The 67,568-nt window shown below is 42.8% G+C and overlaps 1 protein-coding gene across 1 annotated transcript; it reads right to left on the bottom strand.

The window, feature by feature from the left end:
- Positions 1–7,516: 7,516 nt before the first annotated feature.
- On the bottom strand, positions 7,517–59,286 carry rcan3 (regulator of calcineurin 3). Its single transcript, XM_024429719.2, has 4 exons — positions 58,995–59,286; positions 23,330–23,503; positions 14,398–14,569; positions 7,517–10,796 (listed from the first exon to the last, which is right to left on the bottom strand). Exons 1-4 carry the CDS (start codon positions 59,079–59,081, stop codon positions 10,630–10,632), a joined length of 600 nt encoding a protein of 199 aa, XP_024285487.1. The 5' UTR covers positions 59,082–59,286; the 3' UTR covers positions 7,517–10,629.
- Between the last annotated feature and the right edge of the window lie 8,282 nt (positions 59,287–67,568).

Raw genomic sequence — 67,568 nt, 5'->3', positions numbered from 1 at the left:
TTAAAAATATTAGAAAAAAACATTTTAAAAAACAGGGGTAGACCATTTGGAAGTCCTCCACACAATATTTTCCTGGCTGTGCAATGTCCCATAGCAGTCTCTTTCTGATGTAAAGCAGAGGCAAACTGAACAAGTGGTGCAGGTGATGGGGGACTTCATGTGACACAGAACACAACGACGCCTCCATGCTGTGCCCTTTTGGCCCGGAGGCACAGTCATGCCTGCAGTAATGAACTGTGGCATATGAACACCACTGGAGGCAGGAGTAGAGGGGGCAGAGGTAGAGTGGGCAGCTTGGCACTGGGGATTCCCAGTCGGAGTCGCTATCACTGTGAAAGAAAACCTTTAAAAAAATATTTGTATTGTATGAGCCTTTTATCATCACATAAAATAAACAGACATGTATTGTATAGAGCAGAGGGAACAGTCGCTAAGGTGAAGTGCTGTTCCATTCAACTCCGGCCATTGTTGTGGGCCTGCCCTCCCCCCAACAGCACCCAATGGCTTTTTCATATGGAAATGGAGAGGAGTAGCAGGCGCAGTGGCCATGTGTGTGTTTGCTGTTCTACTCCATTCCATTTGAATAAAAAATGGAAAATATATATCTGACATGGAATATATATACACTGCTCAAAAAAATAAAGGGAACACTAAAATAACACATCCTAGATCTGAATGAATTAAATATTCTAAATACTTTTTTCTTTACATAGTTGAATGTGCTGACAACAAAATCACACAACAATTATCAATGGAAATCAAATTTATCAACCCATGGAGGTCTGGATTTGGAGTCACACTCAAAATTAAAGTGGAAAACCACACTACAGGCTGATCCAACTTTGATGTAATGTCCTTAAAACAAGTCAAAATGAGGCTCAGTAGTGTGTGTGGCCTCCACGTGCCTGTATGACCTCCCTACAACGCCTGGGCATGCTCCTGATGAGGTGGCGGATGGTCTCCTGAGGGATCTCCTCCCAGACCTGGACTAAAGCATCCGCCAACTCCTGGACAGTCTGTGGTGCAACGTGGCGTTGGTGGATGGAGCGAGACATGGACATTGGATTCAGGTCTGGGGAACGGGCGGGCCAGTCCATAGCATCAATGCCTTCCTCTTGCAGGAACTGCTGACACACTCCAGCCACATGAGGTCTAGCATTGTCTTGCATTAGGAGAAACCCAGGGCCAACCACACCAGCATATGGTCTCACAAGGGGTCTGAGGATCTCATCTCGGTACCTAATGGCAGTCAGGCTACCTCTGGCGGGCACATGGAGGGTTGTGCGGCCCCCCAAAGAAATGCCACCCCACACCATGACTGACCCACTGCCAAACCGGTCATGCTGGAGGATGTTGCAGGCAGCAGAACGTTCTCCACAGCGTCTCCAGACTGTCATGTCTGTCACATGTGCTCAGTGTGAACCTGCTTTCATCTGTGAAGACCACAGGGCGCCAGTGGCGAATTTGCCAATCTTGGTGTTCTCTGGCAAATGCCAAACGTCCTGCACGGTGTTGGGCTGTAAGCACAACCCCCACCTGTGGACGTCGGGCCCTCATACCACCCTCATGGAGTCTGTTTCTGACCGTTTGAGCAGACACATGCACATTTGTGGCCTGCTGGAGGTCATTTTGCAGGGCTCTGGCAGTGCCCCTCCTGCTCCTCCTTGCACAAAGGCGGAGGTAGCGGTCCTGCTGCTGGGTTGTTGCCCTCATATGGCCTCCTCCACATCTCCTGATGTACTGGCCTGTCTCCTGGTAGCGCCTCCATGCCCTGGACACTACGCTGACGACACAGCAAACCTTCTTGCCACATCTCGCATTGATGTGCCATCCTGGATGAGCTGCACTACCTGAGCCACTTGTGTGGGTTGTAGACTCTGTCTCATGCTACCACTAGAGTGAAAGCACCGCCAGCATTCAAAAGTGACCAAAGCATCAGCCAGGAAGCATAGGAACTGAGAAGTGGTCTGTGGTCCCCACCTGCAGAACCACTCCTTTATTGGGGGTGTCTTGCTAAATGCCTATAATTTCCACCTGTTGTCTATTCCATTTGCACAACAGCATGTGAAATTTATTGTCAATCAGTGTTGCTTCCTAAGTGGACAGTTTGATTTCACAGAAGTGTGATTGACTTGGAGTTACATTGTGTTGTTTAAGTGTTCCCTTTATTTTTTTGAGCAGTGTATATATATACACACACACACACACACACACACACACACACACACACACACACACACACACACACACACACACACACACACACACACACACACACACACACACCCAAACAAACCAACAAACAAACAAACCACTCACAACAAACAATACACATACATACACACACACATACACTATAGCCAATGTGTACTTTACACATTTCATCACACATTTCATTGCAAATTGCAAATTGCAAAAAGAAATGGCAAAAAATATATATATTGTATATATATTTATACTTCATAAAACGGCATTAGCACTTACCCGTCCAGAAGTACGTCCTGTCCTTGCAGAAACAGCTCCTCAATGTTTGAATCATAACACTCAAAGATTCCTCAAACAAAAAATCTGTCTCACTTTCCCGATCAATCTCTTCTATAATCAGGTGCAAATCTGTATACTTAGACTTGGACTTCGCTTTTCCTGATTTATTCGCCATGATGTCTTCAATGAAATCGTTGAAAAAACACTTTCCAAAATACTACTTTCCAAAACACTGCTGTGCGTAACAAGCGTGACTGCAACTACTCTGATGGTCAAGGCGAGAATGAAGTTCGTTACGGGTGTGTTTACAAACAAGGGATGGTGGTCCAACCCATAACCATCACATACTGGCGTTTACCTCAGCTCATTGGCTATCTACCCAGCTAGATTTCAGGAAGATCAGTGGTCATTGGGCAGAAATACAGTCAATCAACAAAGCTTCGCTAATATTATTGGTGCGCAATGAAGTCATTGCTCGCTGTCTTCAAATCAGTTCACTTCGGTCAATACTCCCTGCAGAAAAAACGATCAAGTGTGGCTGTGTTGCAAACATCCAGAGGATTGCACTGAAGCCAACTATGACTAGATAAACGATTGTTTAGTGTGTGTAATTATGTCGAATGCTCAGTAAAAAGTTGATAGAGATGGAATTCACGACACAAACGGTTTACAAAATGTTTAGTTTTAGGCTATAAAAATTGATTTTATCAAAGAAAATGGCACTTCATTTGATCACTGGGACCCTCAGGAAGAGAAATAAGAGCAAGATATCAGAATGTAAGTCATAATTTTACCTTCAGATGTGATTGTGTCAAAACTGTCATGGCGGAAAATGTTTTTTTGTTGTTGATCACTCTTGTCAAACAAAAGCATGGTATTTGTTCTCTGTAATAGGTATTTTAAATCGGAAAAAGTAGTTTGATTATCAAGATTCTAATCTTTTGAAGGATGTAAGACACTTGCATTTTCAAGAATGTTTAATGTTACGACGTTGTATCTTTAGTTAGTCACTCTGAAATGTCCCCCGATGTTGATCCCTGTACGGGGATCGCAGCCATAAGAGGATTTATGGGCTTGTAAGTTAGCATTTCACTGTAATACCTGTTGTATTTGGTGCATGAGACAAATTCAATTTGATTTGACCTATTGAGTTGCACCCCCTGTGCTTCCCACAGTTTGGTCAAGTTCGCTGTTGGACCATTCTTGAACACACAGGAAACTGTTGAGCGTGAATAACCCAGCAGCAGTTCTTGACACAAACCAGTGCGCCTAGCACCTACTATCCGTTCAAAGACACTTACTTATATTTTGTCTTGCCTGGTCACCCTCTGAATGGCACACATACACAATCCATGTCTCAATTGTTTCAATACTTAAAACTCCTTCTTTAAGGGGCGGCAGGGTAGCCTAGTGGTTAGAGCATTGGACTAGGAACCGAAAGGTTGCAAGTTCAAATCCCCGAGCTGACAAGGTACAAAATCTGTCGTTCTGCCCCTGAACAGGCAGTTAACCCACTGTTCCTAGGCTGTCATTGAAAATAAGTATTTGTTCTTAACTGACTTGCCTAGTAAAATAAAGGATTAAAAAAACCTGTTATCTACACTAATTGAAGTGGATTTAACAACTGACATCAATAAGAGATCATAGCATTCATCTGGTCAGTTTGTCAGGGAAAGATCAGGTGTTCTTAATGTTTAGTATACTCAGTGTGTCTTGATCACCCCCCTGAGTGAATACATGATAGAAACACCTTTGGCAGCGATTTCAGCTGTGAATCCTTTTGGGTAAGTCTGTAAGAACTTATATATATATATATATATATATATAACTCCCTAGAAAGGCAGGAACCATATATATACACTATATACAAACCTATATGGACACACCTTCAAATTAGTGGATTTGGCTATTTCATCCATAACCGTTGCTGACAGGTGTATCAAATTGAGCACAAAGCCATGCAATCTACTTAGACAAATATTGGCAGTAGAATGGCCTTACTGAAGAGCTCAGTGACTTTCAATGTGGCACCATCATAGGATACAACCTTTCCAACAAGTCAGTTCGTAAAATGTCTGCCCTGCTAGAGATGCCCCAGTCAAATGTTATTCTTAAGTGGAAATGTCTAGGAGCAGCCGCGAAGTGGTAGGCCGCACAAGCTCACAGAACGAGATCGCTGAGTGCTGAAGGGTGTACATATCGTCTGTCCTCGGTTGCAACACTCACTACCGAGTTCCAAACTGCCTCCGGAAGCAACATCACCACAACAACAACTGTTCATCTGGGACTGCTCGGCCATGGGTTTCCATGGCTGAGCAGCCGCACACAAGCTTAAGATCGCCATGCGCAATGCCAAGCGTCGGCTGGAGAAGTGTAAAGTTCGCCACCATTGGACTCTGGAGCAGTGAAAACGCGTTCTCTGGAATGATGAATCACGTTTGACCATCTGGCAGTCCGTCCGACGAATCTGGTTTTGGCGGATGCCAGGATAATGCATAGTGCCAACTGTAGCCTTTGGGACTGTTTTTCATGGTTCGGGCCCCTTACTTCCAGTGAATGGAAATGTTAACGCTACAGCATACAATGAAATTCTAGACGATTCTGTGCTTCCAACTTTGTGGCAACAGTTTGGGGAAGGCCCTTTCTTGTTTGAGCATCACAACACCCCCGTGCACAAACCGAGGTCCATACAGATACAGTGGGGCAAAAAAGTATTTAGTCAGCCACCAAGTGTGCAAGTTCTCCCACTTTAGGTACACTTCAACTATGACTGACAAAATGAGAAATAAAAAAAATAAAAAAAACACATTTTAGGATTTTAAATTAATTTAATTGCAAATGATGGTAGAAAATAAGTATTTGTTCAATAGCAAAAGTTTATCTCAATACTTTGTTATATACCCTTTGTTGGCAATGACAGAGGTCAAACGTTTTCTGTAAGTCTTCACAAGGTTTGCACACACTGTTTCTGGTATTTTGGCCCATTCCTCCACGCAGATCTCCTCTGGAGCAGTGATGTTTTGGGGCTGTTGCTGGGCAACACGGACTTTCAACTCCCTCCAAAGATTTTCTATGGGGTTGAGATCTGGAAACTGGCTAGGCCACTCCAGGACCTTGAAATGCTTCTTATGAAGCCACTCCTTCGTTACCCGGGTGGTGTGTTTGGGATCATTGTCATGCTGAAAGACCCAGCCACTATCGATTCCCCGGCTCATTTAATGGTTTCATGTGTGTATCCAACCCTGTTCAAGCATACCGGCTATATTCTGCCTGCTTGAATGGCAATAGGTACCATGTGCATAAAGACATGAAATGACACAAGGAATCAATAGAACATAGCTCAGAGATGCACAAAAACAATATAACATTAAAAATGGGCTCATCTTTCCTTTAAGCAAATGTTTGTAAAACGTATTTAGGCTTGCCATAACAAAGGGGTTGAATACTTATTGACTCAAGACATTTGACCTTTTCATTTTTAAATCATTTGCTTAAAAAAAATTCAACAACAAAACAAATCCACTTTTACATTATGTTGATCAGTGACACAAAATCTAAATGTAGTAAATGTTTCATTCAGGCTGTAACAGTAACATTTGGGAAAAGTAAAGGGGTGTGAGCAGTTCCTGAAGGCACTGTACGGGGTATTACTCTAAAACAAGAATATAATTACACTGAAATTAAGGTGTATCTGGGCAATATAATGTATGGTGCGTAAACTATAACGTGTTACCATACTATTACCATGTTAACACCACTTTATTTTGAGCTGTGATGTAAAATGCAACGCTATAGCTTTTAGCAGCCTTTTTACGCTTTTGATCAAACATAGGTTAAAGCAGTGTTCACTATTAAGAACAGTAGCCAGACCAATCATACCCATTACATGTAACAAGTAGGACAGATTTGTTTACATACATATTTCTTCCTGTGAATTGAGCATCTGTGAAAAATCCTTCTGTGAAAAATGTGTTGGGAAATGTATCTGAATATGAATTGAATCTAAAAAAAGTTCTTGTTTAATTCATGACAGTGTTGATACCAGACACTGCACTGCAGTGCTAAAGACTTTTTGATGTTCAGCTTAAGAGTAATCAATCCATTGAGAATTCAGTCACTTTAGAAAAGACATTCAGGTAACGGGCTAACTAACTATTAAGTATGAAAGCGATTGAAAAAGTTAACCATGACAATATTGACCTTCAAACAAGAGAACAGTTGGCAATGTTGACTGTCTGTGCAGCAGCTACTGGTTCAAAACATGAAATGTGATCCATCTTTCACGTTATACTTGTAGCAGTATATTTGCAGTAGTACTATAGTTTAGTAGTATACTGTACAGCAGTGTAAAGTACTTAAGTAAAAATACTTTAAAGTACTACTTAACTTAAATAGTTTCCTGGGGTATCTGTACTTTACTATTTATATTTTTGATAACTTTTACTTCACTACAGTCCTAATGTACTTTTTACTCCATACATTTTCCCTGACACCCTAAAATAATTGTTACACTTTGAATGCTTAGTAGGACAGGAAAATGGTCCAATTCAGTTATCAAGAGAACATCCCTGGTAATCTCTACTGCCTCTGATCTGGCGGACTCACTAAACACAAATGCTTTGTTTGTAAATGATGTTGGAGTGGCTATCAGTAAATAAAAAATATAAAAAATAAAATGATGCTGTCTGGTTTGCTTAATATAAGGAATTTGGAATGATTTATGCTTTTACTTTTGATACTTAAGTATATTCTAGCAATTACATTTACTTTTAAAACTTAAGTATATTTAAAAACAAATACTTTTTTACTTTTTCTGAACTAGCATTTTACTGGGCGACTTTCATTTTTACTTGAATCATTTTCTTTTAAGGTATCTTTACTTTTACTCAAGTATGATAATTGGGTACTTTTCCCACCACTGGTAGTATATAGTACAAGTACTATACTATATGTCAAATATTTGAAGATACATTCAGAGCAAAAGGAAAAAAATACATCATACCGGAACTTAAAAAACACACAAACTCCAAACTTCTTTAAGAATAGTTCTTTATATATTTCTCTATGTGAAACAAATGACAATCATACTACACAAATAAGCAAGTACTGTTGTAACAGTCAGAGAAAACCACTCTGGAAATTAGTACATAACATGAAATACAGATACCAGTATATAACTGTAAATTATTGCTTGATTGCTACTTTGTTTTTTGGATAACTACAGTACAATACACAATATTCAGATTTCAACAGAACAGTACACAACAATAACGGACGGTATTGACCTTTTTGTATTGTAGACTTTCCAAAAAAACATTCAAACAGAGTCAATTTTCAACACGACGCAATGAGAATTGATTTGATCGAGCATTTCAGGACTTTGTTTTTTAAAATCTTTACATCAACATAAAAGTAGAAGCCACAATTTTTGTGATGCACGCTGGAACTGGTCTCGGCAACAAAAACACTTGGCATATATACATAAATATACGTTTTCTCTTTTCAACAGTGACCAAAAATGCACCCAGTTTCAAAGACTGTAAAAAACATCAGATAAGCATCATCAACATAATCATCGCCATTGTCATCAATCATCAATATTTTCACCAGTCAGCACAACTAAAAACTGCTTATGCCATTATGGTGCGTTTCAACACTTGCTGCCGGCTTCGTTTTTAGAAGTCACCTCTGAAAGGACAACGCTTTGCACATGGAAGTATGTTCCAGAGGACAAGCCCTGAAACAAAAACACACATTCGTTCTGTGGTTGCAACCATCTATCTTGTCAAAAGACAAGTTTCCCTGTTCTTCCTTCCACACCTATTCAGTGATACACTTATATCCAAAGGACTCCCGAGCCTTCAAAACCCCATTAGCGAGAGGTGGAATTCAGATCATTTGAGAGTCGGGACTCACACTGCTCTGTTGGTGAGAAGGCTTCCCAGGTGTTCATCTTGAAAAACAGAAGATAAAAAATAACAGACAAAAAGAATGTCGATGAGGAGCGTTCTCTCTAGCAAGACTGCATCTTACAAGGATAAAAAGAAAATGCAGAAAAAGTGCTCGCATGCAGAGACCATAATGCATTTTTAATGTTTTCTAACACGGATAAGGTTTACGTTCACCACTGAGGCCAAATGTACTGTATTGAACACTTGGAACACTCCACCTCAATGGTTGGGCTTTAATTTAGAAGAAAAAAAACCTGACTAGATTCAAAACACCTTTTCAGGATGGGAATAAAATCAAGGACTCGACATGGAATAGTCTGTATTCGACTATTCTCACTATATGGAATATGTTTCTGTGACAAAACAAAAACATAAGGACTTTTTATGGCATGAAATCATTGTAATGACAGACACTTGGCATCACATATTCTTTTATTCAAGGTGCATAGTGGGGAGAAAAATCAAACATTCTGGAAATAGTTACTCTGAAAATAATTGGCTAAATGGCTAAAAGCACACTTTATTTATTTAGGAGTTGGTAATAGCTTTTTTTTGGAGGAGGAAAGTAACAACTGTGAATGCAGCAGTATTCCAAATTGGAGTGAATCAAATCAATGCTTTCTCTTAAGTTTCTTGAGTTTCCAATGATTTGCGTTGTGACTGCAAGGTGAGACGAAGGCGTTGGTTGATATCTCCAGAGGCAAGGAGGCCAATTAACAATTTTCACTTTCTCAGCAACGCTTAATGTCAATCATTAAAACCTAATGGACTATTTCAACCTACTGACTATTCAGCTATTTACAGCGAGAACGAAGAAGCGGCCTTAAACGCTCAAGAGCTGACAGAGGAAATTCAGGACCTTCCTTCAGTGAAGCTCCAGAGATCTCGAGATTTTCAGTGCAAAACGAGCAATATAGGTCTCAGAAGAAGAAAAACAGACATATATATATATATATATATATATATATATATATAAACTGGGTTGATATCATAACAAGAACCAAAAACCATTACCGGAAAGATGGGAATCATAAAAATGCCCCCTGAAAAAACATTGACACTCTTGAAGATTAACGCTAGCTTTTACTCCTATCCTAAAGCCCAACTATTAGGCTTTAAGAGAGAGACCTACTCTTAGGCCTTTACTCACACTGTAAAGGTTTCGTTTCACTCTCAGTCTTATATCTTGCTCAGCCAGCCTTTCCCCTCTCACTTGACAATATAAAATTATAGATATGCGTGTCGTCAAAAGCGTCATTCCTGTCGTCTGGACCAGTATAAAACGCCTCAGCTGCCGACTATAGTAAGTAAGCATGCAAAAAAAAACGATCGTTTGTGGTATCAAATACATGTTAAGAGGAAGAACACACATCTAGTTCAGCAAAAACCAACATACACATCTCTGAAAAAAAAAAAAGAAGGACAGAAGCAGAACCAAAAAAATAAAGTGCAAACACCACCGCAAGTTTGTTGTTACCACATGGCGACCTTTTTTTATGTCGTGTGTGACCTCGATAGGTTCCTTTGCTTCGTACAGTAGTTTAGTGTTTGAGTCTCTGTAGTAAGTATTTTTCTCATAAGAACTCATATATACATGCAGACGAGAGGAATACCAGGCAATCACTCCTGATTCCTATGATAGCAGAAACAACCAATCGGCTGATATGATAAAAGAGCAGAAGAAGAACCGATGTAAACAACCAAAATCTCTCTTCGGAGGTATTGCATGTCCCCGAAGTCCATTGCACACAACTAACCGATGACGGAAATGAAGGAAAGAAGAAGGAGAGGTCAGACTAGCGGAACTACTACGGTACTAGCACATATGAGAGCTGAGTGTATGATTCTATGACAGTGTGCCTGCTTTAGGGGGGACACGGTGTTACATTACCGCCCCTGGCTGAGTAAGGGTCAAGGGTTCCGTTATCCCTCCCTCTCTTTCCTTTGAGTGTGATGAGTGTGCGTGTGAATCTCATCCATCCTCCATCATCCATACAGGCCAGGCCGCCTCATTCCATCCAATAGCCACGCTCCGTCCACAAACACCACCAAATGTTTGTCGTTTGTTTGTTTTTGGTTGAATTGAAATGAGGGGCGTTGTCTCGTTGTGTCTCTGCGAGTGCAGAGACAGAGAAGACAGGTCTAGGTGTGTGTTTTGGGGGGGTCGTAGGAGTGGGGTCCGAAGTGGAGGGTCCTAGTTGAGGACTTGCGGTGGTCCGTCGGGGCGCCGGGTTTGGACAATCTGCTGTTTCTGCTTGGGGCGCGCTTCGGCGTTGTTGTCGTCTTCGGCATCGCTGTCGCACACCTGCACGACCACACTGGGGGTCGACTCCGTGCCCGCGTGCAGCTCATAATTCTCCCCTAGAGAGGGAGTGGGGAGGGAAGGATGGAGGGGGGGAGGAGAGAGACAGGGAGGGAGAGAAAGGGAGAGAAAGAGAGTGAGGGAGAAAAAAAAAAGAGAGACTAATATACCAGACTTTATTTGCCTTTACAGTGCTACACATGCATCAACAGGCCTACATCAGCATTCCAGTTTAAATATTTTGATTAGATGAGCCCCCTGAATGTCGGATCTCCCACTGAAGCAGATTGAAGCGAGTCAACCCACTCCAGGAACAGATGCAAAAGCCAGGAAAAAATGGTTCTCTCTAGAACCTAAAAGGGTTCTTCAGCTGTCCCCATAAGAGAACTCTTTGAAGAACCCCTTTTGGTTCCAGGTAGAACTCTTCAGGGGTTCATGTAGAACCCTTCCTGACAGACGGAACTCCCCTGCAATGACCGGTGGTCATTCCCAATGGCCAATGTTATCAGCTGTTGCAACACTGGCTGGCTGCAGCCTAATGAAATGTACTGCAAGATAGGATAGGATCAAACTGTCTGTTGCTATCATGTGCCAAACAACTAGTGAATTGGCTACTAGAGAATATATAACACGTTATAAATGTTAGATGGCATGGAACAAATGTTACTAACGTTATATGATTCTTAAAATATACAGCCAGTATAATATATCAAATAGAGGTGGAATAATACAGATATCAAGATTTTATATACTTCGGTATTCGTGTCATAAGAAGGAATTCTCCTCAACCACACCCACAAATTTGGAAAAACAAACATTCTTTCCCATTGACCCCCATTGTAAAAGAGCCAACTTCGTCGTCGATCTTTTGCTATACAGAATTGTCAAACCTTCCAGAAAAGCTGCTGGGTTGTTCAATGTGAGTGTAAACAGGTAAAAAATCCTGACCATTGGTTCGCAATGCGTCCATGTAAGGAAATAGAGCCTACGAGAATAGCCTTCTGGCTTCAAGCTACTCGGTGTGGAAGAGTGGGAAAGTGGGGACACAGTGTCCAAGTAAGCTACACATAGCTATGTGTGTGGAAAACATTTAATCATAGCTTGTTTAGTATCGTCTGTTTGTAACTCCACTTACTACTTGTAGCTTTATGGTCTTTATGTTTGTGTTGTTGGTCTTGGCTAGATTAGAATATATTCGTTTTTAGATTAGTTTATTACTCACATGCACATGGTTGCAGATGTAATTGTAGGGTACTTTCACACCCTGATCTGTTTCACCTGTCTTTGTGCTTGTCTCCACCCCGCTCCAAGTGTTGCCCATCTTCCTCATTATCTCCAGTGCATTTATACCTGTGTTCTCTGTTTGTCTGTTGCCAGTTCGTCGGTTCTGACCATTCTGCCTGTCCTGACCCTGCCTGCTGTTCTGTACCTTATTGACACTGACCTGGATTACGGACCTCTGCCTGCCTTTGACCTGTCTTTTGCCTGCCCCCTATTTGGGTCAGTAAACATCTGTGACTCTAGCTGTCTGCATCTGGGTCTTATACTCAGTTCTGGTAGTACGAACTGGCCATGACTGACCCAGCAGACCCAGACCAGCTCCACAATGCTGTCTCCCTGTAAGGAGCCACCTTTGAAAGATACAAGGAGTTACTGCAATGTCTTATGTAGGGACTCCATACCCTGGCAGAATGCCATGACCAGGGGGCCTGCCCATCCTCTTCAACAGCTTAAAGCTCTGCTTGGTAGATAGCTAGCACTCACGTGGCTTAATGTTAGCACCGTCATGAAAAGGGGCATGAAGGAAGCCCTCACGTGGCTTAATGTTGGCACCGTCATGAAAAAAGCATGAAGAAAGCCCCACAATATTACATTTTTCTAAGTAGTGAAAATGCTTGGGAGCAGGCAATGTTGAAAAGTAATCTAGACATTTTGTACATTTCTTAAATGTAGTTTTGTTATTGACTAAAACAAGCATAAAACAAGAAAATTGTGTCTGAAAAAGGTTGTTTGTTTTTGCTGTGAGCCAATTGGGTAACCAAGGTAACCACATGTTGTTTTCCCATAGGTGGGCAGGGCCTCAATGTTCTATTTAATACCGACTAGGCAACACCAATGCTCACATCACAACTGCCCTCAAATACACATGCAGATTGTATCACGGTTGCCATGAAGACCAGACAGGGCAGAGGGAAACGTGATAAGAGGTTTCCCACACCACTGTCTGACAGGAAAAACAAGGCCCTATTTTGTCCCGGGAGGGTCACTACCATAGGCGGCCAGCAGAGAGTGCTAGGGCGCCACACTGCAGCAAAGCACTAATCTGAATCCGAGGCAGGCTAAAGAAGCCCAAACAAGCGTCAGCTCTATTTCCTGATGCCTCCTCCTGTTACCATAGTAACAGTGAGTGCAGCGGTGGTCTGGGCTTCAACATGGTAAATCATGTAATGTAGGAATCATGATTGTTCTTGTAATGCATTTAGAGGGGGTTGTGGTGGTGCATTAGAAATTAAGCCATGTCAGAGGCTAAATGGCATAGGCTATATCTCGTTTAACAGCCCTTAATGTTCCCTGGTAGACTATAAGAGAAGCACTCAAAATGGTACTGCATGTCCTGATGTCTGGATGAAAAGACGAAGTGTTCTGGAAGGTTTGACAATTCTGTACACACAAACTTATTGACACACATGTAGAGTGAAGAACACACACCTATAATATAACTAGGGACCAGACCTTTTCCTGACAACAGGCCAGGAGTTTTTCTTGGATCAGGTCACGTGGGCCTATTAAAAACATATTATGGTGTAACTGACGACCATATCTTAGAAGGGTCTCCTTTTTACAGATGACAAGGGTCTTTAGCATCATAAACAATGAATCTGTCCTTCCTCCTGAAGTGTGCAAATAGTTGGTTCCCTTCCCTTCATGGACTTAGAAGGAAATAACTGGCGTAAGAATAACAGTGGAAACTCCCTCGAGCCCAATGCTTTAACATTTGTGGGGAGTTGTGTATGGGCGCACACATCAGGAGAAAGGACATGTTACTGGGACGCACACAGTGAAGAATCCTGGCAGCTTGGTGACCTAGTAAACCATGTGACCCTCCTGACCCCAGTATGAAAGAACACAGGTGTCATTACTCCAACACAGGTGTCATTACGCCGAACACAGGTGTCATTACTCCCTGTTTGATATGGCTGGCATCTCTCAAAGGTCACCGTCTGCCTGCAAACGCTAGCCCTCTACTCAGCCAGACAGACAGAGAAGTGTGGATGCCATAAGAGAGAGGCATGAGGGAACATAATATATCGTCTGAGGATTCATCTCTTTTTCTGATGGACATTCATACTTCGTCAACCACCCAGCATGCCTCACAAAGCAATTGTATGCTTGAATGCTAATTGGTGCCCTTTTTGTGACCTTACTGGTGTCCTATGATTCTCACGATACCACAGCAGATAAAGCTGGTGAACTCAGTTCAGTTAACTATTTGAGTAAATGTTTATAAAAGGGTAGAGTGTGTGTGTGCTTGTTAAATGGTGTGTATTTATGTGTACGTATGTGTGCGTGCATTTGTGTATGTGTCTATATATGTATTTATATGTGTGTGTTCGTGTGTGTGTGTGCACAAGAGTGTGTGTAAAGTGTGTGTGTACTGACCTGGGCCTAGCTTGGCCACAGCACACAGCAGGTCGTAGTTGATGACAGGCGTTGCGTCTTCGCTCTGGCTCCAGCCCACGGCCGGCGAGGCGGGGGGCGAGATGAGGAACTGTTTGACGGGCGCGGGAGGGGCCAGGTACGACTTGTCTATGTCCTCCCCAGAGTTCTGAACCTATAGAGGGGGAGAGAGGAGGAGAGGAGACAGGGGGGCATGTCAGAACGGATCATGTTCATTTGGACACACCATGGAAAAATTTTAAAACATTGCAATGCTGGAAACATTAAAGTAGAAAACATTAAAGATACGTTGTGCATTAATGAATACACCCCGGCTGCTGTTGTATAGGAAGCACACTGTGTTCTCTTCCTGTTGGCTCTTCCTGTTGGAACACTATGTACTGGATTATATCTATATAATACACACACTTGGTGTAGGGATGGACAAGAGTAATCGAGTACTCGAACGGACGTCAAAGTTCGATTTTTTTAAACAGAGATCACATTTTTTTTCAAATACTGTATAATGATTTAGTGGAATGTGCTTAGTGCCTGTCTGAAAAAAATACATTTTGTCTTGAAGACGATGTTAATTTGCTTTGACTCTAGTGTTCCATTTGTACATGTGCATTTGCAGGGCACAACAAAAAAAAAGAAACCAAGCCAAGCATTAGACAGTTCTTCTCCCTACATTCCCTTTCCCCTCCATGTCTCATTCCCTCAATTGCGTTCCGACCGCTCCCTCTACACACGTGTGCTGCGTGCGCACACAAGCTCCTGTTACGCATACAGAGATAAATGCATCTAACTGATGGGATACTACACAAGCTACATTCCTTGCCAAATGACGACGGTTTCATCACAAATTGAAAATGGACTGGTTGATTGAAGTAGGAAAATATGTGTTCCAACAATGAGCTGCAGTTTTGGAATAAATGCTTCCCGTCTATTTTCCTCTTAGGCTACTTTGCCAACTGCTAGTGCCATTTCCCGATTGGTTAGCCTCGGCTATAACCCATAGACAGATTCCACACTGAAAATAAGCAAAAACTCTAGTTTGATAAAGACAGAGTGTATTTTTTAAAATCAGAATCATTAAGCATAGGCCTACATAGGTAATTCATCATCATGCAGTGTTCAATGTGGAATTGTTCATCCTTTTTGAGACAGAATAAACGAAATCGAACTGTAGACACATTTTGGTTTGTAACCCTGAAAAAAAATGTGTCTTTCAACTCACCAAACTGAGCCCTGCTTCAAATGATCACCCTGTGAGAAAGAATGTTCCAGACGCGCGAGATGCATATCACATCGCACTGGCAACTTGTTTAATTTGGAGAAGAAAAAAAGTATGTTCTATTTTATTCTGTTATATTACATCATGTTTTTTTTGTAACTATAAAATAGGTTTGTCTTGACTGTGATAAGGCCTTGGAAAATAAGAGCTTCTTGTCTGCTCAATTAACAAAACAAGGTTATGCCATTGCACAGCCATAGGCTTCTACAATCCACTGAGGTTACTGCCTTTTTGAAGATTGTGTTTCACTATACAATATAACCAGTTGATATTACGGTTTCAATAAATTAATCTTAAATGGCACTTGCTTTTTTGATTGGCTGAATATATATGGGGCAATTTAGCAATTAGGATTTGTTCCCTGTAATGTTTATGATATATGAGGCATTGTTGCACAAAAAAAAGTGAGTAAAAATGTCAAATGCCCATCCCTAACACCTTGGTTTGTAAGAGGTGTGAAAACTGGCTGCAGGGAAGTCAGGCGCAGGAGAGCAGAACTGGGTAATAACTGGAGCAGTTTAATGATGCAAAACTAACGGCACCCAGGACAACAAAATATGGGTTGAAATAACCCGTCGCAAACCAGTCTGAAGTGCACAAAACACTTTACAACAAACAATTCCACACACAGACATGGGGGGGAACCGAGGGTTATATACATGACACGAAATGAGGGAATGTAAACCAGGTGTGTGGGAAAACAAGACAAAACAAATGGAAAATGAAAGGTGGATCGGCGATGGCTAGAAAACCGGTGACGTCGACCGCCGAACGCCGCCCGAACAAGGAGAGGAACCGACTTCGGCGGAAGTTGTGACATAGTTAGTACCCTTAACGGACCACCCACGTAGAAAACACACTCCGAACAAACACATGCTGAGCACAACCAAGGAGCATAGTCATTAGCAGAACCCACTCACTCACACACACACACCCACAATACACACCCACAATACACACAAGGACGCATGCCCGACTACACACACTCACGCACAAACACAGAACACACTCACGCACACATACACAATGCCTGTAGAGAGACATACAAAGACACACACACTTGCAATGACACAAAAGGGAAAAAATGTGGAATTAATGACAACGCTTCAGAAAAACCTCAGACTGACGGACCTGAACCCATTGTGAGTGGAAGACGAGGTCAGGTCTAGCTCAGAGGCCACTACATTCTCAATGGGGAGAGTACAGTATAGAAATAGAGAAAGAAAGGCTGCACACAAATATGCTGCTCCGAGTGCTTTGATTCAACCTGCACCACAAGGCTATGTGTCTTGTATCTTGCATTTGAAACATCTCTCTCGTGGAACCAGTGCAAATAAAGTACTTGGGAAAGTACTTAATGGGAGCAGCTGCCAATGGCATGTGCCGGCTCTATCTTCGTAGTACATTGCACTCCACATATAGTGATCACATTTGTTCTGGACGATTTGATCACTCTAAGCAGTTGATTACAACAATTACAGAAAGCGCATTCACGATAGCAGAGTGTATGTTTTTTGTTGTCGGGGCCATGGACGGTGTGAACATTTGGGATGAGCAAATCAGTTCCTCACACAGCGTTGGAGAGTACAGTAAAGTAAGGTATGTACCGGAGGATACAGTGTACTGACGTGTGGCAGGTAGCCTAGCAGTTAAGAGCGTTGGGCCAGTAACCAAAAGGTCGCTGGTAAGAATCCCAGACCCGACTAGGTGAAAAATCTCAACCCTAATTAGTCCTATAAGTCTTCTGGATGAGAGAGTCTGCTTAATTACTAAAGTGTAAAATGTAAGTGCAGGCCCCCGGTGTCTGGAGTGTGAAGTCACAAAATACTCCTCAGTTTTATCAGCTGTCCTGGTGGTTGGTCTCAGACTATCCCGCAGGTGAATAAGCCAGATGTGGAGGTCCTGGGCTGGCGTGGTTACACGTGGTCTGCGGTTGTGAGGCCGGTTGGATGTACTGCCAAATTCTCTAAAACTACATTCGAGGCGGCTTATGGTAGAGAAATGAACAACGAATTGTCTGGCAACAGCTCTGGTGGACATTCTTGCAGTCAGCATGCCAATTGCATGCTCCCTCAAATCTTGAGACATCTGTGGCAAAATGTTGTGTGACAAAACTGCACATTTTAGAGTGATCTTTTATTGTCACCAGCACAAGGAGCACCTGTGTAATGATCATGCTGTTTAATCAGCTTCTTGATATGCCACACCTGGTGGATGGATTATCTTGGCAAAGCAAAATGCTCACTAACAGGAATGTAAACAAATGTGTCCACAAAATATGAGAGAAATAAGCTTTGTGTGCATATGGAAACATTTCTGGGATCTTTTATTTCAGCTCATGAAACATGGGACCAACACTTTACATTTTGCGTTTATATTTTTGTTCAGTATAATTAGTATAATACATAAATCCCCATAAAAATCTGTCAGTTTAAGCTAGAGATATCTGTTTCTTTGCATTGGATGAGTCACACTTCCGCATCTGCGGTGAAATTTGACAGAGCTAGAGCGGTCTTTGTCAGACCATGAGTTATCCTGAATATAGGTCTTATCACAAAATCATTGATAGCATCCGGAACTGTTTGGCCTACAAACTATTATGACTACTCTATGGAAAGGGAAGACTCTCACGAACATGATTGTGTGCTCCGTTTTGCTCTATGACTACAATCGAACAGTCAAACAGTTTGGGCTACACACCAACATGATCCCTCTGTGGAAAGGTGACACTCTCTCGAATACGTACCTGTCAGTTGTTGTCCTAAAAAAAGTTGTCTGAAGGTCCACGGTACAAGTCGAAAAGATTAATGGAAGTACACTACATAACCAAAAGTATATGGACACCTGCTCGTCAAACATCTTATTCCAAAATCATGGGAATTAATATGGAGTTGGTCCCCCCAGTGCTGCTATAACAGCCTCTACTCTTCTGGGAAGGCTTTCCACTAGATGTTGGAACATTGCTGTGGGGACTTGCTTCCATTCAGCAACAAGAGCATTCGTGAGGTCAAGCACTGATGTTGCTGTTTCAATTCAGCGGTTCAATTAATCCCAAAGGTATTCGATAGGGTTGAGGTTAGGGCTCTGTGCAGGCCAGTCAAGTTCTTCCACACCGATCTCGACAAACCATTTCTGTATGGACCTTGCTTTGTGCACAGGGACATCATCATACTGAAACAGGAAAGTGCCTTCCCCAAACTGCTGCCACAAAGTTGGAAGCACAGAATCGTCTAGAATGTCATTGTATGCTGAAGCATTAAGATTTCCCATCACTGGAACCAAGGGGCCTAGCCCGAATCATGAAAAACAGCCGCAGACCATTATTCCTCCTCCACCAAAATTTACAGTTGGCACTATGCATTCAGGCAGGTAGCATATTCCTGGCATCCGCCAAACCCAGATTTGTCCGTCGGACTGCCAGATGGTGAAGCATGATTCATCACTCCAGACGCGTTTCCACTGCTCCAGAGTTCAATGGTGGCGAGCATTACATCACTCCAGCCGACGCTTGGCATTGCGCATGGTGATCTTAGGCTTGTGTGCGGACGCTCGGCCATGGAAACCCATCACATTAAGTTACCAACGAACAGTTCTTGTGCTTACGTTGCTTCCAGAGTCACTGAGCTCTTCAGTGAGGCCATTCTACTGATAATGCTTGTCTATGGAGATTGCATGGCTGTGTGCTCAATTTTATACACTTGTCAGCAACTGCTGTGGCTGAAATAGCCGAATCCACTCATTTGAAGGGGTGTCCACATACTTTTGTATATATATTGTACTTCTGGCACTGCAGGATTTGAGTCCCTGGCGGCGTAGTGTTTTACTGATGGTAGGCTTTGTTACTTTGGTCCCAGCTCTCTGCAGGTCATTCACTAGGTCCCCCCGTGTGGTTCTGGGATTTTTGCTCACCGTTCTTGTGATCATTTTGACACCACAGGGTGAGATCTTGCGTGGAGCCCCAGATCGAGGGAGATTATCAGTGGTCTTGTTTGTCTTCCATTTCCTAATAATTGCTCCCACAGTTGATTTCTTCAAACCAAGCTGCTTACCTATTGCAGATTCAGTCTTCCCAGCCTGGTGCAGGTCTACAATCTTCTTTCTGGTGTCCTTTGACAGCTCTTTGGTCTTGGCCATAGTGGAGTTTGGAGTGTGACTGTTTGAGGTTGTGGACAGGTGTCTTTTATACTGATAACAAGTTCAAGCAGGTGCCATTAATACAGGTAACGAGTGGAGGACAGAGGAGCCTCTTAAAGAAGAAGTCTGTGAGGTCTGTGAGAGCCAGAAATCTTGCTTGTTTGAAGGTGACCAAATTCTTATTTTCCACCATAATTTGCAAATAAACTCATCAAAAATCCTACAATGTGATTTTCTGGATTTTTTTCCTTCTCATTTTGTCAGTCATAGTTGAAGTGTACCTATGATGAAAATTACAGGCCTTACAGGCCTCTCATCTTTTTAAGTGGGAGAACTTGCACAATTGGTGGCTGACTAAATACTTTTTTGCCCCACTGTATGGAGACTCTTTAGTGCCAGAAATATGGGGATAAATACAGTTGAAGTCAGAAGTTTACATACACCTTAGCCAAATAGATTTAAACTCAGTTTTTCACAATTCCTGACATTTAATCAGAGTAAAAAATTCCCTGTCTTAGGTCAGTTAGGATCACCACTTTATTTTAAGAATATGAAATGTCAGAATAAGAGTAGAGAGAATGATTTACTTCAGCTTTCATTTCTTCCATTACATTCCCAGTGGGTCAGAAGTTTACATACACTCAATTAGTATTTGGTAGCATTGCCTTTAAATTGTTTAACTTCGGTCAAACGTTTCGGGTAGCCTTCCATAAGCCTCCCACAATAAGTTGGGTGAATTTTGGCCCATTCCTCCTGACAGAGCACGCTTTTTCAGTTCTGCACACACATTTTCTATAGGATTTAGGTCAGGGCACTGTGATGGCCACTCCAATACCTTGACTTTGTTGTCCTTAAGCCATTTTGCCACAACTTTGGAAGTATGCTTAGGGTCATTATCCATTTGGAAGACCCATTTGCAACCAAGCTTTAACTTCCTAACTGATGTTGCTTCAAGATATCCACATAATTGTCCTGCCTCATGATGCCATCTATTGTGTGAAGTGCACCAGTCCTCCTGCAGCAAAGAACCCTCACAACATGATGCTGCCACCCCCGTGCTTCACGGTTGGGATGGTCTTCTTCGGCATGCAAGCCTCCCCCTTTTTCCTCCAAACATAACGATGGTCATTATGACCAAACAGTTCTATTTTGGTTTCATCAGACCAGAGGACATTTCTCCAAAAAGTACGATATTTGTCCACATGTGCAGTTGCAAACCGTGGCTTCTTCCTTGCTAAGTGGCCTTTCAGGTTATGTCGATATAGGACTCGTTTTACTGTGGTTATAGATACTTTTGAACCTGTTTCTTCCAGCATCTTCACAAGGTCCTTTGCTGTTGTTCTGGGATTGATTTGCACTTCTCGCACCAAAGTTCATTCATCTCTAGGAACGCGTCTCCAGAACGCGTCTCCTTCCTGAGTGGTATGACGGCTGCGTGGCCCCATGGTGTTTATAGTTGCGTACTATTGTTTGTACAGATAAATGTGGTACCTTCAGGCGTTTGGAAATTGCTCCCAAGGATGAACCAGACTTGTGGAGGTCTACAATTTATTTTCTGAGGTCTTGGCTGATTTCTTTTGATTTTCCCATAATGTGAAGCAAAGCAGCACTGCGTTTGAAGGTAGGCCTTGAAATACATCCACAGGTACACCTCCAATTGACTCAAATTATGTCAAATAGCAAATCAAATAGCAAAATTATCCTTGGTATGACCTTCTTAAAACAATTCCTTATAGCATAGTAGAACCCCCCCCTCCCCTACCTCGGCTTAGACAGGGCTTCTTCACTTTCACCATGATGCTTAGTGATTTTGGGGTGCCATTCCATTCCACAATATGGCGCGCTTCAAATTCACATATTTCCAGCTTCACATGCCATCTGGAGTTTTCCATAGGAATATGTGGATGACATCACTATCTACTGGTCTTAATGTCTATGCTTTAGCATAATTTATACCTGGTGCTAACAAGTGTCCTTCTGTCCTGATCTTGTCCTCATTCTGATTTGTGCCCACATTTTCTGAACCATGTCTACACATTAAAATGTGTTTCATATCCGTCTTTTTAAAAATTATTTTTCATGTATTTCACCTTTATTTAACCAGGTAAGCTAGTTGAGAAATAGTTCTCATTTACAAATGCGACCTGGCCAAGATAAAGCAAAGCAGTGCGACAGAAACAACAACACAGAGTTACACATGGAATAAACAAGCTTACAGTCAATAACACAATAGAAAAAAAAGAAAGTCTATATACAGTGTGTGCAAATGGCATGAGGTGGTAAGGCAATAAATAGGCCATAGTAGCAAAGTAATTCAAATTTAGCAGATTAACACTGGGGTGATAGATGAGCAGATGATGATGAGCAGATGATGATGTGTAAGTAGTGATACTGGTGTGCAAAAGAGCAGCAAAGTAAATAAAAACAAGATGGGGCTGAGGTAGGTAGATTGGGTGGGCTATTTACAAATGGACTATGTACAGCTGCAGCGATCGGTTAGCTGCTCAGATAGCTGATGTTTAAAGTTAGTGAGGGAAATGTAAGTCTCCAGCTTCCGCGATTTTTGCAATTCGTTCCAGTCACTAGCAGCAGAGAACTGGAAGGAAAGACGGCCAATGGAGGTGTTGGCTTTGGGGACGACCAGTGAGATATACCTGCTGGAGCGCGTGCTACGGGTGGGTGTTGTTACCATGACCAGTGAGCTGAGATAAGGAGGAGCTTTACCTAGCATAGACTTATAGATGACCTGGAGCCAGTGGGTCTGGCGACGAATATGTAGCGAGGGCCAGCCGACTAGAGCATACAGGTCGCAGTGGTGGGTGGTATAAGGCGCTTTGGTAACAAAACGGATGGCACTGTGATAGACTACATCCAATTTGCGAAGTCAAGGATCGGTAGGATAGTCCGTATTACTAGGGTAAGTTTGGCGGCGTGAGTGAAGGAGGCTTTGTTGCGGAATAGTGTCTGGATTGTGACCAGATTTCCTGGTCCCTCCCTGTATGCAAATTATTTTACAGCTATTATTTCAAGAATAATATTTATTTATTTATTTTAAGATGCATATTGATGCATAAGTCAATGGTGCCACCTGTCAATGATTTTTATAAGGTGGGATAATGATGATTTAAATGGTTTAACTGTCCTGATCAATCTACACATGTAAGATATCCAGACACAATGCGTGCCTGACTACCTCCGGAAGTGGTCAGAAAGATCTGATCACAAACAGTTCCCAATGCGTCTTTTAATCGTCTTCACCGGTCTGAAAATGTGGGCACAATCAGAATGTGGAAAAGATCAGGACAAAGGATGCATGTTAGAACCATGTATAAACTAGAACCATGTATAAACGGGGCTTCTGTAACACCTGGGGTCGTGTTTACTAGGTACCAAATTGAAAAAGAAACACTGAAAAATGGAGGGACTATCCAATCTAGACTTTAAAAACATTCATTTTAGTTTTCCATTGCAAAACAAACCTTAAACCAGGAAGAGTTCACTCACCTGGGCAAAGTAAAGCTCGAGCTGCTTCCCGTTGAACTCGGTCTCGTGGAGCTCGACACGAGCGCGGGCGGCCGCCTCCGGAGTGCTGAAGCTGATGCGGACTCGCCTGAAGCTCTTGAACATCTGGAAGGACGTCTGCTCGTCATAGATCCTGAATAAGGCCTCAAACCGCTCCTGGGAGAGAAAGAAAGAACAATTGGCCATTTTAGACTGGAGTTGATCCTGCACCTGTCCTGAAATGTCACCATTAAGCATTTCAGGCATTTTTTGTAAGGTAGCATATCCCTACACTGCAGCATAGCTCTAGAGGTGTGTTCCCCCCTTACAAGGATTTGAGCATCTGGAAAGGTGTTATATAAATGCAATCAATTAATGTAATTATTATAAACCTACATTTATAAATCTACATCCATAGATGCTGCTCCATGGCTGACCCTGTGCCTTGTGTGTGTGTGATACACGTGAATGTGTGCATTTTGGGGAGGGTTAAGATTAGGCTGAAATCAAAAAAGGGACAATAAAGTATATACATGCCTTGCGAAAGTATTTGGCCCCCTTGAACTTTGCGACCTTTTCCCACATTTCAGGCTTCAGACATAAAGATATAAAACTGTATTTGTTTGTGAAGAATCAACAACAAGTGGGACACAATCATGAAGTGGAACGACATTTATTGGATATTTCAAACTTTTTTAACAAATCAAAAACTGAAAAATTGGGCGTGCAAAATTATTCAGCCACCTTAAGTTAATACTTTGTAGCGCCACCTTTTGCTGCGATTACAGCTCTAAGTCGCTTGGGGTATGTCTCTATCAGTTTTGCACATCGAGAGACTGACATTTTTAACCATTCCTCCTTGCACAACAGCTCGAGCTCAGTGAGGTTGGATGGAGAGCATTTGTGAACAGCAGTTTTCAGTTCTTTCCACAGATTCTCAATTGGATTCAGGTCTGGACTTTGACTTGGCCATTCTAACACCTGGATATGTTTATTTTTGAACCATTCCATTGTAGATTTTGCTTTATGTTTTGGATCATTGTCTTGTTGGAAGACAAATCTCCGTCCCAGTCTCAGGTCTTTTGCAGACTCCATCAGGTTTTCTTCCAGAATGGTCCTGTATTTGGCTCCATCCATCTTCCCATCAATTTTAACCATCTTCCCTGTCCCTGCTGAAGAAAAGCAGGCCCAAACCATGATGCTGCCACCACCATGTTTGACAGTGGGGATGGTGTGTTCAGGGTGATGAGCTTTGTTGCTTTTACACCAAACATAACGTTTTGCATTGTTGCCAAAAAGTTCAATTTTGGTTTCATCTGACCAGAGCACCTTCTTCCACATGTTTGGTGTGTCTCCCAGGTGGCTTGTGGCAAACTTTAAACAACACTTTTTACGGATATCTTTAAGAAATGGCTTTCTTCTTGCCACTCTTCCATAAAGGCCAGATTTGTGCAATATACGACTGATTGTTGTCCTATGGACACAGTCTCCCACCTCAACTGTAGATCTCTGCAGTTCATCCAGAGTGATCATGGGCCTCTTGGCTGCATCTCTGATCAGTCTTCTCCTTGTATGAGCTGAAAGTTTAGAAGGACGGCCAGGTCTTGGTAGATTTGCAGTGGTCTGATACTCCTTCCATTTCAATATTATCGCTTGCACAGTGCTCCTTTGGATGTTTAATGCTTGGGAAATCTTTTTGTATCCAAATCCGGCTTTAAACTTCTTCATAACAGTATCTCGGACCTGCCTGGTGTGTTCCTTGTTCTTCATGATGCTCTCTGCGCTTTTAACGGACCTCTGAGACTATCACAGTGCAGGTGCATTTATACGGAGACTTGATTACACACAGGTGGTTTGTATTTATCATCATTAGTCATTTAGGTCAACATTGGATCATTCAGAGATCCTCACTGAACTTCTGGAGAGAGTTTGCTGCACTGAAAGTAAAGGGGCTGAATAATTTTGCACGCCCAATTTTTCAGTTTTTGATTTGTAATTTTTTTGGGGAAATATCCAATAAATGTCGTTCCACTTCATGATTGTGTCCCACTTGTTGTTGATTCTTCACAAAAAAATACAGTTTATATCTTTATGTTTGAAACCTGAAATGTGGCAAAAGGTCGCAAAGTTCAAGGGGGCCAATACTTTCGCAAGGCACTGTATTCTATTAATTAATGAAAGGAAGCAGACAAACAGTGGGAGAGAGGGGAGTAGTGAAAAGGGTGGGTGAATCAATCATTCAGCCATTTGAAACAGAATATGATCTTGCCATTTGAGCAATAGGGGACATAGGGGTGTCCTGTGTCATAGTTCCTCTCTTGTGGCCCATCCTCTGTTGTGTTAGCACTCTAGCGGCATCTGCTACGCGTATTGGATTTTCTGGACTGGCGGACATGTTGGATTGTGAAATTTGAGGTTTTCAACTTTCCAGGTCACCCTCCCCTGTTGTTCACTAAGCAGACTGGAAAGGCAGACTTTTTGAAAAATAATAGTGTAGATCAGATATATTATACAGTGCATTTGGAAAGTATTCAGACCCCTTGACTTTTTCCACATTTTGTTACGTTACAGTCTTATTCTAAAATTAATTCAATTGTTGTTTCTTTCTCATCAACCTACACACAATACCTCATAATGACAAAGAAAAAAAGGATGTTTTTTTGTTTGCAAATGTATTAAAAATATTCAGACCCTTTACTTAGTACTTTGTTGAAGCACCTTTGGCAGCGATTACAGTATTGAGTCTTCTTGGGTATGATGCTACAAGCTTGGCACACCTGTATTTGGGGAGTTTCTCCCATTCTTCTCTACAGATCCTCTCAAGCTCTGTCAGGTTGGATGGGGAGCAGTGCTGCACAGATATTTTCAGGTCTCTCCAGAGATGTTCGATCGGGTTCAAGTCCGGGCTCTGGCTGGACCACTCAAGGACATTCAGAGACTTGTCCCGAAGCCAATCCTGTGTTGTCTTCGCTGTGTACTTAGGGTCGTTGGTGAACCTTCGCCACAGTCTGAGGTCCTGAGGTTTTCATCGAGGATCTCTCTCTCCCAGTCCCTGCCACTGAATAACATCCCCAGAGCATGATGCTGCCACCACCATGCTTCACCTTAGGGAGGATCTTTTAGGTGCCTTTTGGCAAACTCCAAGCAGGCTGTCAAGTGCCTTTTACTGAGAAGTGACTTCCGTCTGGCCACTCTACCATAAAGGTCTGATTGGTGGAGTGCTGCAGAGATGGATATCCTTCTGAAAGGTTCTCTCATCTCCACAGAGGAACTCTGGAGCTCTGTCATAGTGACCATCGGTTTCTTGGTCACCTCCTTGACCAAGGACCTTCTTCCCCAATTTCTCAGTTTGGTCGGGCAGCCAGCTCTAGGAAGAGTCTTAGTGGTTCCAAACTTCTTCCATTTAAGAATGAAGGAAGCCACTGTGTTCTTGCTGACCTTCAATGCTGCAGATCTGTGCCTCGACACAATGCTGTCTCGGAGCTAGATGGGGCAATTCCTTCGACCTCAAGGCTTGGTTTTTGCTCTGACATGCATTGTCAACTGTGAGACCTTATATAGACAGGTGTGTGCCTTTCCAAATCATGTCCAATCATTTGAATTTACCACATGTGGACTCCAATCAAGGATAATCAATGGAAACAGGATTCACCTGAGCTCAATTTCGAGTCTCATAGCAAAGGGTCTGAATACTTACGTAAATAAGGGATTTCTGTTTTTTATTTTTAATACATTTGCAAAAATGTCAAAAACATGTTTTCGCTTCGTCACTATGGGGTATTGTGTGTAGATTGATGAGGGAAAAATATATTTCATCCATTTTAGAATAAGGCTGTAACGTAACAAAATTTGGAAGAAGTCAAGGGGTCTGAATACTTTCTGAATGCACTGTAGCTTCGAAATCGTGACATTATGAACTTTTTAAGAAAATAAGCTGTTTCTTGACTCTATGTACATGAATATACAGTGCCAGTCAAAAGATTGCACACACCTACCTACTCATTCAAGTATTTTTCTTTATTTTTTACTATTTTCTACATTGTAGAATAATAGTGAAGACATCAAAACTATTAAATAACACATATGGAATCATGTAGTAACCAAAAAAGTGTTAAACAAATCAAACATTTTTTTTTTTGCCTTGATGATAGCTTTGGCATTCTCTCAACCAGCTTCACCTGGAATGCTTTTCCAACAGTCTTGATGGAGTTCCCACATATGCTTAGCACTTGTTGGCTGCTTTTCTTTTACTCAATTTGGTTGAGGTCGGGGGATTGTGGAGTGAGCTTGTGGCCACAAAATGGGACCACAAGTGTTAAAGTGCATAAAAATCATCTGTCCTTAGTTGCAGCACTCACTAAGGAGTTCCAAACGGCCTCTGGAAGCTATGTCAGCACAAGAAGTGTTCGTCAGGAGATCCGTGAAATGGGTTTCCATGGCTGAGCAGCCGCACACAAGCCTAAGATCACCATGCGCAATGCCAAGCGTCAGCTGGAGGGCTGTAAAGTTCACCGCCATTGGACTCTGTAGCAGAGGAAACGTGTTCCCTGGAGTGATGAATCACGCTTCACCATCTGGTAGTCCGACGGACGAATCTGGGTTTGGTAGACGTCAGGAGAACGATACCTGCCCGAATGCATAGTGCCAACTGTAACGTTTGGTGGAGGAGGAATAATGGTCTGGGGCTGTTGTTCATGGTTCGGGCTAGTTCCAGTGATGGGAAATCTTAATGCCACAGCATACAATGACATTCTAGATGATTCTGTGCTTCCAACTTTGTGGCAACAGTTTGGGTGAAGGTCCTTTCCTGTTTCAGCATGACAATGCCCCCATGCACAAAGGGAGGTCCATAGAGAAATGGTTTGTCGAGATCGGTGTGGAAGAACTTTATTTTTTACATTTTTTAAAAATTGTACCCCTTTTTCTCCCCAATTTCGTGGTATCCAATTGTTGTTGTAGCTACTATCTTGTCTCATCGCTACAACTCCCGTACGGGCTCGGGAGAGACGAAGGTTGAAAGTCATGCGTCCTCCGATACACAACCCAACCAGCCGTACTGCTTCTTAACACAGCGCGCATTCAACCTGGAAGCCAGCCGCACCAATGTGTCGGAGGGTACACCGTGCACCTGGCAACCTTGGTTAGCGCGCACTGCGCCCGGCCCGCCACAGGAGTCGCTGGTGCGCGATGAGACAAGGACATCCCTACCGACCAAGCCCTCCCTAACCCGGACACGCTAAGCCAATTGTGCGTCGCCCCACGGACCTCCCGGTCGCGGCCGGTTACGACAGAGCCTGGGCGCGAACCCAGGGACACTGATGGCACAGCTGGCGCTGCAGTACGGCGCCCTTAACCACTGCGACCACCCGGGAGGCTGGGTGTGGAAGAACTTGACTGGCCTGCACAGAGCCCATACCTCAACCCCAATGAACACCCTTGGTATGAATTGGAACACCGACTGCGAGCCAGGCATAATCGCCCAACATCAATGCCAGACCTCACTAATGCTCTCGTAGCTGAATGGAAGCAAGTCCCCGCAGGATTGTTCCAAAATCTAGTGGAAAGCCTTCCCAGAAGGGTGGAGACTGTTATAAACATTAAAAACACCTGCTCTTTCCATGACATAGACTGACCAGGTGAGCTATGATCCCTTATTGATGTCACCTGTTAAATCCACTTCCATCAGTGTAGATGAAGGGGTAGTAGGTGCCATGTGCACCGGTTTGAGCGTGTCAAGAACTGCAACACTGATGGTTTTTCACACTCAACAGTTTCCTGTATGTATCAAGAATGGTCCACCACCCAAAGGACATCCAGTCAACTTGACACAACTGTGAGAAGCATTGGAGTCAATACGGGCCAGCATCCTTGTGGAACGCTTTCGACACCTTGTAGTTCATGCACAAACTAATTGAGGCTGTTCTGAGGGAAAAAGGGGGTGCAACTTAATATTAGGAAGGTGTTCCTATTATTTTGTACACTCAGTGTATTTAAGGTATACACAGTGTTGGTGAGTAACGGATTACATGTCATCCATGTACATGTAATCCGTTACATGTAAAGGATTACAAAAAACAGTAACTGTAATCCACACTAAAATAGTGTAATCAGATTATAGATATTTTGAAAAATTTGATGATTACCTCGAAGATTACTTTCAAATTCAGAAAGGATGCTTGCGGGAAAAAATCTTTAACTCTTCTCTGTTTTCTCAATGATAGCATTGAAAAAAGTTTAAGTTTGTTCCACCTGAGCGAGTCTGACCACAAGTCAGAGACCACTATGATGACACATCAAACACATTTGGTGTATCGCGCGAAAAGAGCAGGAATAGGCTTTTGTAGGCTATAGTCCAGACTATGTCTTCCAATGGTGCAACTGCTGTCAGCATTTGGGTAATCTGAGTTTGGGTAATCCAAAAGTTACGTCACTGATTACAATTTTGGACAGGTATCTAGTAACTGTAACGGATTACATTTAGAAAGTAACCTACCCAAGCCTGTGTTTACAGTATTATGATCAGAGCCATACATATGGCCCTTGGTCAGATGTGTGTCTGTCATATTTAGCAAAACAAAAAGCTTGTTGAGGGAGTACCACTTTCATTCAGTGTCAACATTCAGAATGGTGGTATTAGTTTATGCCTAATATATATATATATATATATATATGTATCAGGGGTAACCATGGTGTTCCTCTGCCCATCCACTGCTGTGTTTGGTAAGGAAATTAGATTTCCCATCTGAATCCTTCTGGCCCTCCAGATGCTATCGTCTCTCTCCTCTCCCTATCTCCCAACCTCTCTCTTTTCTCCCTCCAACGCCCTCTTTTTCTCAATGTTCTCCCTCTCTCTCCATACCTCTCTCTCCCTCTCCCTCTCTCTCTCTCTCTCTCACTGCTTGGACAGAGTGACATTTTAGCTGTGAATTCAATCGATGGACTCTGTCGGGAGCCAGTAACTGGGAAGAGACCAGGGAAGGTGGAGGCTGGCTAGTTGATACAGGGGGCTTTCTCACAGCACGCTCCACAGACAGAGCATTCAAGGAGACTATTCTTTCTCTCTCATCAAACCTGTTTTTGAGAGAGGGAAGAAAAGGTAGCCATGAAACTATAGGCATCGTTTAAAAGGAACTGGTGCTGACTTCCTTTTGGTCGGCTCGGCGATGCCATTTTGGGTTAGAGCAACTGTAGTTGAATTCAGCTAAACAGAAAGGCTCTCAATCACATAGATATCATAGTTTTCCTGAAAGGACACAATTGATTGAAGGAAGCATTTACTATCACACTAAATAATAATTACTCCTTCAAATGGAAATGCTAAAATAACAATAATATTGGTACTGGTACGCGTATGTGTCAGACTTTACTATTGGTACAAGAGCATAAGATGTAATTCACCTCTTGTTCCAAAGGTATCGTCAAACACATACACGTTTGTACCGCGTTGCTATGGGGATACGGAAGTGTGAAGGTATGAGACACTGACAGTAACAGGTTGATAAAGAGCGTAAACTGTGGAAAAGTGAATAAGCTGCTTGTAAAAGATGAGCACTCCTCAATCCCCATGTGAATTTCCTTATCTGCTTTCCAGCCAGAGCTAGATTCACTATCGGTGGCACATCTGATTGGTGTTTAACTCACCATACAAGGGCCTTTCCATTCATAAGCCAAGAAAATGGTTAAATTTTTGTTTCTGTGTCTTGACTCCGCCCTTCAGTCTGTAGCCGTGCCAACCCCCTGACATAGGGACTACTTTTCCACTCAGAGCCTCTGTACTGAACGAGTAGTGATGAACCCCCTGCAGTTAATTCTAGACTACTATCATCAACACCCATGACTAACATGTGGAAAACACACACACACACAAAAACATCATGGATATACTAAAGTCCTCCTGATGTTGAGCTGCCAGGAAGTGGGTTGCATATCAAACCCTATTACAGTAGGCTACATTCATCCAGTACTTGAGTTATGGCTGTTTTGTGACCCCTGTCAGTTTCAGCTCTGTCACCAATCACCTGATATGCTGTTATGCTGTGGTTAGCCTCGTCGGATTCCCTAAAACGGGAAAACAGGATTCCCTAAAAAAGTACTCATTACATGTTTAATACTTAGCAGGACAGGAAAAATGTCTAATTCACACACTTATCAAGAGAACATCCCTGGTCATCCCTACTGCCTCTGATCTGGCAGACTCACTAAACACCAATGCTTCGTTTGTAAATTATGTCTCAGTTGTTGGAGTGTGCCCATGGCTATCCGTAAATTTAAAAAACAAGAAATCAGTCTGGTTAGCTTAATAAGACATTTTTTTATGATATATACTTCTACTTTTGATACTTAAGTACATTTAAAACCAAATACTTTTAGACTTTTACTCATGTAGTATTTTACTGGGTGACTTTCACTTGAACTCGAGTCCTTTTCCTTTAAGGTATCTTTACTTTTACTCAAATATGAAAATTGGGTACTTTTTCCACCACGGCGCCTCACAATACGTCAAAAAAAATCAAATGCCTTGCTTGGGCGGAGCTCCAAAGGTGCTCACCAGAAGAGTGCCGTAGGAGCACCAGTGTGTGAGGACAGAAAATGTCAACATAACAAACCCTGGTGACAAACCATTTTAGAATGTTTGCAGCACACTAGTTTTCACAATATTTCTCTGTCATTTCGAGATTAGCTAAAGCTCAAGGAAAAGGGGAGAAATGGTCTTCAATGCTGGCCATATCAATATTTTAACATTTTGATATTTCTGAAGTGATATTTGCCTGTAAAGGCTAGCATGAGGGACAAGAAGTAGCTAGCCACAACGAGGTTCGTTTTGAGAAGTCAGCTAACCTTGTAAGCTACCTACGTATAACTAGCTAGCTACTAGCTACACTACAAGACCAAAAGTACGTGGATACCTGCTCGTCAAACATCTCATTCCAAAATCATGGGTATTAATATGGAGTTGGTCTCCCCTTTGCTGCTATAACAGCCTTCAATCTTCTGGGAAGGCTTTCCACTAGATGTTGGAACATTGCTGTGGAGACTTGCTTCCACACAGCCACAAGCGCATTCGTGAGGTCGGGCACTGATGTTGGGCGATTAGGCCTGGCTCACATTTGGCGTTCCAATTAATCCTAAAGGTGTTCAATGGGGTTGAGGTCAGGGCTCTGGGCAGGCCACTCGCACACAGACACAAAGCCCCTCCCCCTGCCACTCACAACGACGAAAGATAACTTTAAACAAGCAGTTTAAACTCGCTATTTGCATTTGCGATTTGGTCCAACAGACGAGAACCTAACCTTTCTAACGACACCCTTTTTATGTCTCAACTCCCATGTAGAATAGAGCAGACACTACTAGAACGAGAGTATCAATGAACATGATTGTGGAAAATGGATGCTCAGTTTGTCTCGTACCACGTACCGCTAGCAGCATTTTAGCCACAGACTGTCATGTTCTGTCTTTGTTTTATACATGTGCAATGAGCATACCAATCTTTTATTTACATCAGGAATAGGCAACTTGTTCTCATTCTAAGAAACAAGTGTCTTCCTAAGCAGGTAAGCCACTTGATTTCGAAATCTTAAAGTGAATAGGCTATGCTGTTCAAACAGCTGGAGATGGGTGTATTCATAATGTTTAACTCATCTACCATGTTAGCAAGCAAATAGTTCCAGGTTGGCTTTACTTTAAATATAAAGATTAGCTGGCTACTCACTAGCACGTGGGCTTGTGCTCGAGATTGTTTTTTGAGACCAGTGCTCATTTTCTATAATTGTCACGCCTGCTCCCACTTCCGCTCTCTGGCGCTCAAGGGCGCAAGGCTACCCTTCATCACGCACACCTGTCACCATCATTATGCGCATCTGCGCTCATCGGACTCACCTGAACTCCTTCACATTTTGATTGTCGTTTTTGTTTTCCCCTGTCCAGACGCTGTCCCTATTCTGTTCCAGTCCGTGTTTCATTAAATGTTCGCTTCCTGTACTTGTTTCACATCTCCAGCGTCTGTCCTCACAGAATGCTAACACCAATATTTGAAGCATCAGAGAGGTTTTAGTTTTTTGTTTTGTTGGTGATGTCAGGTCCAGGTGGTACTGTCACGCCTGCTCCCGCTTCCCCTCTCTGGTACTCCAGGGAGCCAGGCTGCCCTTAATTACGCACACCTGTCACCATCATTACGCGCATCTGCGCTCATTGGTCTCCCCTGGACTCGTTCACGTTTTGATTGCCTTCCCTATATTTGTCCGTTTCCTCTGTTTCATCCCCGTGTCCGCATTATTGTCGTTTTTGTTTCCCCCTGTCCAGACGCTGTCCCTATTCTGTTCCTGTCCGTGTTTCATTAAATGCATGGTTCTGGTTAAATTTGTAACAAAAAATTGCATTTTCATTGACAGACTTGAAAGCCTGATTATTATTAGTGGGTCTTATGGGTGTGGAAGGCTTACATTTAACCTAGGTATCATTTTATATGCAGTGTATTGACCTTTAATTGCGCGATAAAGCTTATTTAGAGAAAACTTTAAAATACAATATAGAAGATATATATTGTGAATCGCCCATAAGTTAGAAAAAAATGTAGATATGATTTTTAGCCCATATTGCCCAGCCTCACCTAAAAGGTTAACTGTGTTAGCCCAGTCACTAGCTTATCCAGGGTCAATGGTACATAGAGCAACCATGTACAGTCTATGGGAACAACTGCAATAATCTCACAAGCAACATTTCTAAAATGAATGAAATGAAGGAAAAAGGAAACCGCACACTGCTCTTGGTAGTATCACTGATATTTAATAAGCTTATGTATCGGCCTCACGGCCTTCGTCAGAGCTTTTGTGAATCTTTTTAAATTAGCACCCTTATGTAGACCTAGTCCCACCCACAGCCGTTCATCTTGTTCAATTGTTGCCATGCACCTGCAAAGAGATTGCTCAGATGTGCGAATGCCTTTTGAATTTAAAATGAATTAAATAAAATGAACGTCAAATTTTTATTTACCTGGAATGCTCATCGTGAAGGCATTCCTGTAGCCTAATACTGTACCAAATTACAAGGGTTGGATTTGCACTAAACAATTTATGTCAGCACTTAAAAGGCATGTACAAAATCTGGTATATGGTTTGTCTACTGGTATTATTTTAAATTGCGAACATATAGTGGTGAGTTTAGCTATTCTCTGCTTCAGATGACAGATTCCCATAAGACCAGTAACGCCATCATACTGTAGGCCTATGGCAGCATTGGCAATGCATGCTAAATGTTAAAACTTCTTAAGGCTGGGGGGCACTATTTTCACGTCCGGATGAAAAGTGTGCCCAAAGTAAACTGCCTGCTACTCAGGCCCAGAAGCTAGGATATGCATAATTGGTAGATATGGATAGAAAACACTCTAAAGTTTCTAAAACTGTTAAAATCATGTCTGTGAGTATAACAGACTTATTTGGCAGGCGAAACCCCGAGGACAAACCATCCAGGATTTATTTTTGAGGTCACTGTCTTTTTAATTGATTTTCTATGGGGATCTAGATTTCTAAGGCACTTGCTTGCAGTTCCTATCGCTTCCACTGGATGTCAACCGTCTTTAGAAATTGGTTGAAGTTTTTCCTTTGAGAAATGAAGAAGTAGGGCAGTTCAGAACGAGGGTTGAGTCTAGTGTAGTGTTTGGGGCGTGCAACCTGAAAGCTCGCTCCACTTTGTTTTTATCCGCTATTGAACACAGTTTATTCCGTCTTAAATTTGATCGATTATTTACGTTTAAAAATACCTCAAGTTAGATTAGGAAAGTTGTTTGAAATGTCTGGATCAAGTTTACAGGTAACTTATTAGATACTTTGTAGTCATGTTGCGCGAGTTGGAACCGGTGTATTTTCAGAATCAAACGAGCCAAATAAATAGACATTTTGGGGAAATAACGACAGAATTAATCGAACAAAAGGACCATTTGTGATGTTTAATGGACATATTGGAGTGGCAAAAGAAGAAGATCTTCAAAGGTAAGGCATAAATTATATTGTTATTTTTGACTTTTGTGTCGCGCCTGGTGGGTTGAATTATGATTTTCATGTGTTTGTTTGATGGGATGCTGTCCTCAGATAATAGCATGGTTTGCTTAACAAGAAGTTCATCTTTAAACCGGTGTATAACACTTGTATGATTTATGAATTATTATTATGTGTATTTCTGTTTTTGAATTTGGCGCGCTGCTATTTCACTGGGTGTTGTTAAATCAATCCCGTTAACGGGATTGGCGTGCGAAGGGATCACTAAGAAGTTAAGCTGCAAAATGTGCCAATCAAATAAAAGAGATTGGAGATCTTACAACTAGACAAAAAGGACATGTTCATTTGAGAATACAACACAGAAACACAGACACATTAGGAGAAAGAACCCCTTCCCCTCTTAATTAAAGGATTGAGATATGTGATCCATCAACATTAGTTCATTTTGAATAATAGTTCAACAATTAAAACAAATTTAAACACTTAACTTCAAAGAATCAACACGTCATCACTTCAAAGTGTATAAATAAGCTAACTTGTATGTAAAGATTAGACATCTTAGTCTAAACAACAATATATATATAATTGAGTAGTAACAAGTAGGCTTTTATTACTAAAGCAATCTTTTCTGGTTAACAAAAAAAACTCCATTATGTGGCCAACCTTGCTCCACTGATCCCTGATCTACTGGGTGAGAACACTTCTATTCCAGCCCAGCAATAGCACACTTGATAATCAACTCATTAGATTTGATAAGTTGAATCAGGTATGTTATAGCTGGGCTGATGCAGAACACGGCACATCCAGCAGACCTCCAGCATGGTTGGCTTGCTCCAATTGTAATAGGTTCATACATTGTTTGTGATGTATTTAACTGTATTTTTGTATGCAACATTTGCTAACATGGGTAGGCCTACACGTATAACCCATGGCATATAGGACATACCCTTAGTATCTTGGGACATTCATTGGGACCTCTTTTTTTAAAAATCTGCAAACAGGCTTTCGCAGCTTAACATATCTTGAGGACTGAAAACATCACAAAGAAACATACTTCATTATACTCAAATTAGACAGCACTGACTATTATGTTGCTCTGTCTCCGTTTTCCCCTCTAGGGACTGGAACTGGAGAATCTTTTCATAATGTCCTCCCACAAAATTACCTGCACTATCCAGTAGCCTACACTCTCGCTTTACTGACAGCTGGAGCTGCAATTTCAGCCTCTTCCATGGCTGTTATCTACAAATGCATTTGAAGATGGTGTTTTTAATTTACAATGATTACATCAAGACAGCTAGATAGCTAGCTAATAATATTTAATTAATTTAGCTGAACAGTGTGTTTTAAGTTGGCAGCTCAGTTGAGTCAATCTACAAAGTGGCCTACTGTAGCCTGCTAGCTAGCTAATAATAAAGGGTTTGTTTTACATAGAACAAATGGATTTACTTACTTGAATAGGTTCCCCTACTACCTCTGTTTTTGGGGTCCTAATTGGCAATCTTCACAATATTTCTGGTGATAGCAAAGCCAGCAGCCATGTGGACGAATGGCGACAAAGAAAAACTTTTTTGTCGCCCGAGTGGTTTAGAAAGTGTTGTGGTGTTTGACTTTACCAGCTTAATCCACTTTCAATTTCAATAAATATAAATCGCAGACTGTCAGCCACACTTGATAACTAGCACTTGAAACTAGCATAGGCAACCACTACCCTGACGGAAAACAGTGACACACATTACACACATCACCCTATCTACGACCCAACAACGGTGTTCAACTCCTCAGTTCACAGTTCCATCTTACCTCACTGTAAGACTGGTGATCACATAATATTGTTATGGCTGTGCCTGTGAGTCAATCTCTCCCAGTGGTAGTCAAATATAAATAGATGAAACTCAAGCTAAATATTGCATAATGCAGTGCCACTCAAAAGCTGTCATGGTAGAGTGGGCCAGGAATTGTGTGTTTGCGTGGGCAGCACTTTGACAGACAACCTCTCCCAGCAAATGACAATGCTAATTTCAATTATACTTCCTGGACCACACAAATTTTATACATCTTTCCAGCCAATGACAACACTCATTTCAATTCTACATCCTGGACCACACAGATTTTGATACATCCTTCCAGTACCAGTCCTAGCCCTCAGCAGCCACGCACAGTAGTTCCATAGCAGCAAAACACATCTCCTACAAAATATATGTGATGTTGGCAAGAGGATAGTCACTTGGCAGGCGACTCGACAAAACTGCCACTCAATGTGGGACTTGAATCCACTAAACCTGATTCCTTGGCACTGTTTGAGACGAAACTCAAAGTTACCCCGGTTCTCTGAGAATATGATTGAGATGTCTCACTATGGTATCGCTGGATAGGCGGATCACTACAGAAGAACCAATCACACAACTTCTGTCGGAGACGGACAGGTTGAGTGTCGAATGAGGTGAGCCCCTCCCTCTTTATAAGGCTCCACTCAATACACCCTCTGGTCATTCTCAAGCATGTCTCTCTTTTCCTTGCGCTCTTGCGAGCATCTCACTCATATTCTCAGAGAATTGGGGTTACACAAGTCACCTTGGGTTCTCTTTCAAATACTCGTTCTCATGTCTCACTGTGGGATTCGTCGCAGGAGGTTTCGGACCGTTGACCGTCGTAGGAGGTTCCGGACTGTGGACCGTCGCAGGAGGTCCCGGACTGTGGACCGTCGTAGGAGGTCCCGGACTGTGGACCGTCGTAGGAGGTCCCGGACTGTGGACCGTCGTAGGAGGACCCGGACTGTGGACCGTCGTAGGAGGACCCGGACTGTGGACCGTCGTAGGAGGTCCCGGACTGTGGACCGTCGTAGGAGTTTCCGGACTGTGGACCGTCGTAGGAGTTTCCGGACTGTGGACCGTCGTAGGAGTTTCCGGACTGTGGACTGTCGCAGGAGGTTCTGGACTGTGGACCATCGTCGGAATCTCCGGAATGTGGACCGTCGCCGGAAGCTCCGGACTGTGAAACGTCGCCGGAAGCTCCGGACTGGGGACCGGTTTCGAACCGTTGACCGTCGTAGGAGGTTCCGGACTGTGGACCGTCGCAGGAGGTCCCGGACTGTGGACCGTCGTAGGAGGTCCCGGACTGTGGACCGTCGTAGGAGGTCCCGGACTGTGGACCGTCGTAGGAGGTCCCGGACTGTGGACCATCGTAGGAGGTCCCGGACTGTGGACCGTCGTAGGAGGTCCCGGACTGTGGACCGTCGTAGGAGTTTCCGGACTGTGGACCGTCGTAGGAGTTTCCGGACTGTGGACTGTCGCAGGAGGTTCTGGACTGTGGACCGTCGTCGGAATCTCCGGACTGTGGACCGTCGTCGGAATCTCCGGACTGTGGACCGTCGTCGGAATCTCCGGAATGTGGACCGTCGCCGGAAGCTCCGGACTGTGAAACGTCGCCGGAAGCTCCGGACTGGGGACCGGTTTCGGACCGTTGACCGTCGTAGGAGGTTCCGGACTGTACCGTCGCAGGAGGTCCCGGACTGTGGACCGTCGTAGGAGGTCCCGGACTGTGGACCGTCGTAGGAGTTTCCGGACTGTGGACCGTCGTAGGAGTTTCCGGACTGTGGACTGTCGCAGGAGGTTCTGGACTGTGGACCGTCGTCGGAATCTCCGGACTGTGGACCGTCGTTGGAATCTCCGGACTGTGGACCGTCGTCGGAATCTCCGGAATGTGGACCGTCGCTGGAAGCTCCGGACTGTGAAACGTCGCCGGAAGCTCCGGACTGGGGACCGGTTTCGGACCGTTGACCGTCGTAGGAGGTTCCGGACTGTGGACCGTCGCAGCAGGTCCCGGACTGTGGACCGTCGTAGGAGGTCCCGGACTGTGGACCGTCGCAGGAGGTCCCGGACTGTGGACCGTCGTAGGAGGTCCCGGACTGTGGACCGTCGTAGGAGGTCCCGGACTGTGGACCGTCGTAGGAGGTCCCGGACTGTGGACCGTCGTAGGAGGTCCCGGACTGTGGACCGTCGCAGGAGGTCCATGACTGTGGACCGTCGCAGGAGGTCCATGACTGTGGACCGTCGCCGGAAGCTCCGGACTGGGGACCGTCGCCGGAAGCTCCGGACTGGGGACCGTCGCCAGAAGCCTGGTGCTTGGAGCCGGCACAGGTGGCACCGGACTGGTGACACGCACTTCGGGGCGAGTGCGAGGAGGAGACACAGGACGTACCGGGCTGGGAAAGCACACTAGAGGCCTGGTGCGTGGAGCCGGCACAGGTGGTACCGGACTGGTGACACATACTTCAGGGCGAGTGCGAGGAGCAGGCACAGGATGTACCGGACTGGGAACACGCACTTCAGGGAGAGTGCGAGGAGGAGACACAGGACGTACCGGGCTGGGAAAGCACACTGGAGGCCTGGTGCGTGGAGCCGGCACAGGTGGCACCGGACTGGTGACACACACTTCAGGGCAAGTGCGAGGAGCTGACACAGGATGTACTGGGCTGTGTAGGCGTACTGGAGACCTAGTGGGTAGAGCCGGAACAAATTGTACCGGAACGATGACACACTTCGCACGGCGAGTGCGGGGAGCTGGCACAGGACGTACTGGGCTGTGAAGGCGTACTGGAGACCTGGTGCATGGAGCCGGCATAGTTTTTACCAGACTGCTAGCATGCTCCTCAGGACGAGTATGGAGAGCTGACTCAGGTGGCATCAAACTGATGACATGCTCTTTAGGGCGAATGTCGTGCATAATTTCTCTCTCCTCCAATTTCTCCATCAACTCACTGACGGTCTCTGACTCTCTCCGTTCACTCTCCTCCAATTTCTCCATCTTCTCCCAGATTGGCTCTGGTTCACTCCTTGGCTCCGCCGACCACCCCATGCCCCCTAATGCCCCCCCCCCCAAACATTTTCTTGGGGCTGTTCTTTGGGCTTTCGTTGTGGCCGCGAACCCCGGCGTCGTCGCTGTCTTCCCTTCTCTCCTTGCGTCTGCTTCCAAGGAAGGCTTTCGTGTCCTCCCATTATTTCCTCCTAAGTCCAGGATATCTTCTCCTCCTTGAATTCCTCCCAAGCCCAGGATACCTTCTCCTCCTGGGCACGCTGCTTGGTCCTGGTGTGGTGGGATCTTCTGTCACGATCGTCGAAATAACATTCGGACCAAGGCGCAGCGTGATATGGGTTCCACATCTTTTTATTAGTGAAACGCACAAAACAATTAAGAAAAAAAAGGCAACCGATACGTGAAGCTATGGAGTGCTCACAGGCAACTACACATAAACAAGATCCCACAAAACAGTGGGGAAATGGCTGCCTAAATATGATCCCCAATCAGAGACAACGATAAACAGCTGCCTCTGATTGGGAACCATACCAGGCCAACATAGAAATAAAACAACCTAGATTACCCACCCTAGTCATACCCGACCTAACCAAAATAGAGAATAAAAAGGTTCTCTATGGTCAGGGGGTGACAGGTAAAAACAAATGTGCGAGCCAAGTCATCACTTGCTACTGAATCCAGAATTCCGTTGAAAATGGGTGGCTTCATAGCAGACTGCAGTCTAAACCCCTTTGTAACTGTGGACGAGACCCAGGGCTGTACTGTGCATGTGCACTGTAATAGTACTACGAGCCACCTATTCGCCAATGTCACAGGGTTCATCAACCTTAATATCTTAGTGATGTATTACAACACACTTATGGAATCAATGGCTCTGTGTTAAGTCTGAGTAGCCTGGTCCCAGATATGTCTGTGCTCTTGCCAACTCCATTGCTGTAGGCTGTCATTGTCAAGACAAAATAGTTTGGCATGAAAACAAGTGACAAGGAGTTGGCATGATCAGACTGGTACTCAAACATACATTTTACATTTGCGTCTTAGTCATTTAGCAGACGCTCTTCTTCAGAGCGCCTTATTACAGTCAAAAGGCAATCTTATCCAGAGCAACTTAAAATATAATAATATATGCCATTTAGCAGACTTACAGTCATGTGGGCATCCATTTTACATAAGTGTGGTGACGGGAATTGAATCCACTATCCTTGCGTTACGAAGGGCAATATGCCATATAGCAGACACTTTTATCAAAAGCGACTTACCGTCATGCAAGCATACATTTTACGTACGGGTGGTCCCAGGAATTGAACCGAAGGGCCATGCTCTACCAACTGAGCTAAAGAGGACTTGCATATTAGACCAGGCTCATGCTGTGATTATTTGACAAGTGTCATTTTGATGCTCCAGAGCAGCGGTGGTGCCTGTACTGATAACTTCGTTTCTCATCTGGGCTCCGATGTAACCTGAGGATTTGTTCTCTCGTAAATAAGGGGTCATGTCCGCATGTGGGCACGGGCAAAATAATGTGACAGGTAATGCACCCCAAACCCAATTGGAGCTGACGGACGACCGTGGGGCCTGTAAAGGAAGATTGACCCGGGCTTTTTTAATCCAAGGTGTAAAACACACACACGCTAACACATAAGTACACACAAAACCACTCACTCACTCGCTCAAGCATGCACGCACGCGCACACGCACACACATCGCACTGAACCTGCTATCCACAGTAAGAGAGAAGCATGAAGACATGGTGGACAAAGGATGAGTATGAGGAAAACAGAACAAGCTGTTCTTGTTTTTGACTCTCTCAAAGGTGACTTTTTATCAGAGATGGCCGCTGTGGGCCCTGTTCCTCTAACTTCATGGAGGTAAAGTTTGTGCAGGAAATTGGGGTACATTTTTTTGTCACTAGATGAAGTAACGGGACAAAACAAGTAAGGCTGAATGACTATTCAGGTCATATGTCTGTACTGTACATAAATAAGTAAGTAGTCCTGCACAAGGCTTGGCTTAAGCGAGCCGAAACGGATTTTAGGAGTAGGAGCCTGTTTCTGTAGGGCAGGGGTGTCAAACCCGTTCCATGGAGAGCCTAGTGTCTGCTGATTTCTGACCACAGGTGAGCCGAGTTCCTTACTAATTAGTGACCTTATTTTGTCAATCAATTACAAGGGAAGAGCGAAAACCCTCAGACACTCCACCCTCCGTCAAATGAGTTCGACATGTGCTGTAGAGTGCGGCCAGCTTGATGTACAAGTACAGGACGCTAGTCTATCGCAGGGCCTTACCTGCAATCTAGCTCTTTACTGCTGAGTGCCAAGCAGAAACTCACCAGGTCCCCATTTTTACAAGTCATTGGTATGACTCGGATGAGGATCAAACTCCCAACCTTCCAGTCTCAGCGCGGACACTCAGACCACAAGGTCAATGAGTAATGAGTTGGGTCTCCTACTCTATAATGGAGGGGGATTAGCCCCAGAAAAAGCCAAGTCAGAGACAGACAAAAGGCTCTGTTACAATAGCCAATAGCCACACTAGATTATAACACTTAATATGAAGCAATCCATTTGGCATCCATTCTAAGTAGTAGCCTATGGTAGTATGGACATTGGACATTGAATCGTGGCCAAAGTCTAGCTCCACAAGACCTCCAAGAGAAAAGATGGCCATTACCGCATTACCTGCGCTCCTCCACTACCTCCCCATGTCACCTTTATGAAACACTCCAGGTTACTTTGGCTGGCCAATGAGCTGGCCCAAATTAGCCAAGAGAGAGAGCGAGAGACAGAGGCGAGTGACACAATCCCATCTTTTAGCAGATTGCCCTGTGGGTAATGAGACGGTCATTTTCCTGATGGTAATGGAAAAGCTGTCACGGCTGTAACAACGGGACACTGCCTTGACTCACATTCATCAGCACCAAGATGACACAGATAGGAAGACAGGAAATTAGTTAGAAATGGAATTTAAATTAGCAGTCTCTACGATGTTAAGTGTGGATGAGAGAGGAACACACATACACTCACTATGTGGCTGTATGCTGTGTTATGTAAAAGTATGAGTGAGTTTGTTTAGATTAGCATATGGCTCAGTGACGATTAGCCGGGCCCATACTGCTTTGCTAGCCGAGTAAACACACACACACACGTTTGTTTTACTATCCTTGTGTGGACCAAACAATTGATTCCCATTCAAAATCCTATTTTCTCTAACCCTAACCCTAAACCTAACCTTAACCCCTAACTCTTAACTCCTAACTCTAACCCTAACCATATTTGTAACCCTAAGCCCTAAACCTAAAATAGCCTTTTTTTCTTGTGGGGACTGGCGAAATGTTCCCACTTGTCTGAATTTTATTTGTTTTAATATCCTTGTGAGGACTTCTGGTCCCCACAAGGATAGTAAAAAAAACACACACACACACACACACACACACACACACACACACACACACACACACACACACACACACACACACACACACACACACACACACACACACAGATGCAGCAGCCAAACCAGGATCATACAGAAACTGCAGGGCTGCACTGGATTCTGTAAACATAGAAGTATATAGCAAAGTTCAAGCAGTAATTATCCCTACTGCTTGAATATATATATATAAAAATATATAAAATATCATCTGTATTAAAGCCTCAGACATTTAATATTTGCAAGGTCAACATAATGTTGACGAAATGTTTTCTGATGACATAAGCCTTGAACATGCTTTATCGGTGGAAATAAACTGATGGTTGTCATCTCACCATAACATTGCCTTGATCCTCCATGTCTGATAAATGCATGAGCGACACTCATCCAAAGAAAAGCCCTCTCGACTAATGGGCCTACTGTCATTTTATAGATCACACAATGTGAGACATCGTAAAACCCTTCCGCGGCTGCACACTCCATCGGCTGACACGTTACATAATGGAGTTAAATCAGCAGGCAGGGGAGCGTTCAATAGCAAGAGAGTGGAGAGAGCAGTCGCTGGCTGTAGACTACCAGTTTGGAACTTGTTTATAGCCCGGGTTGTTTTCATTAAGCACCAAATGGAAGAAAGCGGACTGAAACAGTGAGGGCCTACCTCAACATGTCCAATAAGAAACACTGGTTTTTAGTTTTCAGTTGCAAAACATTTTGCTAGAGTGTACCCTAATATGACCCCGGATGGCTAGCCAAACACCGATATCCGCCAAGTCAGCTGGTAATCAGAGCGTTCCCTTGAGGCAGGGCTTTATTTAAGGACAAACTGAAATGACTCTCATCCACTGCGGGAGATTTGGGTGAAAACCAACAATCTAGGCCATGCCGCCCGGAGGGATTCAGGAAGGACTTTAAACTAAAAATAGAGTATGCTGAAATAATTAAGGAAATCTATCTCTTAAGTGTGCCAACAATCTTTTTTAATTACAGTCCCCCTGTCGGCTGAGCTGGAGCCAATCAAAGCAGGTCAGGGGATGTGATGGGAGCAGTTGAGTGATCCACCTGTTATCTTTGTGTGTGCGGACACACACACACACACACACACACACACACACACACACACACACACACACACACACTCTCATGCCGCATACAAATTACACTTCCTCAAGTCAGAGGAGACATCTCTAATCTCACCTACCAGACAATAAGGTGGCAGTTGGTAGGAAAGGGTAGCTTTGAAAGAGTCTAGATTAGAATTTCACAGTTGGAAAATAATGCATGTCATAATGAATGATGGGAGTGTTTGTTTGGTGTTAGCACAATGTTATCCCCTGGTACTGGCTGGTAGAGCAGGGAGGAGGGTGTTAGTGCCCAGACTAATGCTTGTTTACTGTCTGAGTCTTCCAGTGGGAAGATTGACACACTGGGTGAGGCCTGAGGTTGGCGCCTCTGGGAACCACTAACCACAGACTAGTCTGGATAACTCCAACAGACGCTATAATGAGCATTTACCTCAGAGTGGATAGCTTTTCCCTCATATGCTAATGCTACAGACTATAACAAACCAAAAACACACCTTAGCCTAGCAGCACTTAAGCCTTACCCAGTGAGCAAAATTAAGTTAAAAATACTTTTTTTTACGTCTTTTCAAAACGTTAAAATCACATTTATTTTTTGGTTCTGATTGAAAGTTGAAAATACATCTCTTCCCGACTTTTAAAGAACGTATTTTACGGACGTTGAAAATACAGTACGTATTTTTTGGGTCATTGTTTCTTTGGCCAAATTTCAACAGTACATACAATCATTTATTTCTACATGTCAATGCAGAAAACATTATATTCCTCCCATCAATGTTCCCTGTAATGTTTTGGGGCACCGAGCAAATGTTTGGTCTTGGGAGCGGAAACTTGAACGTTGTAAGAATTTTTTTCAACTTCCGGCACGTGTTTACAGTTAACACTGAGGCTTTACCCTTACAGTTTTAGACAGTAGCCAATAGGCTATTGTGGCTATTTAAGCATAATAGGCGTACCAACTAAACCAATGGAATAAATCCCATAACATTTTCACATGGAAACAGCTTTGTTTTCTATGATACAGGCTACAGTAGCCTATATGTGGTGTTCACTGCTTTCATTGCATGGAGTGGCGATTTTAGCATGTAAATCAGTTAGCCACTAACTCCTTCCAAGCCACTCATTGTTAAATTTACGATTTCCAACTTGTTGTATAATGTTTATGTCCAATGGCCGATGAGCACCAATACATTTTATCTATAATTTCTCTTAATTATTTATCATCATATGACAAGGATTAAAAAGGATTTGCCAGTAGATTGTTGACCTGATTCATGATGATGACTGCTAGCTAAGATCAGTCCAATCAAAGCTACTGTAGATATAACGTGATTTGACATCATTTTATCTGTGGCCAATGACCTTGAGCCTTCTTGGATGGACACTTCTAATGTAAGTCTATGGCAGCACCCCAGGCGGCTGGAATTTTCGAAGTCTACCCTTAGACTTGGCAGTGACGTAGTGTCCCCATGAGCGACAGAACACTGAGCCAATCACGTCGCAACGCTCCGTATTTTCTGCTGGCTTGCCCCACCACACTGAGCTAGGCTGAAACACCTGCATTTTGGAGCTGCTTTACTCAAGAAAACGAAAAAGAGACCATGTTTGTATGAGGCTTTATTAACTCAATGATATATCATTTTTACATTGTTTGCAAACTGATATGCGACACGTATTAATACCAAAATAACATGCAAAACAGGCAATCTCCCCCCAATTTTTTATTATTTTCTTTTGGGGGGAGGGGGGCAAAAAAATGTGGGGCCATGAATGACTGGTCGCCACTGATTGCATGAGACTTTTAAAAACGTTCTTACATTATGTAGGGATTGACATTAATTCATGATTTTTTTACTTGGTCTGTAACACCATGTGCCAAATAGGTGACTGTACATTGCATTGTGTTGCATGATGCAAAAGAAACCACTTTACAAAAGACAATTAATTATTATTACCATACAGAGAATTAGACCATGTAGGCTACCCCTCTACCTATTAGCTTATTTGCATATTCTGTCTCAAAACACAACACTGCTCCTTTTACCTCTTGCACTTGTAGGAAGCAGTAACTCCCCATTGCTGACCAATACTTATCTATAACTGGGCTAATAACTCACTAACGAGCAAATAATATCAACAAATGTGCACACGCACAATTCAATCGCATTCAATCGTGGGTGACTGAAAGACAGCTCATGGGGCCACCCCTGTCAATAGAATTCTACTCCGTTGCTCTGGCTCTGTCTACAGCAAAATCACATCCTCAATCTTGCAAAGTTAGATTTTGTCTTGGTTTGTTGCATTGAAAAGGGGCAGATATCATGTTGATTCGATCACAGAAAAAAACGTTGATCTATGTAGTGCAAGCTAATGGGGTGAACTCAGTAAAGTTCGAACTCTTGCGTCTCTGCGCAACATGGCATTTATTCTGTGCAGCAGTCCAGGAGGTGGGCGCACCCACGCAGCTTAAAGGAATAATTGCCTCCCATCTGTCACATGCACTTATGTAACTTTTTTTAAAGCTTTAAAACTAGCAATGATCATTTAAGTTTTCAGACCCCCAAAAATGTAATAAAAAATAACACACAACTACAGTAACATTCTCAGTAACAGTTACAGAAAGGCTTTTGTTGCTCTGACTGTGATATGTGGTTGTTTATCCACTGACTGTAAGTCACTCTGAAAGATAACATCTGCTAAAAGCACAAAATGTAAAATGAAATGTAGAAAAATACATGTAAAAAAACAACACTTGCAAAGCAAGCTGGTTATTATTTGAATGAGCTCCGCCCCCAAACAAGACCAAATTTGGTCAGTCCAGACCAGAAGTATTTGTTTCACAAGTTTGGGCAACACATTACAGTACAGCACAGTAGAGTTTAGTTCAGTAGAGTACATTAGAGAACAGAACAGTAAAGTAGGGTACAGTACAGTACAATATATGCTGTACTTTACTCTAATGTACTGAACTATACTTTATGGTCCTCTGTAACGTACTGTACTATACATGACTATAATGTATTGAACTGTACTGCACTCTGCAGTGCTCTAATGTGCTGTCCAAACCTGTGATACATAGACATCTATGATTGGTTCAGATTTGGTCTGGACTGTTGCAAAATAAATGTGCACATACATGTTATTCCATAATTTCACCCACACACGTGAAAGAGCGTCTGTGTAGCTAAACGCTAAAATAGAACACGGATCAGGAGGATACAAACCCACGTGGATGCTTGACAGATTCATTAATAACTAAAAACGAACTCGATTTTCTTTTTTATATGTGTGTATTAATCGTCGGCATAGAGAACCCCACGATTTTGTATGACTCCAAGTCAAAATTCTAAAAAAGAACCAGCTAAAAAGAGGACCATATGCATGTCAGGTAAAAATAACAAACCAATATTAATCTCCCAGGCCAAACTAGCTAGCAACAGATAGCTAGCTACTTAAATGTCCATGAATGTTTCATGTGTTTTTTTCGACCTGCCGCTAAAATTAATATAGTTGGTTCAGTTGTTTTTTGTATTTTAACCCGAGTGTCATGATCGCGTCTGGTGCGTGCGGCCAGTGTAGTCAGCATGTTAGTCTTCAGCGCTACAAAACAACAATGCAGCAAAACAACTCATGACAAATGACAGTAAGGCTACCTAGAGCCTCATATGCTAATGCTTCAGACCTAGCTGCACTATGCTCTTAGCCTAGCCTCCAGCGCTGCAAAGCGGGCAACTAAAAAGCAGCCAAAGCCGGCCATGTAATTGCTATGGGATCAATACGGGAGTGGGAACAGTATCCAGTATTGCCAACCATTTTTTTCAGTGAGATCCGCTATTGGCCCCTTGATTTTTGTCGCTAGAAATTGCTAGATTACGTTTAGCTGTTGCCGCGACAACGTCACTGCACCAATTTGCCTTGCTGCTGCAGTCCGTTTTCGCCCCCCTCTCCCGCCGCACACCCCCTCCCCTTGTGCTTCTCTGCCTGTGTGTGCCGTTGCTGTGACTTCTGTTGCACAAACAGCTTCTCCCACTCTGGTTTGAGGCAGAATTTAGTGGGAAAATTCACTAAATGCTATCAAAACCATAGAAACCCTCTGTCAAAACTCCCCAAAGGCAGCCTGAAAAGTAGCTACATTTTGTCGATAGAATCCTTTACCAATAAAAGTAATTGGAGGGGTATGAAAACTCCCTAAATATAGAAACAAAGTTGTTAAATTGGAAACGCTGATGGTATTTGACGGGTGAGACGTAATGGCCTCTGATGACTCGCTCTGTACTTCATAGATTGAAATCAGTTTATAGCTGTGGGGAGAAATGAATCCTTTTACCAATCTGTCATTTAGGTATTTCACTGTGGAAGACAATTTCTTTCATAATCTTCATCATCAATATCCTTCCCAAACTTCCAATGGTTGACATAACCCTGACAACATCCTCCAGAAGATGCTGTGATGGTGGGTCACTCTCACCTTACGCCTCAGCAGCAAATGTAATGAAGCTCTCTCCCTCGTGTGTCGCTTTGTGTCACCTTGGTTGTGAGCTAGATCTAGTAATGGCCTGGTCTGAAGATTTGTGCCGTCTCTTTTTAACGCGGTAATTCAGGACTATGGAGCGCTGTAGAGGTTATTTAACTGACAGACTGACCGACTGACAGATTGACAGACGACTATATCCAGTATCCATATCCTCGGCCACATCATTAACGCCTACTGTAAGCCATCGTTCACTTGATATTATTTATTAAGTATTGCACCAATCATGATGGTAGGACTCCAACTACACAAATTGAATGACTCCGTTGAGCTTACAATGGCCCTTGCTAGCGGAGAGACTCAAAATATGACCATTTTCATAAATATAAATAGAATTTGCTCCTTGAATTAAATTTTTAAAAATGGGGCTGGTTCTATTGGCATACTGTGTGATGTAAAGGCACTGATGCCTTATCCAAATGAAAGCTCTGAAACGTTCATTTCAGATGATGCTTTTACATGGCAACAAAGTGGTAGCCATGAATAAAACATCAAGTGACTAGACTTCATGTCATCCTGCCATTGATCCCTAAAAAATCTCCACTTCAATGGATAAAAAGCTTTTTCCTTTAGCCTTCACCTTAACATCTCACAACCCTGTTGTCTTGGCTCTTGTATCCCGACGCAACGCCAACGATAGAAGTCGGAGTTGGAGACAAGACTTTTATTCTTTGTGTTTTTTTTCCCTTCTATGTCACTCCAGCGGACATCGTCCTAACCTCTTACGTGACACCTGAGACCCAGAGTCTCTCTAAGGTTTCGGGGGAATGTGAGACGACCGTGGCCCAGATCGACATATCCACAGACTGAGAGCGGTGAACACCTGAGCCCCCTACTCTGGACTAGGCTATCAGAGTTATACACAGGTGGACCAGGGGCCTAGGCCTTGTCCACCTGCCAGGGCCAGATCTGGTTTCCCACCTGGACAGAACATAATATGGCCAGCCGCTTCATCCTCCACTCTTTCCCCTTCTGCTATACCTGTTTGACTGACACACGCCGTTTGTTATATCTCTACTGTAGCAATGCAAACCTCTACAGAGCTGTTTCAGAATAGTTATATCATCGAGCAAGTGCCTGCGCTTTGTGAGGGCTTGCTGAGTGCAACCTTGCTGATAGGTTGCTGATTGTTTGAAATATGGATAGATTTTTTTTATCAATGCAGGTTTTTGAAGATGATACGATGACCGTACTAAAGCAAGCTAAACAGCAATCCAAATGTTCCATGTTTTCAATCAAATATAATTTCATACGTGACGTTTTGACACATCCACATTGAATATACCTGTACGTGCTTGATAAATAGGCAAGAGACCAAAACAGGCATCAAAAAAAGATGTGGCTCCTCAAAGCTCTCCCCTGATTTTCCAGGGCGGTAGGCAGAGGTACAAGTGACACAGACGGCTGCCATTGTTATGATGATAGGCTTGGGAACAGACAGGCAGACCACAAATGCTGATGGAAAGAAAGTAGGGTTCTACGGGCCTGGGATTTAGTCTGGATGGAGGTTTGCTGACAGAGGGAATATACAACAATTACCTTTTTCCATCCCGTCACTACTGTGAAAGAGAGAGAGCATGTGCACGTGATCCTATATAATGTATGTGGAGTGTGTTTGAAGGTCACATAATGTGTTGTTTCTTTTTTCACTTGTTTTACATTTTAGTCATTTAGCAGACACTCTTGTCCAGAGCAATCTACAGTAGTGAGTTCATACATTTTCATAGTGGTCCCTCGTGGGAATCAAACCCATAACCCTGGAGTTGCAAGCACCATGTTCTACCAACTGAGCCACACTATAAGGGGAAGTTATTTGTGAGCCTCCGCCTGGATTCAGTCCTATGTAGTAACATTTTTAATGGTCTTTTTTTACATTGGATAAAAGTAAAGACTAGAAAATAATATATCATGCACTGCAGTTGAGGAACAATGGGAAAATAATTCTGCTTTGAAAGTTGATAAACCATAACCCCCCCACTTTTGAGAAAAGGTCCGGTACACCTACTGCAGAGCTCTTCATTGTCCCCCCTACTAAAGGTAGTAGCCTACAAATAAGGTAAAACTCCAGGTAAATATACACTTTATCAAGTCCTTAGCATATATCCTAATCTGACTTTGGTGCAGGCCATGTTCTTCTTCACTTTACCATTTCTGGTAAACACACATAATATCAAATTCACATTCACAGAAGGTGTAAACAGTACATTGAAATGGTTACTTTTAAAGTATCAATATCAAAAACAGAAAATGTCCAGATAAAAATATTTGATAAACATTTTATCATTATTAGATGATGCTTACCCAGACATACTTATGTAAATTGATGGGTCATGTGAAAGAAATGCTATAACCATCCCCCAGCCACAGCTAGCTAAGTGGATGGGTCATTATTGTCTAGACATGTACACATGTTCATGAAATACAATAGATGGCCATAATCACTCCCAGACACACCTGGGTAACTTGATGGTCATGTAATAATCTGGTAAAGTGGAGTCTTTTGTTTAGACATTAAGCTAGCTAGCTAGCTAAACAATGAACCGGAATAATCTCAACTCATACTACTACCAATACAAACATTGTCATAGCTGTAGTATGAATTGGCAGGTAGATCAAGCTAACCAACTAGGTTCAATGTTAGCTAACTAACATTAGGCTATAACTATCAATGCAAACTGTTTCTGATTCGAATAATATTACTACACAGATCATACATGTAATGTTAGCTAGCGAGCCAGCAAGCTAACATTTGCTAGCTAACAGTATGCTTTCATTTGAAATGAAAACGACTTCCTGCTAGAATTTGAAACGTATAATATCGGAAAATGTAGCTAGACTCTTACCCATGTAAATGGCTTCACAGCCATTGATCTCTGTTTTGTTTCAAGCTACATCTTGTTTGGCCAGCGTTGTGTCAAGTCACTCCGGGTCACACTGACCGTGGCGTGTGCAGAAAGTAGCCAATCACTACTTTTTCCAACTGATCTGTCGATAGCGCCTGCTAAATACAGGGCATCAATGTTGTTGAGAAAGTAGTAAAACTTTTGTAGTTCTTGATGGCTAACGTTATATCTTTCAAAAACGCTGCGGTAGAAAGGACTATCAACACATACTGAGCAGCTCAGGTTATAGACAGAAGCATGCTACATGGCAGACTAATCCACACTCATCTCCTGGCATGTCCAGCCCATCCATTATGTCAGTAAATCACGACTAGCGGAAAGGTTCCTGTCTTTTTCCGTGGCTAAACCAACTAGGCTCGTAATGTAACAATTTTATTTGTATTTACAGATGGAATACAAGTTAGTTATTAAGGCACATGAAAGTGCACATGTTCCAGAATGCATTACTGCAAAAAAAAGAAGCATTTTGATTAAGAAAAAAAATGTTCAAATGCTTCTCCTGTATTTGTATTTATTAGGGATCCCCATTAGCTGCTGCCATATACAACATGTATAATACCACCATACAACAATATTACAATGAATGCATGTGTCTGTACATTTGTGTGCGTCTCTTCACAGTCCCCGCTGTTCCACAAGGTATATTTTTACCTGTTTAAAAAAAATCTGATTCTACTGCTTGCATCAGATACCTGATATGGAAAAGAGTTCCATATAGAGTTCCATGCAGTAATGGCTCTATGTAGTACTGTGCGCCTCCCATAGTCTGTTCTGGACTTACGGACTGTGAAGAGACCTCTAGTGGCATGTCTTGTGGGGTATGCATATGGGTGGCCGAGATGTGTGCTAGTAGTTTAAACAGACAGCTTGGTACATTCAGCTTGTCAACACTTCTTACAAAAACAAATAGTGATGACGTCAATCTCTTCCATTTTAGCCATGAGAGATTGATAAGCATATCATTAGTGTTAGATCTCCGTGTACTTTTAAGGGCCAGCCGTGCTGCCCTGTTCTGAGCCAACTGCAAATTTTCCTAAGTCCCTCTTTGTGGCACCTGACCACACTACTGAACAGTAGTCCAGGGGCGACAAAACTAGGGCCTGTAGGACCTGCCCTGTTGACAGTGCTGTCAAGAAGTTAGAGCAACACCTCATCATGGACATACTTCTCCCCATTGATACTGTTGTATCAATATGTTTTGACCATGACAGTTTACAATCCAGGGTTACTCCAAACAGTTTAGTCACCTCAACTTGCTCAATTACCACATGATTTATTACGAGATGTAGTTGAGGTTTAGGGTTTAGTGAATGATTTGTCCCAAATACAATGCTTTTAGTTTTGGAAATATTTAGGACTAACTTATACCTTGCCACCCATTCGGAAACTAACAGCAGCTCTTTGTTTAGTGTTGCAGTCATTTCAGTTGCTGTAGTAACTGACGTGTATCGTGTTGAGTCATCCACACTGGCATACACACTGGCTTTACTCAAAGTCGTTAGTAAGGGGCCTAAACAGTAAGGACCCTAAACAGCTACACTGGGGAATTTCTGATTCTACCTGGATTATGTTGGATAGGCTTCCATTAAAGAACACCCTCTGTGTTCTGTTAGACAAGTAAATCTTTATCCACAATATAGCAGGGGGTGTAAAGCCATAACACAACTTTTTCCAGCAGCAGACTATGATCGATAATGTCCAAAGCTGCACTGAAGTCTAACAAAGCAATTGTTTAAGTGCTGTGCTTGTTGAATGTCCTTCTCAATGAGAGTGCTGTTGTAATTTTGTTTACTATAAAATAGCATTGTATCTGGTCAAACCCAATTTTTTCCAGAAGTTTACTAAGGGTTGGTAACAGGCTGATTGGTCAGCTATTTGAGCCAGTAAAGGGGGCTTTACTATTCTTGGGTAGCAGAATGACTTTTGCTTCCCTCCAGGCCTGAGGGCACACACTTTCTAATAGACTTAAATTGAAAAAAAAAAAAGCAAATAAGAGTGGCAATATCATCCGCTATTATCCTCAGTAATTTTCCACCCAGATTGTCATACCCCGATGGCTTGTCATTGTTGATAGACAACAATCATTTTTTCATTAACAATGTCTTCGCTGTATTTCTGATCAATTTTATGTTATTTTAATGGACAAAAAAATCTGCTTTTCTTTCAAAAACAAGGACATTTCTAAGTGACCCCAAACGTTTGAACGGTAGTGTACATTTATATTTAGTTTATTTAGCAGACCCTTTTATCACACCATAGTGTCATCAGACCTTTGATACCATGAAAGTGAGCCACAAAATGTGAACTGCTATAAAAAAGAAAATGGTATAGAAAATACAGCTCTCGAAGGTATCTTGTTACAAAATACCGTGGAGTGTATTTCAGCCCAATGTAATTCAAGTTACAAAATACTCAGAAGTCATTTAAATACATTGTAACAGAATTACTGCCCATCTGCATGTGTCTGTGTGTTTGTACTTTCTATGTTCATTTGTGTGCGCGCATGTGTGCATGTTTGTATGTGTATATGCTGTCTAACATGTGAGAGAGCCTGTTCATGTAGCTCATTCCTGTGATCTTCACACTTAATCTGCTGATGTTGCTCTATATTCTCCAGGTAACAGTGTTACAAACCACCACACAGACTAATGCATCAGCTATCGCAAGTCCTATAGCAACTGCTAAGGCCAGCCATATACTTAAACTAACCCTGTAAGCACCCGTTAGCATCACTCGCATAAAAACACCGGGCACAGCACTAAATTAACTAGTGTGGTCCCAGATCTGTTTGCGATGGCATGACAATAACCATAGGAGTTGGCAATACAGCACAAACAGATCAGGGACCAGGCTATCAATTGGCATTACTAACCTAAAGCCACAGGTTCAGCCTATACTATTAAGAAAAGACCCAACCGGTCCTTCTGACTGACTAATCCTAGACCAGTGGCAATCGGAAAAACATAGTATAATCATCTCGAAACAGACTGCAAGCTAAAAGCTAGCTATGGTCCAGGGGCATTATTGCATACTCCTCTACAAACACAAAGGAATGTACATTAACGCCTGCCTGGACCAGAGCTACAGTATCTTGCGAAAGTATTCGGCCCCCTTGAACTTTGCGACCTTTTGCCACATTTCAGGCTTCAAACATAAAGATATAAAACTGTATTTTTTTGTGAAGAATCAACAACAAGTGGGACACAATCATGAAGTGGAACGACATTTATTGGATATTTCAAACTTTTTTAACAAATCAAAAACTGAAAGATTGGGCGTGCAAAATTATTCAGCCCCCTTAAGTTATTACTTTGTAGCGCCACCTTTTGCTGCGATTACAGCTGTAAGTCGCTTGGGGTATGTCTATCAGTTTTGCACATCGAGAGACTGAAATTTTTTCCCATTCCTCCTTGCAAAACAGCTCGAGCTCAGTGAGGTTGGATGGAGAGCGTGACGATTTTAATATTAAGGAATATTTAACTTTCTCTGGTCATAGGAACAACATGATTTCGTGCATGAGGCAGATGCGGTGTGACTCGAGCTTCGCCATCAGGTGGAAGACGGCGTCCCCCCTCTCTGATCAGTCTCACCGGAGGAAAGGAATGAGAGAGCAGGGACCGTGAGAGGCGGTTGGGAAAAATAGTTTTGAACGGTCATCCAACTCGGAATTCCAAGTCGGAAACTCTGGCATCTTTCTAGAGCTCCGATTTTTCGACCTGAAGATCACCGATGTCGTGATTTGACCTTGTTGACATTCAGATGCAGGTACAGTGCCTTGCAAAGTATTCATCCCCCTTGGCGTTTTTACTATTTTGTTGCATTACAACCTGTCATTTTAATTTATTTTTATTTGGATTTCATGTAATGGACATACACAAAATAGTCCAAATTGGTGAAGTGGAATTAAAAAATTACTTGTTAAAAAAAAATACAAAAATGTAAAAACGGAAAAGTGGTGCGTGCATATGTATTCACCCCCTTTGCTATGAAATCCCTAAATAAGATCTGGTGCAACCAATTACCTTCAGAAGTCACACAAATAGTTAAATAAAGTCAACCTGTGTGCAATCTAAGTGTCACATGATCTGTCACATGATCTCAGTATATATACACCTGTTCTGAAAGGCCCCAGAGTCTGCAACACCACTAAGCAAGGGAAACACCATACAAGCAGCACCACAAAGACCAAGGAGCTCTCCAAACAGGTCAGGGACAAGGTTGTGGAGAAGTACAGATCAGGGTTGGGTTAAAAAAAAATATCTGAAACTTTGAACATCCTATTGAGCACCATTAAATCCATTGTAAAAAAAAAATTAAGAATATGGCACCATAACAAACCTGCCAAGAGAGGACCGCACACCAAAACTCACGGACCAGGCAAGGAGGGCATTATTCAGAGAGGCAACAAAGAGACCAAAGATAACCCTGAAGGAGCTGCAAAGCTCCACAGCGGAGATTGGAGTATCTGTCCATAGGAACACTTTAAGCCCTACTCTCCACAAAGCTGAGCTTTATGGAAGAGTGGCCAGAAAAAAAGCCATTGCTTAACGAGAAAAATAAGCAAACGCATTTGTTTTCCAAAAGGCATGTGGAAGACTCCACATACATATGGAAGGAGGTACTCTAGGCAAATGTAGCTTTTTGGCCATCATTGCTATATCTGGCGCAAACCCAACACCTCTCATCACCCCGAGAACACCATCCCCACAGTGAAGAATGGTGGTGGCAGCATCATGCTGTAGGGACTGGGAAACTGGTCAGAATTGAAGGAATGATGGATGGTGCTAAATACAGGGAAATTCTTGAGGGAAACCTGTATTTGGTCTTCCAGAGATTTGACACTGGGACGGAGGTTCACCTTCCAGCAGGACAATGTCCCTAAGAATACTGCTAAAGCAACACTCGAGTGCTTTAAGGGGAAACATTTAAATGTCTTGGAATGGCCTAGTCAAAGCCCAGACCTCAATCCAATTGAGAATCTGTGGTATGATTTAAAGATTGCTGTACACCAGCGGAACCCATCCAACTTGAAGGAGCTGGAGCTGGAGAAGTTTGCCTTGAAGAATGGGCAAAAATCCCAGTGGCTAGATGTGCCATGTTTATAGAGACATACCCCAAGACACTTGCAGCTGTAATTTCTGCAAAAGGTGGCTCTACAAAGTATTGACTTTGGGGGGGTGAATAGTTATTTCACGCTCAAGTTTTGTTTTTTTGTCTTATTTCTTGTTTGTTTCACAATAAAGAAATATTTTGTGTCTTCAAAGTGGTAGGCATGTTGTGTAAATCAAATGATACAAACCCCCCAAAAATCCATTTTAATTCCAGGTTGTAAGGCAACAAAATAGGAAAAATGCCAAAGGGGATGAAAACTTTCGCAAGCCATTTCAATTCATGCTCCACAGTGACTCACTGTGATCTATTTTGTTATCAAAGCTCGAGTTTTGAAATATAATATGGTCTGATTAACAATATTGGCAGGCCAATCATATAGCCAATATGCTGTGATAATGTACTAGGCCTACTGCCCAAACCTCATTTCTACAAAACTGTTTGTGTGAGGTTAATGTAAAAAGTACAAATCTGAGCAGTAGATCTCAGCTTGCTTTTTGACTGTGAAAATGATCTTGACTCAGAAAAGGTTGTTGACCACTGCTTTGGATGAATAAAGGTAGAGAGAAAGAACACACAGACAACAGATGAGGCCTCCTTGAATGATATTTGAAAACAATGAACCAAACCGCAAGCTGCCTGGGAGAGATGATCTCAATCAGTGTTCTCCAACCACGTGCATGCCCCGCTAATCTTTCCCTCCAAACCCCTGTCCTCTCGTGCCCAGACTGCCAGAAACACGGATTAGTCCTGTTCTTTGTGCCATCCTATTCCAACATGAGCCTGCGCGTGCTCCCCTGCATTGCATGATTTCACGAGCATCCCTAGGCAAAAGGTGGTAGTAGGGTTTTGGGAGTCAGTGAGGTGAAGAGTTAGGATATGTAGAGCTTAGGTTTGAATGTCAAAAAAATAAAGGTGCTTTGTTTTTGGAGTCGGAGATGTGTGTGTGTGTGTGTGAGTGTGAGTGTGTGCACGAGCACACATGCATAATGTCCGTGTTTATTGAGGCCATGGCAGAGCTACTGTTTACTTTTTCATAGCATAAGACCTCTGTTCAGACTACATAACTGTATTTAGGAAAGACTTAGTCTCCTAATGCCTTGTTGTTATTGCACGGCACGCGGTGTTCTCTGCAATGGACAATACAATTGCCAGCCTTGATCCACAATGAACCATTTGAACAACATATGTGCCACATTTCAATGAATTATTAGCACTTTCTTTTTCCAAGTCTACAACGTTTGGGCATATAAGTACCGACATCGTCTGCCCCGTGACGGTTGGATTCGATCGATGCGCTCCCTAAAGTAGCAGTCTAGCTATCTGGCGCCCCTGCAATGCTGAAAAGGGGAGGGTTGAGGGGGGTCCGACTCCGACACTGCGTCTAAAAGAAATCTGAATTTCGTTCAGCGCTCCTCCTCAAGTTCAATTCGATAACCCCCTTCGCATTTAACCATGTAACTTGCGTACCAAAACTGACCTGTGGTGAGATGTGTTCTGAAGCGCATACAGTGAAAAAAGTATAGGCTACTGCATGAGGCTTTTTTGTCCGCCCTCCCGTCCCCACTTCTGCAACCCCACAAACGTCAATCAATTATGACATCGAGGACAACTATGCGCATTCAAGACGTGCATCTTGACGAACTGCGGTTTCATTGATAAATATCCATGGTGAAAAGGTTACTCCGTAAAACGTCATCAAGACAGGCACTTTGGGCCATGCAGAAAATACGGTCATGCGTAATTCGGAGCACAAAACGAAAAATATAATCAAAATATTGAACGTACGGTTTTATGAAACTGTTGGCCTACCTGCATTTTGTCGGACGTAAACACGTCGGTATCTACCTCGCAGGCGATAATGGTCACCATCTCCAGTTTCATATTTATAGATGGCATTCCCTTTCGTAGCTCATAAATAAATAAAATATTTCGTTGGGTTCTTGTCTGCTTCAGAGAAAGTGCAGTCACAGCCTCGCAGGTGATTGTACACTCCAATGGGTTTGCTTCGGATGAAGTGGTGTCCTCGCAGTTTGGGTGCGCTATAGGAAGTGATGCTGCAGCTGTAAACTCTCACTCTCCTACACCGCTTCAATACAGAACGACCGTCAGAAGCGCTCGCGAGCGCACCAACCAGCGCGCGCTCAGGCACAACATTGACGTCATGCCTCATTTGTTCGTTTAGCGATGCTGTAGGGAGGAGGCACTGCAGCTTGTAGCCCACGGAGCGTTTCTAACTGCCTCCCTCTATTTCTTTCTCCTTCTCGTTTAGCCAATGAACCTAACTGCGAAAATAACTCTGAAATTATGTATCCTAGGCCTACTTCTCCCAACAATAATAATCAGGACTGCCTATAAGCACAGTCCACAAAAAATAGCCTGGAATTGAATTTGATAATGTCTTGGTTCCATAGAATAGGCCTATGCTACTTTCTCTCTGACATGGGACGCGCCATGCTCAATCAAATGAAAATAAGTTAGTTTGTGTTTACTCAAGTTCAAAGTGATATGCATGCTCATGTTATATACCCATCCTTTCCCACAACATGTGTAGTGACACTATTGAATATGTATTTATGGGGTAGGCTGTCTGTATGCTTCAGTAGTCTTTTGTCATTATAATGTTCCCAATGCATTTGATCGTAAAGTGCCTGGTGCAAATACAGAACAATCCAGACAAATCCAGTATAGTCTGCTAATATGTTGTGGACCTTGCAGAGGCAGCCTGTAGTACAATAACTTACCACAATTGTCATATCTCCCTTACTCATTATGATGATGCCATGTGACATGTGCATTCTCACTCTCAACTTCATCTGATTGGCCCAAACTTCCGACAGACTTCAGTATTGCATTACCTCACACTCCTCAACTCCAGCACCAGCTCTCAGTTTCATCATTCACTAGCTAAGAAAATAAAAGTTGTCATAAGCCATGATGAGTAGGCAATAGGCTGGAGGGAGTGGGCTGTCTGTCTGTGTGTCATGTAATTTACCACAGGGCACATTGTCCAGAGACAGACAACCATGCGAACCAGATATTATCCACTGTTAACTGGGGTGGCTCAATCTGGTTCTGACCGGCCTGAGGCTATGGCCCTGCTGTTAGAGTGTGAATTGACTAAGAAGCACTATGTTGCTAGAGTAGAATGGAATAGAATCGAATGGGATGGTGTTACACTTTTTGATCCATTATCACAGTACTACTTTCTATTAGTAATATCATGCAATTATTATAAAATATGAGTAGATTGAGGATGTGCTCCCCTTTAGAGTTTTCTTACTAATTTCAAATTATCTCAGTCAGCATTTTCTAAACTAATTTTAATCTATTTGTAATAAAATCACCATCTACCCTCATTAATCCAGTGTTCTCAGAGGGGTTTATCCTCCTTGCAAATATATCTGTGAAATTAATATTTTACTCTATGAATTGCAATTATATATATTTTGAGAGTGTCCTGGATATTCAACCGTCATTCCCCTCACCAGATCCTTGATTAATAGGGGACCTAAAATTGTCACACTGTCACGCCCTGGCCTTAGTTATCTTTGTTTTCTTCATTATTTTGGTTAGGTCAGGGTGTGACATGGGGGATTTATGTGTTTTGCCTGGTCTAGGGGTTTTGTATGTTTATGGGGTGTTTTCTAGTCTAGGTGTTTATGGAAGTCTATGGTTGCCTAGATTGGTACTCAATTAGAGGCAGGTGTTCATTGTTGTCTCTGATTGGGAACCGTATTTAGGCAGCCATGTTCTTTGGGTATTTTGTGGGTGATTGTCTTCTCTCTTTGTGTCATTGCACCAGATAGGACTGTTTCGGTTTTCACATTTGTTGTTTTGTATTTTGTAGTGTTCTGGTGTATGGTCTTTATTAAACATGTTGAACTCTAACCACGCTGCATTTTGGTCCTCCTTTCCTTCAGCGGAAGAAAGCCGTTACAGAATCACCCACCAAAACAGGACCAAGCAGCGTGGTGACAGGCAGCGGCAGGAGGAGCAGCGCAATCAGGACTATTGGACGTGGGAGGAGATACTGGATTTAGATGGACCCTGGACGCAGCTGGGGGAATATCGCTGCCCCAAGGCAGAGCTGGAGGCAGCCAAAGCGGAGAGGCAGTGGTTTGAAGAGGCAGCATGGAAGCAGGGCTGGAAGCCCGAGAGTCAACCCCAAAGATTTCTTGGAGGTGGCACACAGGGAGTATGGCGAAGCCAGGTAGGAGACCTGCGCCAACTTCCTGTGCTTACCGGAGAGCGAGAGGGACCGGGCAGGCACCGTGTTATGCTGTGGAGCGCACAGTGTCTCCAGTGCGGGTGCATAGCCCGGTGTGGTACATACCAGATCCTCGTATCGGCCGGGCTAGAGTGGGCATCGAGCCAGGTAAGGTTGGGCAGGCTCGGTGCTCAAGAGCTCCAGTGCACCTGCACGGTCCGGTCTATCCAGTGCCACCAACATGCACCAGCCCTCCGGTGGCAGCCCCCCGCACGTGTCCAGAGCCCAGTACTCCCTGTTTCTCCTCCCCGCAATCGCCCTGAGGTGCGTGTCCTCGGCCCAGTACCACCAGTGCCGGCACCACGTACCAGGCCTACAGTGCGCCTCGCCCGTCCTGAGCAGCCAGAGTCTCCCGCCCGTCCTGAGCAGCCAGAGTCTCCCGCCCGTCCTGAGCAGCCAGAGTCTCCCGCCCGTCCTGAGCAGCCAGAGTCTCCCGCCCGTCCTGAGCAGCCAGAGTCTCCCGCCCGTCCTTATTTTGGTTTGGTCAGGGTGTGACATGGGGGATTTATGTGTTTTGCCTGGTCTAGGGGTTTTGTATGTTTATGGGGTGTTTTCTAGTCTAGGTGTTTATGGAAGTCTATGGTTGCCTAGATTGGTTCTCAATTAGAGGCAGGTGTTTATCGTTGTCTCTGATTGGGAACCATATTTTAGGCAGCCATGTTCTTTGGGTATTTTGTGGGTGATTGTCTTCTGTCTTTGTGTCATTGCACCAGATAGGACTATTTCGGTTTTCACATTTGTTGTTTTGTATTTTGTAGTGTTCTGGTGTATGGTCTTTATTAAACATGTTGAACTCTAACCACACTGCATTTTGGTCCTCCTCTCCTTCAGCGGAAGAAAGCCGTTACATACACTAATAGATGATCCACTCAAAAGGTTACTTCAGACCACAGAAGTACACAAAGAACTGTCCCTGAAGTTGACTGTACCAGGGTTATCATCCTTGCTCGTCCAAATAAAATATTGAAATATTGATTATGTATTTGGCTGACATGCTAACCACACCGCTCGCGTCGCATTTGCGAGCGTTGCAAAATAAATGTATAGATATGTTATTCAATCATTGCACCGCCACTGAGCGTCTGCGTTGCCATGTTCTAAAATAGAAGTTAGTTCTATTTGTGACTCTGAACGCAGTGCAAGTCTTGCCTCTCCCATCCCCTCATTGGTTTATAGAAGCAGATACCTACGGGCCATCTCCTCATTGGTTATAACCACGTGGGTGATTGAAAGATGAATTGAGGTTGATCAGTTCATGACCTGAGGTTGATCTAGATACTTTTTGTAACCTCTTTGGATTACAACCAAATGATGATACGTGTACTATATTATGTATTGGATCACAAAATAAATACAACTTTGACATTACTGTGTAGTTTACCAACAAAATGGTCTGGTGGTGATGTGGACATACTCAGTTTTCATATCCCATAGGAAAGAAATTCTCACTGCAATACATTTTATTAGAAATTGAGCAAGAATTGATAAGATCTTGCTACCACCGAAAGGGAAATACCTGTCTGGAAAAATCACCCTGATGAACTCTTTAGTCATAACCCAGTTTACCTACAGTGCATTTGGAAAGTATTCAGACCCCTTGACTTTTTCCACATTTTACTTTAAAGCCTTATTCTAAAATTTATTAAATATTGTTCCTCATCAATCTACACACAATAGCCATAATGACAATGCAAAAAGTATTTTTTTTATTTTGGCAAATGCATTAAAAAACAAAAACAGAAATGCCTTAACATAAGTGTTCAGACCCTTTGCAGACTTGAAATTGTGCTCAGGTGCATCCTGTTTCCAATGATCATCCTTGAGATGTTTCTACAACTTGATTGGAGTCCACCTGTGGTAAATTCAATTGGACATGATTTTGAAAGGCACACGGCTGTCTATATAAGGTCCCACAGTTGACAGTGCATGTCAGAGCAAAAATTAAGCTACAGTTTGAGGTCAAAGGAATTGTCCGTAGAGCTCCGAGACAGGATTGGTGCTTCAACAAAGTACTGGGGAAGGGTATCAAGATCTTTTTGCAGTGTTGAAGGTCCCCAAGAACACAGTGGCCTCCATCATTCTTAAATGGAAGAAGTTTGGAAAAACCAAGACTCTTACTAGAGCTGGCCGCCCGGCCAAACTTAGCAATCAGGGGAGAAGATGACCAAGAATCTGATAGTCACTCTGACAGAACTCCAGAGTTCCCCTGTGGAGATGGGAGAACCTTCCAGAAGGACAACCATCTCTACAGCACTCCACCAATCAGGCCTTTATGGTAGAGTAGCCAGACAGAAGCCACTCCTCAGTAAAAGGCACATGACAGCCCGCTTGGAGTTTGCCAAAAGCCACCTAAAGGACTCAGACCATGAGAAACAAGATTCTCTGGTCTGATGAAACCGAGATTGAACTCTTTGGCCTGAATGCAAAGCGTCACGTCTGAAGGAAACCTGGCACCATCCCTACAGGATGTCCTTGAGTGGCCCAGCCAGAGCCCGGACTTGAACCCGATCGAACATCTCTGGAGAGACCTGAAATAGCTGTGTATCGACGCTCCCCATCAAGCTTGAGTCTCTGCAGAGAAGAATGGGAGGGACTCCAAGTACAGGTGTGCCAAACTTTTAGCGTCATACCCAAGAAGACTCAAGGCTGTGATCGCTGCCAAAGGTGCTTCAACAAAGGGTCATGAATACTTATGTAAATGTAATTTCAGTTTTTTTATATACATTTGCAAAAATCAAAAAAAAAAACTTTTTGCTCCATTATTATGGGGTATTGTGTGTAGATGAGGGGAAAAACTATTTAAACCATTTTAGAATAAGGCTGTAACATAACAAAAAGTCAAGGGGTCTAAATACTTTGAATAATACAACAAAAATTATGGTTAAACTCAAAGAAACTCATTGAATATATATATATATTTTTAATGGGAATTACATTTTTTAGGACGGTATAATCTTTGTAAATGATATCCTAAATAGGACTGGTGGAGTTATGCCACACATGCAGCTAACAAAAATATATGGAAATGTCTGCTCTACTCAAAAGTACAACCAACTAATTGCAACATTACCAAAAATGGAAGATGCAAGGGGGAAATAGTAAGGAGCTTCTGTCGGCCCTGCGTTATAGACCAACATTGGTTGAAGAAAATTGTGATAAATAAAAAAGTATACCAGTTTAATTTAAAGGACCAAAATATTTACAGCTGTGCCGTATGGATTGCAAAATAGGTGTGCCTTGTTCAAAGTTAATTTGTGGAATTTCTTTCCTTCTTAATGCGTTTGAGCCAATCAGTTGTGATGTGATAAGGTAGGGGTGGTATACAGAAGATAGCTCTATGTGTTCAAAGACCAAGTCCATATTATGGCAAGAACAGCTCGAATAAGCAAAGAGAAATGACAGTCCATCATTACTTTAAGACATTACAATTTTAAGAACTCCCTCAAAAAACAATAAACATTTTTTTTTAAACATAGCTACTAGAACTAACTCGTTAGTAAACCCACTACAATCATGCAATACAGTGTATGGTCAGCAGCAAGTAGTTTAGCAGTTACACCGGCGGACCACAGTGGCAATAAGTGAATAAAACCAAAATTGTTCCTTGACTTGGAAGACTTCTAGTGTTGGATAGCCATAGCCAGCTAGCTAACATTGCATCCCTCTCTGTTTGAGCTGGGTGTTTGTGTAGGGTGTAGGATAAACTAGCTAGCTGCATTCGCTAGTTGAGTAGGCCAAGTCAAAGTGAACAAAATATCTCTCATTTTTGAATACATTTGTTCAACTTTCCAAGTATGGTTTCTCTGAGTCAACTACTGACCATAGTTTATGCACTGCAGTGCTAGCTAGCTGTGGCCTATGCTTTCAGTGCTAGATTCATTCTCTGATTCTTTGATTGGATGGACAACATGTCAGTTCATGCTGCAAGAGCTCTGATAGGTTAGAGGACGTCCTCTGGAAGACATTTACAATGTCTACACTGAATCCTACCCACAAATGCTGATGCTCCAGATACTCAACTAGTCTAAAGAAGGCCAGTTTTATTGCTTATTTATTCATAACAACATTTTCAGCTGTGCTAACGTAATTGCAAAAGGGTTTTATAATGCCTACATTGTATTTCTGATCAATTTTAAGTTATTTTAATGGACAAAAAAAATGTGCTTTTCTTTCAAAAACAAGGACATTTCTAACTAACCCCAAACTTTTGAACGGTAGTGTAGATTCTTATTATTTTCTATTGGTATCATGATGAAGATAAGCCTACTCTCAACGTAAGACCCTATGCCTGCTCCTTAACAAAACAGAGTGAGGGTAGGAAAGAGATGAAACATGGATCAAAAAAGCTTGGGCTCCGTTTCAAAATATCACCTTTTCTTTATTACTGTATGACTGCGGTTCCATGGGAAAAAAATATTATTTGTATTTTATTCTGTTATTTTCCATTATATTCCTGTCTGTTTAATAAACGGAATAGTTTAACTATTGATTTCATATGCATGGTGCAGACATTTAGAATATAGGCTGCACAGACCAGAAACATCATTCAACTCAAAATATGCCATTCTATTCTTTTGAAAATATATTTGATTAGTCTTATAATATTTCCTATGACCTGCCTACAACAAATGAATAATGGCTTTCTTTGTTATGGTGTATATTCAATGGATTTATTCAAATAGATGTCCACCCACAACGGCCCATATCTACTCCCACTCCTAAACTTGCAGGCATGTGCACTGGAGATATAATAGGCTTATCCTGGCAATAACGTGGTAAATGAGACTGTATGAACTGGGCTCCTAAAAACGTTGCCAGATTATTTATTTTTTACCGGCAACGTATCGTAAAGTCTGTCTGTACAGGGTCACACACACGACCCCCAGAGGTGTTTCTTTGGTCTTGCAATTCTACACATTTGGCCATGTGATGGCGAGAACATTTCACAGTTTCAAAGCAAATTTCCTGCATTTCTACACATTTCGCCATAGGATGGAGAAAAATATTGGCAGTTTTAAAGCTAATTTGCTGCAATTCTACACATTTTGCCATGTTCATATGATATCTGAGTGAGAGTGACTTGGGGGCCCCCTGGAGGTCAGGAACACTGTCAGTAATTTGGCCATGATTACTACAAGGTTTAGATAGCTGGTTAGGATAGCTTACCTAGCAATCTATAAATTGTTTGCGGACATGGGCTAATTGAATGACAGTCAGAGACTGACATAACAAGAGGAAAACTGTGGATGTGCTACCAAATTTCAAAATTGAATGTTGTGTATTCTACTATCCTAACTAACAGTAAGTTGAGAGGCTGCCAGTGCCACTGACTTCCTTTTTTGGTTGGGGGCTCCCTTATGTCGCTAATGCCTAAAAACAGCACTGTACCCCCCCACACACACACATACACATACACATACCATCACTGTGCCCTCGCAGCGATGGAGGCTGCCAGTGCCACACTTCCTCACTCGGCCCTGCTCAGCCACCCCCTGGCGCCACTGCAGCTGCCGTAATTTAGGCCGAGCTAATAATAAAACAAAGCAGCCAAGTACAGGCATAGGGAGCCAGGGGGAGACAGCGAGAGAGAAAGGGAGCATGTGGGGAGAGAGGGTAAGGGAATAAGAAAGAGTGAATGGAGAGAGCAGAGAGAGAAAGAACAGAGCGTTAAAGAGAGGAGAGTGAACAAGAGAGAGAAAGGGAGAGAAACAGAGAAAGGAGGGGGAAGAGAGAAAGAGTCATGGGGAACAGGGAAAAAGCAAGAACGAGAAAGAGATAGCGAGAAGCCAGGTGCAGAGGACAAACCTGGATGAGAGCACAGCCGAGGAAGACCAGTACTGAACAAATGATAGGAAGATTATTCCTTAAATGCATTATAACGTGTGATGTACACTATTAGAAAGAAAGGTGCTATCTAGAACCTTAAAGTGCTATTCGGTTGTCCCCATAGGAGAACCCTTTTAAGTACCCTTTTTGGTTGCAGGTAAAAACCCTTTTGGGTTCCATGTAGAACCCTTTCACATTTTGTTATGTTACAGCCTTATTCTACAATGGATTCAATTGTTCCCCCCCTCCCTCATCAATCTACACAGAATACCCCATAATGACAAAGCAAA

The sequence above is a fragment of the Oncorhynchus tshawytscha genome, linkage group LG08, assembly GCF_018296145.1.
Source record: "Oncorhynchus tshawytscha isolate Ot180627B linkage group LG08, Otsh_v2.0, whole genome shotgun sequence".
Classification (NCBI taxonomy): Eukaryota; Metazoa; Chordata; class Actinopteri; order Salmoniformes; family Salmonidae; genus Oncorhynchus; species Oncorhynchus tshawytscha.
The sequence above is the reverse complement of the archived record's forward strand: the minus strand, read 5'-3'. Positions and strand labels throughout refer to the sequence as shown.

Coding starts and splice junctions, on each gene's coding strand:
- rcan3 (XM_024429719.2), bottom strand. CDS start 59,081: ATGCCATCTATAAATATGAAACTGGAGATGGTGACCATTATCGCCTGC. Junction 23,504..58,994: donor TTACGTCCGACAAAATGCAG/GTAGGCCAACAG, acceptor TTTCTCTCCCAG/GAGCGGTTTGAGGCCTTATT. Junction 10,797..14,397: donor TGTGGCCAAGCTAGGCCCAG/GTCAGTACACAC, acceptor CTCCCTCTCTAG/GGGAGAATTATGAGCTGCAC.